Source organism: Lepus europaeus, chromosome 15, assembly GCF_033115175.1.
Source record: "Lepus europaeus isolate LE1 chromosome 15, mLepTim1.pri, whole genome shotgun sequence".
Lineage (NCBI taxonomy): Eukaryota > Metazoa > Chordata > Mammalia > Lagomorpha > Leporidae > Lepus > Lepus europaeus.
In genome coordinates, this window is record NC_084841.1 from 26,221,244 (window position 1) to 26,293,332 (window position 72,089).

Here is a 72,089-nt window from a genome sequence, read left to right on the forward strand (position 1 = left end):
TAAATAGAATTGAAAATGAATCTTGATGTGAATGGAAGGGGAGAGGGAGCGGGAGAGGGGAGGGTTGCGGGTAGGAGGGAATTTATGGGAAGGGGAAGCCATTGTAATCTATAAGCTGTATACTGGAAATTTATATTCATTAAATAAAAGTAAAAAAAAAAAGAGAGGGATTTTAAATTGACTATTAAATCCTTGCTTTAAGATATCAGCATCATTATTTCATATTTGGTATATTCAAGCTTGAGAAGCTAGCTTTTCAAATCTTAAATATTGGCATAAAATCACCAGGTAGATGTTAGGGACTTAGTAATGGCCTTTGGGTCAGAGTTGTGAGGCTTCTAGATACTCCTATTTACTTCTAGCCCTGAGATGTTTGCATTCTCTGCAATTAGATCAGAGCTGGGTATGTTATTATTATTGGCTTCTATGTATTGAGCATCAGGTGTGGGCCAGACACTGTTTTAACTATTTTCACATATACGGTTATTTACTCATTACAGTAAACCTATGAGGAAGCTCTTGTTATTGGTATCTCAGTTTTACTGGTTAGAAAACAGGCTTGAGGAAGTTCACTAATTTACTCAAAGTTATAAATACCTTCAGTAAAATGATGGAGCCTGGATATGAGCCAGCTTTTACTGAGTTCAAAGTCAGTGGGTTCTTTTTATCATTGGCTATTTTGCCTTCTACTACAACATTCAGTGCAAGATCTGGGTAGAGGTAAGTGGGAGCATCGGTCTGCATGAGTATATAGGAAAGAATGAAGGAGAAAGAGATGTTAGGGACATCCATTTGTACAGGGTTTGTTCTTGGCTTGGTCCTAACCCATTCGTTTCATTTATATTTGATGCTCTGGATAAAAAAATCTTTAAAACCTGAAGCTAATCAAATCACGTAACAAAAAACTCCCCAAATAATCTGAGAACTATGAAAAAATATCTTGTAGTAGAAAGGAAAAGGGATGAACAGCATATGAAAGCTCTTTAAAGCAACTTCAAAGAGAAAGTGTTTTAAATGTGTATGGGATCTGTAATGATTTCATCCTTTTCTTTTTTTTTCTTTTTTTTTTTATTTGAAGGGTAGAGTTAGACAGTGAGAGAGAGAGAGAGAGAGAGAAAGAGAAAGGTCTTCCTTCCGTTAGTTCACCCCCCCCCCCCAAATGGCCATTACTGCTGGCGCTGCGCCAATCTGAAGCCAAAGAATAAATCTTGGCTTTTTTTATTCTACTATTTGTTTCTTTTCTGCCTCATTCATTTCTGTTCCTATTTTAATTAGTTCTTCCTTTTAGTTTTGGGAGATTTAATTAATTTTCCTTCTATTAACTTCTTGACATGGGTGGTTGAATCATTGATTTTCAGCATGTGTTCCTGTCTAATACGTATTTTTAAAATAATTTATTTGTTTATTTGAAAGTCAGTGTTACAGAGAAAGAGGGAGGGGCAGAGAGAAAGATTTTCTATTCAATGGTTCACTCTGCAGATGGCTGTAATGGCTAGGGCTGGGCCAGACAGAACCCAGCAACCAGGAGCTTCTTCGAGGTCTTCCACCAGGCCTTCCAGGTTTCTCAGTAGGGACCCAAGCACTTGGACTATTGTCTGCTGCTTTCTCTAGGCCATTAGCAGGGAGCTATATCAGAAGTGGAGCAGCCAGAAAAGGAACTGATGCCTATATGGGATGCTGGCATTGCAGGTGGCAGCTTTATCCGCTATACCACTAATACATATTGTTGGTCCCTCATACATATTGTTAAGATTAGAGATTTTCTTCTAAGCATGACTTCAGTTGTGTTCCACAGATATTTTTACTAAGTTCAAAATATTCTTGAATTTCTATTGTGATCTCTTCTTTGACCCAGAGGTTTTTAAGAAGTATATATTGTATTTTACAAATATTTGGGAATTTTCTTGTTATCTTTTCATTATTCATTGATTAGTGATCATGTAAGATAATATGTGTGATGATACTCCTTTGAAATTTGTTGAGATTTGCTATATGGTATGGCAATTTTGAAAATTTTCCACATGCACTTGAAAACATGGTTTTTAAATTTTTTTCAACTTTCATTTAATAAATATAAATTGCCAAAGTACAACTTTTGGATTATAGCAGCTTTTCCCGCCATAAACTCCCTCCCACCCACAACTATCCCATCTCCTACTCTCTTTCCTATCACATTCTTCATCAAGATTCATTTTCAATTATCTTTATGTACAGAAGATCAACTTAGTATATACTAAGTAAAGATTTCAACAGACTGCACCCACACAGACACACAGAGTATAGAGCACTGTTTCAGTAGTAGTTTTACCATTAATTTGCATACTACAACATATTAAGGACAGAGATACAACATGGGGAGTAGGTGCACAGTGACTCCCGTTGTTGATTTAACAATAGACACTCTTATTTATGATGTCCATAATCACCTGTGCTCTTGTCATGAGTTGCCAAGGCTATGGAAGCCTTTTGAGTACACCGACTCTGATCTTATTTAGACAAGGTCATAGTCAAAGTGGAAGTTCTCTCCTCCCTTCAGAGAAAGGTAACTCCTTCTTTGATGGCCCTGTTCTTTCTTCTGGGCTCTCACTCGCAGAGATCTTTCATTTAGGTCATTTTTATTTGCCTCAGTGTCTTGGCTTTCCATGCCTGAAATACTCTCATGGGCTTTTTAGCCAGATCTGAATGCCTGAAGAGCTGATTCTGAGGCCAGAGTGCTGTTTAGGACACCTGACATTCTATGAGTCTATTGTGTATCCCGTTTTCCATGTTGGATCATTCTTTCCTTAATTCTACCAGTATTAGCAGACACTAGTCTTGTTTATGTGATCCCTTTGACACTTAATCCTATCATTATGATTAATTATGAACTTAAATTGATCACTTTGACTAGTGAGGTGGCATTGGTACATGTCACCTTGATGGGATTGAATTGGAATCCCCTGGCACGTTTCTAACTCTACCATTAGGGGTAAGTCCCATTGAGCATGTGCTGAGCTGTACATCTCCTCCATCTCTTATTCCCACTCTTCTATTTAACAGGGATCACTTTTCAGTTAAATTTAAACACCTAAGAATAATTGTGTGTTAATTAAAGAGTTCAACCAATTGTATTAAGTAGGACAAAAAAATACTAAAAGGAATAAAGCAGTAAGTTGTCCTCGACAGTCAGGACAAGGGCTGATCAAGTCATTGTTTCTCATAGTGTCCATTTCACTTCAACAGGTTTCCTTTTAGGTGTTCAGTTAGTTGTCACCTATCAAGGAGAACATATGATATTTGTCCCTTTTGGACTGGCTTATTTCACTCAGCATGATGTGTTCCAGATTCCTCCATTTTGTTGCAAATGACCAGATTTCATTTTTTTTTTTTACTGCTGTATAGTATTCTATAGAATACATATCCCATAATTTCTTTATCCAGTCTTCCATTGATAGGCATTTAGGTTGATTCCAGGTCTTAGCTATTGTGAATTGAGCTGCAATGAACATTGAGGTGCAGACAGCTCTTTTATTTACCAATTTATTTTCCTTTGGGTAAATTCCAAGGAGTGCAATGGTTGGGTCATGTGTAGGGCTATTCAGGTTTTTGAGGAATCTCCAAACTGTCTTCATTGTGGCTTTTCCAGTTGCTTTCCCACCAACAGTCGGCTAGTGTCCATTTTCCCCCACATCCTTGCCAGCATCTTTTGTTGGTAGATTTCTGAATGTGAGCCATTCTAACTGGGGTGAGGTGAAACCTCATTGTGGTTTTGATTTGCATTTCCCTGATGGCTAGTGATCCTGAACATTTTTTCATGTGTCTGTTGGCCATTTGGATTTCCTCTTTTGAAAAATGTCTATTTAGGTCCTTGACCCATCCCTTAAATGGGTTTTTTGTTTTGTTGTGGAGTTTCTTGATCTCTTTGTAGATCTCTTTATTGGTTGCATAATTTGCAAATATTTTTTCCCATCCTGTCAGTTGCCTCTTCACTTTTCTGACTGTTTCTTTTGCAGTACAAAACTTCTCAATTTGATGTAATCCCAATGATTAATTTTGGCTTTGACTGCCTGTCCTCTGGGGTCTTTTCCTGTGCCTATACCTTGCGGGGTTTCTCTGATGTTCTCTAATAATTTGATGGTGTCGGGTCATAGATTTAGATCTTTAATCCATGTTGAGTGGATTTTTGTGTAAGGTCTAAGGTAGGGGTCTTGCTTCATGCTTCTGCATGTGGAAATCCGGTTTTCCCAGCACCATTTGTTGAATAGACTGTCCTTGCTTCAGGAATTGGTTTTAGATCCTTGATCAAATATAAGTTGGCTGTAGATGTTTGGGTTGATTGCTGGTGTGTCTATTCTGTTCCATTGGTCTATCCATCTGTTTCTGTACCAGTACCATGCTGTTTTGATAACAACTGCCCTGTAGTATGTCCTGAAATCTGGTATTGTGATGCCTCCAGCTTTGCTTTTGTTGTGCAAGATTGCTTTAGCTATTCGAGGTCTCCTATGCCTCCATATGAATTTCAGCATCATTTTTTCCAGATCTGAGAAGAATGTTTTTGGTATTTTGATTGGTATTGCATTGAATCTATAAATTGCTTTTGGGAGAATGGACATTTTGATGATATTGATTCTTCCAATCCATGAGCATGGAAGATTTTTCCATTTTTTGGTATCCTCTTCTATTTCTTTCTTTAAGATTTTGTAATTCTCATTGTAGAGATCTTTAACGTCATTGGTTAAGTTTATTCCAAGGTATTTGATTGTTTTTGTAGCTATTGTGAATGTGATTGATCTTAGAAGTTCTTTCTCAGCAGTTGCATTGCCTGGTTTTTGTTATGTATTTAATTACATAATTTTTAATGAGTTGTTCAATTCTATATCCTTATTGTTTCTTTTTCTTTTGTTTGGCTGGTATTCTATCAATTATATATAGAAGTTTTTAAGTCTCCCAGAATATACATTTTCCTCTTTCTTCTTTTAGCTGCATAATTTTTTCTTTTTAAAAAAGATTTATTTATTTTATCTGAAAGGTAAAGTGATAGAGACAGGGAAAGAGAAAAGGAGAAGAAAACAATGAGAGACCTCTTTCATTTATAGATTTGCCCTGGGCCTGGCAGAAGCTAGGAGCCCAGAGTTTTTTTCTGGGTCTCTCACATGTGTAGCAGGGGCCCAAGCAGTTGGATCATCCTCCACTAACCTCCCAGGTACATTAGCAGGGAGTTGAATTGAAAGCAGAGCAGCCTGGACTCAAACCTGCACTCTGATATACTACGTAGACATCACAGACAATAGCTTAGGTCTCTGTGCCAAAAAATTCAGCCCTCATTTTTTGTTTTACATGTTCTTAAGCAATTTTACTATGTGATACAAATTTAGAACTATTATATCAATTTGTTAAATTAAATTCACTTCTAAATGTCTTTTGTTTTTTCCTTCAAATATATCTTCCTCTCATCTTAATGTAGATATATCTGCTTTATTTGGGCTATTTATTGATGATTAATGAAGTACTCAAAACTTAATAGCTTAAAACAACAAATATTTATTATTTCTAAAAGTATGACTGAGTTTGGAACCTAGAAGCAGTTTAGTCATTCATAAGTTTGCAATCAATATGTCAAGTGGGGTCATGGCCATCTGAAGGCTTGACTGGGGCTGGTCAGTTTCCAGATGGCACACCCCCATGGCTGTTGGCGGGAGGCCCCAGTATTTCATTGGCTATTGGCAGGAGGCCTTGGTTCCTCATCACATGAATCTCTCCATAGAGATCCTGTGTGGCCTCAAGATAGGGCAGCTAGTTTCCCACAGAGAAAGCAATCAGAAAGAGAGATTAAGAAAGAAAGAGAGAGAGAGAGCACACAAGATCAAAGAGAAAGCTACAATGTATGTATTCTATGGCCCAGTCGCAGAAGTCACACACTTCCACTACCTCCACATTCTATTTATTAGAATTGAGTCAGTAAATATAACCCACTCTCAATAGGATGAGAATTAGTTTCTATCTCCGAAGAAAGAACTATTGTGTGGGCTGGCGCTGTGGCTCACTTGGTTAATCCTCCACCTGCGGTGCCAGCATCCTATGTGGGTGCCGGGTTCTAGTCCTGGTTACTCCTCTTCCAGTCCAGCTCTCTGCTGTGGCCCAGGAGGGCAGTGGAGAAGGTCCAAGTGATTGGGTGCCTGCACCTGCATGGGAGACCAGGAGGAAGCACCTGGCTCCTGGCTTCAGATCGGCGCAGCACCGGCCATAGTGGCCATTTGGGGGGTGAACCAACGGAGGAAATACCTTTCTCTCTATCTCTCTCTAACTCTACCTGTCAAATAAGTAAAAAAAAAAACAAACAAACTATCATGTAATTAGTAGGCCTATTTTAAAACGACCACAATTAGTATCTGCATGACACTTTTTTTTTTATTCTTTTAACTCCAGACTGTTTCAGGTTTCGTCTGTAGTACACAGAATATACATATATTTTATGCTGATAAGCCTTTCTCTTTTAATTGAAACATATAGTCTGTTCAAATTCAGAGTAATCATTGAAATACTTGAGTTTGAATCTACTATATTGTTACTTAATTTCTGTTTGCCCCACCTGTGTGTTCTTGTTTGCCTCCTTTCTTATCTTTTGGACTGAGATGATTTGTAGCTGGGTGTTAGTCTATGTGAGGACTGCTCTACATCGATTGACCATTATTTCCAGGGAAGCTACCTTCCAGTATCTCTACTGCAAACAGACTCTGACGACCAATTATTGTCCTCTGACCCCTGTGCAGTAAAGTTCTGCTCATCTTGTAGGCTTCTCGGCATTCTTGTCCAGAACTATCAGACATTAGTGGGGAGAAGAGGCCACCAGGCGAGCTTACTTCTGTGGTTTTCTTTCTATCCCCAGACTTTGCCTCTAAACTTCTTTAATAACTTATTGGATCTCTAAAATTTCCAAGGAGAATATTTTTAAAAATTAGTTTCTCAATTATTTTGGGATGATTGTTTTGATTTTCTCAGTTTTCCTTCAGTGGCAGTTAAGCTTTATCTCATTTAATTTTCACCAGTGGTGGAGTTAGTATCATTTTCTCTTTTACTAGTGAGGAAACTGGTCTCAGACAAGCAAAGCAAATTGCTTCATTACAATTAGACAGTGGCATACTTAGAACTTGAGTCTATATATTTCTGTCTCCACTAGTTGTGCTATTTACATTAGCTAAAAGCAATTTTGGATAATATCTTTCAACTGGAATGTACTACTAAAAGATTTATTAATTATAGTAACCCATGGACTTCTCGCCAATTCTAAATATATGTTTACAAAATTGGAAGTCTTTCTGTTTTATATACACCTTTAATTTCACAAAAACATAGTGAATTCTAAGTATTTTGATTTATAGTTCTGTAACCTTACTGATACTGGTCCCCAATCAGTATTTTACATAACAGTGCCCCAAATGGTGGAGTTAGAAATGTGCCAGGGGATTCCAACACAATCCCATCAAGGTGGCATGTACCAATGCCATCTCACTAGTCCAAGTGATCAATTTCAATTCACAATTGATCACACTGGTAGGTCTAAGAGTCAAAGGGATCACACAAACAAGACTAGTGTCTGCTAATACTAACTGATAGAATAAAAAAGGGAGAATGATCCAACATGGGAAGCAGGATACACAGCAGACTCGTAGAACGGCAGATGTCCTAAACAGTACTCTGGCCTCAGAATCAGCCCTTAAGGCATTTGGATCTGGCTAAAGAGCCCATAAGAGTATTTTAGGCATGGAAAGGCAAGATACTCTGGCAAGAAAAAAAAAAAAAAAAAAAGAGGACCTAAATGAAAGATCCCTGCAAGTGAGATCCCAGTGGAAAGAACGGGCCATCAAAGAAGGAGGTACCTTTCTCTGAAGGGAGGAGAGAACTTCCACTTTGACTATGAACTTGTCTAAATAAGATAGAAGACAGCGAACTCAAGAGGCTTCCATAGCCTTGGCAACTCATGACTAGAGCCTAGGGAGATTACTGACGCCATAAACAAGAGTGTCAAATTGTTAAGTCAACAAGAGGAGTCACCGTGTACTTACTCCTTATGTGGGAGCTGTCCTTAATGTGTTGTCCAATGTGAAGTAATGCTATAACTAGTATTGAAACAGTATTTTACACTTTGTGTTTCTGTGTGGGTGCAAACTGATGAAATTTTTACTTAATATATACTAAATCGATCTTCTGTATATAAAGATAATTGAAAATGAAACTTGATGTGAATGGAATGGGAGAGGGAGCGGGAGATGGTAGGGGTGCAGGTGGGAGGGAAGTTATGGAGGGTAAAAAGCCATTGTAATCCATAAACTGTACTTTGGAAAATTATATTTACTAAATAAAAGTTTTAAAAAAATAGTGATCCTGTAAGATAAAGGTCTAATTTAACTTGATAAATGGTTATTTTTAAAGTACACATAAACATTGAGGGTCACATTATGTTAAGTACAAAAAACAAGGTGAAGAAAGATAAACATTACATAATGTTATTCACATGTAGAATCTAAAAAATTGAACTTCAGGCCAGCACTGTGGCATAGTGGGTTAAGCTGTTGCCTTCAATGCTGGCATCCCATGTGGGCACCGGTTTAAGCCCAGCTGCTCCACTTCCAATCTATCTCCCTGATGGTGTACCTGGGAGGGCAGTTGAGGATGGCTCAAATGTCTGGATCCCTGACACTCACGTGGGAGACCCAGATGAAGCTCCTGGCTTCAGCCTTGCCCAGCCCTGGCTATTGTGGCCATCTGGGGAGTGAACCAGCAGATGGAAGATCTCTTTCCCTCTCTCTCTGTAACTCTGACTTTCAAATAAAAAAATGAAAATTTTCTTAAAAAAAATTGAACTCATAAAAGTAGACATCAGGATGTTGGTTACTAGGGGCTGGGGTTATGTTGTGAAGGAAGCTTGAGGGAGACATTCGTTAAAGGATACAAAACTTTTAAGAGATTAATTAATTTTCATTTTTATTAAAAAGGCAGAGACACAGGGAGAGATGCAGAGACACAGGGAGAGATGCAGAGACAGACAGGGAAAGATAATCCATAGTTCACTTTCCAAATGCTTGCAACAGCCAGGGCTGGGCCAAGGATAAAGCCAGGAGCAGGGAATTCATCCAGGATCTTTCGTATGTCTGGCAGGGACCCATGTACTTGAGCCATGACTGCTGCCTCCCAGGGTGTACGTTAGCAGGAAGCTGGAATTGGGAGCTCAGATGGGGCTTGAACCCAGGTATCTCGATATGGGATACAGGCATCCCAAGCTGTGTCTTAACTGCTGCACTGAATGTTCACCCCTGGATACAAAAGTTTAGTTAGGCAGGAGGAATGAGTTGAAGAGATCTATTGTATAACATGGTGATAGTGACTATAGTTAGTTCATTATATTCTTGCAAAATGTTGAGTGGATTTAAAGTGTTCTCACCACTGAACTGACAAAGTTAGGTAATGTGTAAGTCAATTAACTAGATTTAATTATCCCACAGTATATATTTTCTTCAAAACGTCATGCTACACATGGTAAATCCACATAATTTTGTCCATCAATGAAAACTAGAGTTTCATTTTTTGTTTCTTAATTGCAGTTTCATTGTTGTTTTTAAAAACCTGTCTTGCTTTAAATCCCATTTATTGTACATTAAAATTCCATTGTAAAACAGTGAATTCCTTCCTACAAAGCCACATTACTATTAAATTCATCACATATTATTGGTCTTTCAGGGATGACATATTTTGGAATCTATCTGGATCTTTAAGTAGTTAACAACTGCAGATGATATACATTGTTATTCAGATGATTAAGCGCTCAAATATTACTTCGCGTGGAAAAAATGTTCTTTCCTTACAAGACATGCCTGTATTTAGAAAAACAGCTTGTCTGCTTTATTTTCTCTGATAAGAAACTTGAATACTTCCTTTAACAGAGAAATCAGAATAGTTTTACATGCGTCTACAAGGATGAGGTTAAATTAAAATTGAAGTCAATATTTTAGAAAAACTAACATAGCAAATGCTACAAAGAATACATTTTTTAACAAAATGCATTATGGATCTGTGGCCTGAGAAACAGGGTTTCTGAGGTTATTGAAGGGTTTTGCATTAAGAGTGCCCCAGAGGGCATCTAAATAGACTTTTTTTTTCCTCAAGCATTGCTAAGACTCAGGAGGAAGGGAGATAAAACGGGGTCTCTTAGGCCAACTGGTATAACCTTTAATGGAACAAATAAATGGTATTGTTTAAAAGATTTCTTCTGGAAACTATGATTTAGATTAGATACCTTATCTTACAGTGGTAGAGAGCTAGCTAGAGGTTTGAAGCAGGGTTTCAGAGATGTGATTTTTGTAGCATCTGGGTTACATCTATTAGAACAAGAGCTCTGTGCTCTGTAGCTGCAGAGGGAAGATACAGCCTTTGAAGAATCTGTACCCCACAGTGGGCAGAGCAGTACCTGTGGTGTTCTTGAACTCAGTCATGTTTCGGATTCATTAGGTGCAACCTGAAGGTTAGTAAAAGTCCTAGAAGGTCAACATTACATGCAGTATTTTTTCCCCCTGGTTTCAAATACCAAGTACAAAGGAGGAGGAAAAAGGAGAAGAGTTCTATGGAAGGGTACCTTAAATAACTGCAGAGATTCCTTAATGGAATTTTGGTCTCAAAATTGCAAATTTCTTGGATTTCAGAAGCTTAAGTGGCTAAGAAGAGAAAATTCAGGCTGGGACTATATAACCAGAACATGTGAAAGCTTGACATGATGGTGATATTTTGGGAGAGATTTGGCCAAAAGTAGCTTATGTGGAAACAATCTCTGCAGGTTTTATTATATTTTTGGGTGCTGAACTCCAGGAATGCGCAGTTGTTATGAAGATGATAAAAACTGATGGATTTGGGGAGAGATTATCTTCTATTATCAGAGTGGGCCTTAAATACAATCACATGTATTATTAAGACCAGGAGGTAGAGGGAGATTTGACACAGAAAGAAGAGGAGAGGATGATGTGGAGATGGAGGTAGAAGGAGACTGTGAGATGCTGGCCTCCAAGGTTGGAGTGATGTAGCTGGAAGCTAAACCATGCCAGCAACCACCAGAAACTGCAACCCAAGAAGCAAGGACAAGATTCTCTCCTAGATCCTCTGGAGGGAGCATGGCCTGGCTGACACCTAGATTTCAGCATAGTGACACTGATCTTAGACTCCTGGCTCCCAGAGCAACAAGAGAACAAATTTGTTTTTAAGCCGCCAAGTTGTGGTAATTTTTAATATAGCTTTAGAGTGCTTCTCTCTCCTCTGCAGGGCACAAACATATGCTGTGGGTTACAGCCCATTCTGGATTCAGTTCAGCCTTCTCACTGTGTATGCTCTGAGTCTTATGCTGACTTTCATGGAAAAGACATCTAGTTTAGTTCTTTTTTTCTTAATTAAGGTGAACAATTTCATATGTACAGATTTAGGCGCATAGTACTGCTTCCCATGCTACCCTCCTCCCGCCATGCTCCTATGTTCCCTGCTTCTTCCTTATTCTTTTAAATATTACAATGATTTACTTTTAGTTGTTTTATACTAATGAGATTAATTCTACACAAAATAAAGAATTCAACACTTAGTATAGAGTTGGTCTTCTGTATATAAAAATAATTTAAAATGAATCTTAATGAAGAATGGGATGGGAGAGGGAGTAGGAGGTGGGACTGCCTGCTTCCAAGTTCCTGACTCCACAAAACCCAGCAGTGGTTCCCATGCACTATCCACTGATACTTGAGGATGAAAGCTGTCATCCCTACTTCCCAGAGAAGCATTCGACTTTGCAGAAATCCAGGGCTATCACGTGAGCCATCGAGATCTATTGAATTGCCTACTCCAGAGTGTGGGGCCTAGTGGTTATTCAGAAAACGATGGCTACTGTAAGACGAAAACTATTGTGGTTGTAGGACTGAGTTTGAAACCCCAATTTTGCCTTTTACAAGTGCAGGTGCTTTTATCCATCTGTAAATTGGGGTAAAATATATATCCCAAAGGGTAATTTTAAAAATTTAGTAGGCATAACATTTGGTACCCAGTAATTATTCAATAAATGATAATTCCTGCTCACCAACTTTTTTTACATCTTGATTACTTCCTTATTACTCCATGAAATTTTATATGCAAATATTTTACCATCTTATTCTAGAGTAAATTTTAATGTTCTTAATAATAAAGGTAGAAATTATCTTTAAAATGTGATTATCTAACCATCTCATGCATTAGATTGCGAGTTCATTGTAGCAGAGATTCTCCTTTTCATCTTTTACTTCTATTGTCTGCAATAAGTAGCCTTCACACGTGCCTATTAACTCACTGAATATTTAAAATACCTCCACAGGCAGGATTAGCTTTTATTAATAATTCTAATCAGCAACACAATCAGGCTAGATTCAGAGACATGGTAATTTGTTCATATTTGTATCAAGACAGAAGAAAACGTGAACATGAACCTGAAACAGACTTCACCAGAAAGAGAAAAAGCACTGGTCATCTCCGCCAATGTTTACACTTCCTAGGGTGGGAAAGATAAAACTGAGTCCTCAAAGATCCACTTTGACTCTGTGCTCACTTCATGAAGAGACCTTGAAGAGAACTTCTAACTCTACTCAATCCTCTAAAACAGCATTTGAGTTTTGAGAAAATTCAACCCACTGAAACAAAAACACACTAAGCAGTAAGGAGGCAATCACGTCTATCGTATTTCAAAAGGAACTTTCTCTTTAGAAAACTATCACGTTTACATGAGGAAGTTTCTTAGAGCATTTAAAATATGACTACTATTTCCCGAAATTCTAGAACTTTTGACCAACACATCATGTTGATGTGTAAAATAATATGCACTTTCAAATTAAAAAAATTGATTTATAAGAGAGAGAGAGAAAGAGAGAGGGAGAATGAATGAGTAAATATTGCAGAGCTAGGAGCCGAGAACGCAGTCCAGGCCTCCCACTTGGGAGGGGCAGAAACCAAATTACTTAAGTCATCATAACTAGCTCCCAGGGCCTGCATTAGTATACAACCAGAATTGGGAGCAGAATTGGGAACAGGACCTAGGTCCTCCAATATAGAATGTAGGCATCTTATCCCCTAGGCTAAAATCCTGCTCCCATTCTTAATTTACATTCAATGCTTTGCATCTTGGTAGCGTGTGATTCATATAATTTCTTAATTCATTCATTTTCTGATTTGCTTAAAAATCTGTTCAATAAATTTGCTACTTATCAAGCATTCAGCACAAGGAAGGCCCAGGTGGACTATCTGATTAGAATTTGTCCTAATAACTAATGAGCGAGCCTACTCTCCCGTCAGTCATGTGGCATCCTCTGTCATATAGAGAAGTAATTTTGCAGAAAAAGTTTCTGAGCTTAAACTCCAACACTACCAATTGCAATATTAGTTGTGTGACCTTGGGTAAATTACCTAGCCAAGTAGGGAAGAACTTATAAGGTTACCATGAAGATCATTGAAATAACAAAGCACTTAATGCTTGGTTTACAGCTGCCAAGCTGTCATTACAAAATGCTAGCTCTTTATTTTATCCATTTGTCCTTCCCATCTCTAGTCTCTCTTCCTACAAACTATTGTTAGTCTCTAACACAGACCAGGCATTCTGAAAACAGCATCTCATCTGCATCTTCTGGTATGTGTTCTATCGACAAGAAATAACAGCATCAGCAGTAGTAGTGCTTGTTAATATTTTGCTGAGAACTCACTAAGTATCTGCCAATATTTCTTACCATCATCACAACATCGCTTTGATATAAGCAATACTTTTTACCTTTATTTTAGAGAGTTTAAAATAACTTGTACGAGTAAAATGCAAACTGAAGTAATCCATGAGATCAATACATATTGATCCTATTTTGCTACCTTCAAGTACCAAGGTAGGACAATTTTCATTCATTCTAACGATCAGAAAAGCTCTAGATTCTCTATCCCCCTACTCGGAAATGCTGATATGGTCATAAATAGGATAAGGAGGAGATGTCTTATCTATACAGACCAAGTATCAAGAGCACTCATGGGGCAGGCACTGTGGCATAGAGGGTGAGGCCGCCACCTGCAGTGCCGGCATCCCATGTGGGCGCCAGTTCAAGTCCTGGCTGCTCCTCTTCCAATCCAGCTCTCTGTTGTGCTCTGGGAGGGCAGTGGAAGATGGCCCAATTGCTTTGGCTTCTGCATCTGTGTGGGATACCAGAAGAAGCTCCTGACTCCTGGCTTTGTTTTTTTTTTTTTTTTTTTTTTTTTTTGACAGGCAGAGTTAGACAGTGAGATACAGAGAGATAGAAAGGTCTTCCTTCCATTGGTTCACCCCTCAAATGGCCGCCACGGCTGGTGCGCTGCGCCAATCTGAAGCCAGGATTAGCCTAGTGAGCCACGGTGCCGGCCACTCCTGGCTTTGGATTGGCACAGCTCCGGTCATCAACTGGGTCGTGAACCATTGGATGGAAGACCTCGCTCTCTCTCTGCCTCTCTTTCTCTCTCTGTGTAACTCTGACTTTCAAATAAATAAATAAATCTTAAAAAAAAAAAGAATCTGTCATTTGGAAAAAAAAAAAGACCACTCATAACCAGAATCTGAAAGTGATGTTTGACTTAGTGGTCTTTTCTGAATATTACTTTCCCTTTCAGCAGCCCTGGAACTTTTCTCCTCTCCAGAGACTTATGAGTGGAAAACTCCAATGTGATCTACCTATTCACACTAAAAGTTAGTTGATTATTATTCACAGCAAATTTACATAAATATGCCTCTGGATTATCTATGGAAATAAATTTTTGAAGAATTTAACGGACTTTTTTATACAAAAAGTTTATTTATTTATGAGAGAGAGAGTGGGAGTGAGAGTGAGAGAGGGGAGAAAGGGGAGGGAGGGAAGGAGAGAGAGAGAGAAAGAGAGAGAGAGAGAGAGAGAGAGAGAGAGAGAGAGAGAGAGAGATTCTCAACTACTAATTCACTCCCCAAATGCCCTCCACACCCAGGAGCAGGCCTGGGCTGTGCCCCGAGTTGAGAATGCTATCCAGGTCTCTGATGTGGGTGGCAGGAATCCAGTTACTTGAGTCATCACACTGCCTCCAGAGGTCTGCATCTGCAGGGAGCTAGAGTCAAGGAAGCAGGGCCGAGAACTGAACCAGACACTCTGATGTGGGAAACAGGTGTCTTAACCACTCTGGTAAATGGCCACTCCACCATTTTTTAGAGCAGTTTTAGATTTACAGAAAAACTGCAGAGTTTCCTTGTACTTTCTCTCTCTATTTTGCCTCCCAACCTTTAGCCTCCAGATTTCCTATTACTAACATTTTGCACCAGTACAATACATTTGTTAAACTTGATGAATAAATTACTTTTTTACATATTTATTTAATGAATGCATTTTTTCATAGATAAAACTTTAGGAATATAGTGGTTCTTTCCCCCATACCCACCCTCCCACCCTGACTCCCATCCCACCTCCCTTTCCTTCTCTCGTCTCTTTCTTCATTATGGTTCATTTTTAGTTTGATTTTATATACAGAGGACCAATTCCATTTTAAGCACAGATTTCAGCAGTTTATACCCCCACTAAACAACGTATAGTTTGAGAACAAGATTTGCAGTCAGTTTTCATAGTACAACTCATTAAGGACAGAGGTCCTACACGGGGAGTAAGTGCACAGTGACTTCTGTTGTTCCTTTAACAATTAACACTCTTATTTATGATGTCAGTGATCACCCGAGGCTCTTGCCATGGGCTTCCAAGGCTATGGAAGCCTTTTGTGACCATAGACTCCATCAGTATTTGGACATGGCCATAAGCAAAGTGGAAATTCTCTTCTCCCTTCAGAGAAAAGTACATTCTTCTTTGATGGCCTTTGTCTCCACTGAGGTCTCACAGAGAACCTCCATGTAGGATATTTTTTGCCACAGAGTGAACAACTTATTTTAAAAAATGTATTAATTTATTTATTTGAAAGGCAGAGAAAGAGAGAGGGAGAGAGTGAGAGTGAGAGAGAGATCTTCCATCCACTGATTTACTCCTTAATGATTGCAATGGCCAGGCATGGCAAAGCTGAGACTGTGAGCCTGGAACTCCATCTTGGTCTCCCACATGGGTGGCAGAGGTCCAAGTACTTGAGCTATCACCTGCTGCTTTCCTAGGCATGATAGCAGGGAGTTGGAATGGAAAGACAGCAGCTAGTATATGAACAGGCACACGGATAATGTCGATGTTGCAAGTGGTGGCTTAACCCACTGAGTCACAATGTTGGCCTGATGCAACATTATTAAAGGCCATGTTTACATTAGGGTTCACTTTTTGTGTTGCTGAGCTCTATGTGCTTTGACAAATGTTTTCATGTATGTTGCTTGTTTTTGAATTTTGACAATTACAAATGAAGCTGCCTTAAGCACTTCTGTGATGGTTTTCATGTTGTTTTTTCAACTCACTTGGGAAGATGCTAAAAAGTAAGATTTCTGGATCATAAGGTAACAGAATGTTTAGTTCTTTAAGAAACTTCCACCTGTCTTCTAAAGTAGCAATACCATCTTATATTCCACCAGCCATGAAAGACAGTTTCTGTTGTTCCACATCCTCCCCAGCACTTGGTGTGTCAGTGTTTTGGATTTTAGTTATTTTAATTGGTATCTCACTATTGTTTTAATTTGGGGAAATTCTCCAATTACATATGAGTTTGGGCAACATTTTATATGTTTAGCTGTCATCTTTACATCTTCACTGGTCAAGTTTCTATTAAGTTCATTTGTCCATTTTAGATTATTATCTTTTTATTGAGTTTTAACAGTTCTTTGCTCCCCTGCTTTAAAAAATGCCAGTTCTTTTCTCAGATATGTGCTTTTTTAAAAAAAGATTTATTTACTTATTTGGAAGGCAGAATTACAGAGAGGCAGAGGCAGAAAGAGAGAGGTCTTCCATCCGCTGGTTCACTCCCCAGTTGGCCACAATGGCCAGAACTGTGCCAATCCAAAGCTAGGATCCAGGAGCTTCCTCCAGGTCTTCCATGCAGGTTCATGGGGCACAAGTACTTGGGCCATCTTGTACTGCTTTCCCAGGCCATAGCAGAGAGCTGGATTGGAACTGGAGCAGCTGGGATTCAAACCAGTGCCCATATGGGATACTGGTACTGCAGGCAGTAGCTTTACCCACTACACCACAGTGCCAGCCCCTAGATTTTTTTGTTTGTTTGTTTGTTTGATGTAGCTCTCCCCTTGTTTCTATACCATCTATTTAAACCAATATTTTTAGTTATAAAATTACCTTTGCTCTTTTGTCAAAGATCAATTGACTATATCTGTGTGTATTTATTTGTAGGCTTTCTACTCTATTTCATAGACTTATTTGTCTATTTACTTGCCAATAACACACTGTCTTTATTATTGTACCTTTATAGAATGTCTTGGAGTTGGATGGTATTGGTCCTCTGACTTTGTTCTTTAATATTGTGCTGGCTATTTGGGGTCTTTTTCCTTCCCATATAAACTTCAGAATCAGCTTTTTAATATCCATAAAATAACCTGCTGACATTTTGATGGAGATTGTGTTGTATCCTTAGTTAGAAAGAACTGGTCTCAACAGTTCTTAACAGCATTGAGTCTTTCAATCCATAAATATGAAATATCTCCATTAGTTTAGATCTTTGATTTCTTTTAGTTTTCTAGCTTTCTTCATATAGATCTTGTGTATATTTTGTTAGATTTTTATGTAAGAATTTAATTTTGTTTTGGCTTTAATACAAATGGTATTGTGATTAAAATTTAAAATCCCATTGTTCATTGCTGGTATCAAGGAAAGAAATTGACTTTTGTATATTAATCTTGTATTCTGCAACCTTGAAATAATTGCTTATAGTTTCACAACTTTTTGTGTTGATTCTTTAAGATTTTCTACATAGACAATGACAACTGTGAACAAAAACAGTTTTATTTCTTCCTTTCCGAGCTATGTGCCCCTTATTTTCCTTTTTGACTTACTGCATCAGGTAAGGCTTCCAATATGATACTGGGCAGGAATGTGAAAGTAGACATCATTCTCTTGTTCCTGAACTGAGTGGAAACACATCTAGTTTCTCACGATGATGTGTGAGGTGAAGGTTTTTTGTAGATTTTGTTTGTCATCTTGAAAGGTAAATGAATTTTTAAAAAGATTTATTTATTTATTGGAAGGCAGAGTTAGAGCGAGGCAGAGGCAGAGGCAGAGGCAGAGGGAGGGAGGGAGAGAGAGTGAGAGAGAGAGAGAGAGAGAGAGGTCTTCCATCTGCTGGTTCACTCCCCAAATGGCGGCAATGGCCGGAGCTGGGCTGATCCAATGCCAGGAGCCAGAAGCTTCCTCCTGGTCTCCCACATGGGTGTAGGGGCCCAAGGACTTGGGCCATCTTCTGCTGCTTTCCCAGGCCATAGCAGAGAGCTGGATCAGAAGTGGAGCAACCAGGACTTGAACTGGCACCCATATGGGATGCCAGCACCGCAAGTGGTTGCTTTACCCACTATGTCACAGCGCTGGCCCCAGAAAATGAATTTTTTATGGCACAATTTCAGCCACCAGTGAAGGACTCTTAGGGAACAGGGGCAGGGTTTTCTCTCAAATCATACCTCACAGGGTAGCTGCTCCAATGAGAGTAGTCTGGCTGGCAAAAGATACAGCTCTCCGAGATAACAAGAAGGTTCCCACTCCACTTAGAGCCAAGGCAGATCCACTGGTTGACATGGCGAGTTCTCTTTCATTAAACCAATGCAAAAGCCTCTACTGAATCTTTGCTGACATCTTGCTGCTGAAGAAATGCGATGATAAGTGGAACAAAGTCCAATGACTCTGTTTGCTTACCGTGGAGTGGGGGATTTTTTGGAAGGAGCATAGTTTTTTTTTTTTTTTTGAGTAGGATAAGACTGTATATATATTTCTAAAATGCAAGAAAGAGTATTTTAGACATTGAACAGAGCTTTTTAGAAACTCTGTTCTTGGTTATTTCTTAAGAAACCTAAGCCATTATCATTACTTTTGTTTCTATAGGATTTGGACAGTTTTTAAAATTTGTTGAGCAGATTCTCTTGAGTCCAGTTTCTTTAACAGGGTTTTAAGGAAAGACTCAGCAGATTATTGCTGTGAGGGCTGTCAGAATAAATGGCTGCTAGTTGAGGAGAATAAGACAGCTACATCCAGGAAAAGGAACAGAACAGGACTGTAGATGGGAGAAGTAGCTAAAAGGCCCTAACATCTAAAATTGCAAAATGCATTATCCCCACCTCAGTAAGGAAGCTTTCACATGCATGTAATCATTTGTACTCTGAAGCATTTTTTTAAATTAATTAATCAGAGTCCTAAAGGCCAAGCTGCTGACTAAAGAAAACCAGTATTTGTGAAAAGTGATTTTCTTTTGCTCATTTTTTAAGCAGAGAACTAGGAGACCCTTAGATCTTGGAAGCTGTCAGAGGGAAAAATCCCAATGAGGGAAAAATGCAGAAAGAAAATATTGGAATGGAATCTTTCCATAAATTGAATATGTTTGTGTTTGTTGAAGTTCATGAGATTTTGCAGAGTTATAGATAATTTAGAATTCTTTTTTCTAGGGGGAGAGGACATTGTAAGATGTCCTCAAAATAATTCCATATGTTAACATGTGAGTTCTTGAAAAATCCAGAGTGTGTTCTAGCAGCTCAAAAGCAGTGCCACTGGGCAACAACCTCCCAGGACATGAAACAGATACAAATGGCAGGCCAGAGCTGTTTATTCTTAAACAGAGAGATGTCATGATTAGCAAAAAAATAAACTATAGTATTTGAATATTTTCTTTTCACCATAGACTAGAAGTATGCAGGGAAACAAATGAAGTGGGAGAATGTGTAAAAATTGATGTACATTGGCCAGCGCCGTGGCTCATCAGGCTAATCCTCTGCCTTGCGGCGCCGGCACAACGGGTTCTAGTCTGGTGGGGTGCCAGATTCTGTCCCGGTTGCCCCTCTTCCAGGCCAGCACTCTGCTGTGGCCCAGGAAGGCAGTGGAGGATGGCCCAGGTCCTTGGGCCCTGCACCCCATGGGAGACCAGGATAAGCACCTGGCTCCTGCCATCGGATCAGCGCAGTGCACTGGCCATGGCAGCCATTAGGAGGGTGAATCAACGGTAAAGGAAGACCTTTCTCTCTGTCTCTCTCTCTCACTGTCCACTCTGCCTGTCAAAAAAAAAAAAAATTGATGTACACTTTCCAAGAGAAAAATCACCCAAAACCATATTGTAGAAAAGGATCGCTAGAGACACATGTTAGAGCCCAAATAGTTCAATCTAGTTCTGATTGCATCGAGTGTAATCTCCATATGCTACACTTTATTTCCCTTGACTTAATTTCTACATCTGTGTGGTAGGATTGGCCTTTCCCTTCCCCTAATACTACCACACATACGGCTTCATCTTGCATGCTTTCCTGTGGAGTGGTGTATGCTCACCTCTTTAAGAGGTACAAGGCAATATCCTGTTTTTACTAATGAATCAAATAAATTTCTTAGCAGAGGCAGGGAAGAGTGAGCAGAGCTAGATTTATTGAATATACCACAAGGGAGCAGAGAGCAGGCAGGTCAGGTGGGGGCTGACTACTACTGCTGATTCTATCCCTTAAAACGACTCAAATTCAGTACAATAGAACCTCAGCTTATCATACAGCTGGAGGGATAAGGACTGATCTGGTCCTCTCCAGTGAGACAACTAGAGAATGGATGAAATGCACACAATGGTCTTCACACAAGGACCTCTGATCCCAAGACACGGAAAGCAAATGAAGTGGGTCCTATGTTGTCTCAAATTATTGCTTGGAAGGGAGCTTCCAGGAGCCAGAATGGGGCAGGAGAACCTGGGTAGAACCCAATGGTCACCTAAGTTGAAGGGGCTGCTGGGGGGTCTGGGGAGGGAGAAGCAGTGAGAGTTTACAGGGCAGGGTGCCCTAGAAGAGTGAGTTGACAGAGACAGAATGAGCTCTGAGTATCTGCAGAAAGTCCTACTACTGAATTATTCAGGAGAATACTGAGCAGTGTACAAACGTGTGAAAACTACACAAGGCTGAGGAGAGGACAACCTGAAATGAGCAGAGGGAGCAGTCTCCAGATCTCACAATGGAAATGGTTTGTGTCCAAACTAGTCAAGTGCACAACTTCACAATTCTCAGGGCAATGGAGAAAGTACTCAGAAGTTTATTGGATTAGTAATGGGGGTTAATTATTTCTAGAATGAAGGCCACCTAACCAAGCTTACAGGCAGACCTTAAGGGGTGTAAGTTCAACACGATGGTTGACATAACCCAGGGAGCCTGAATTTCATATCAGGGTTTCTGGATTTGAGCCCTGGCTCCGCTTCGTATCCAGCTTCATGTCCATGCACCCTCCTGCCCTGCCCCTAGAAGCAGCAGATAATGACTCACGCGATTGGGTCCCTGTACCTGTGTGGTAGACCTAATTGAGTTCCAGGCTCCTGGCTCTGGCCTGGGCTCATCCTAGGTGTTGTGGACATTTGGGAAGTGAATCAGGATTGGAAGTCTCTGTCTGTCTGTCTCTGCCTTTCAAATAAATAAATAAATAAAATTAAAATAATTGTGGCTCATTTTTTTTAAAAAGCAAGTTTTGAAAGGATCAAACTACTACTAATCATAAAAAAAGGTTTAGGCCCTAATTTTTTCAACAAAATGGATGCAACTGGAGATCATTATACTTAGTGAAATACACCAGACCACAAAAGACAAATATCACCTTTTCTTGATTTATGGTAGCTAATATAAAGAATATATAAAAAATTAAGGATTATGAGTGTAATTGACATCTTGGTTATTATTTATATCCCTTGTCTATATTTCTGCTGAACTATGAATTTTCTATTTTTTATTTGTTTAAGTCTTTATTTAGCATAGCATTGAGCCTTTGACTATAAAGTGAATTTAAAAAGTTATCACAAAAATTAAAAAAGAAAGGAAGGAGGAAAGAAGGAAGTATCATATTCTTAGAAATGTATCCATGAACTACATGAAATCTATTCTGTTTACATTTTGAGAATCAATGATTGTTTATAGCCCTTGTCTCCTCTGCTGAGGAAGTTTTTTTTTTTTTCTCTTCACATTATTTGTTGAACTCTTCTACTTAGAGTTAACTATATAATCATTAATATACTGAAAATAAATCTTTGTAAAAATTAAGGGTGGGAATGCGAGAGGGAGGGGGAGAAAGGGTTGAAGTGTGGGCAGAGGAAGGGTGGGGGGGAAGTGGCACTATGTTTCTAAATCTGTATATATGAAATATATGAAACTTGTATAACTCAAAATTTATAAAAAAACCAAAAAAGTAAATAAAATTTAAAAGAATAGATCAAACACTTTCAAGAAACTTAACTATAACTCAGAGCAAATCTCAAGAATACTTAAAGAGCAAAAAAATCAAGCATGAAACAAAATAAAATTCAAAGTGACAGGAATAAAAAATTATTGGGCTTGAAAAGAAGGAAGAAAATACAACTCATAATAATAATAATATATACAGGCCTTAAAAACAGATGATAGAATTAGTAGACAAAGACAGTAAAATAATTTGGTAGCTATAACTCTACATATTCAATAAAGTAAAGAAAATTTTTGTGCCTAGGTAGATATGAAAAGCATAAAACAGACTCAAATTGAACTTCTAAACCTGAAAAGTGCAATATCTGACATAAAAATACACTAGATAGGACCAATGGCAGATTAAATACTGCACATAAGGAGACAGGAAAAAGACTGAACAAAGTGGGCAGAGCACTGGCAGGCTATGGGGCAATTTCAGATAGCCTACATGCATGTAACTGGAAGGAAGTTGAGGGAAGACTAAAATTACTTGGAAAAATATCTAAGTTTTTGAAACTGTTGAAAACTCCAAGAAACTTAATAAGCTTCAACTGCAAGAAACACTAGAAAATATTCCAAGGCACATCATAAACAAATAGCTGAAAAGACATGAATACTAGCTAATCTTGAAAGCAATCCGAAAAAGCAGACCATTATGTCCAGAGGAAAAGTGATAAAAATGACAGCATACTTATTAATGTTAAGGTTTTAAAAAAAAATTTTTTTTGACAGGCAGAGTGGACAGTGAGAGAGAGAGAGACAGAGAGAAAGGTCTTCCTTTTTCCGTTGGTTCACCCTCCAATGGCCGCCGCGGCCGGCGCACTGTGGCCAGCGCGCCACGCTGATCCGAAGGCAGGAGCCAGGTGCTTCTCCTGGTCTCCCATGGGGTGCAGGGCCCAAGCACTTGGGCCATCCTCCACTGCACTCCCGGGCCATAGCAGAGAGCTGGCCTGGAAGAGGAGCAACCGGGACAGAATTCGGCTCCCCGACCGGGACTAGAACCAGTGGTGCTGGCGCCGCAGGCGGAGGATTAGCCTAGTGAGCTGCTGGCGCCGGCCAGCATACTTATTAGAAATGATAGAATCCAGAAGAAAAGGAAGCAGTATCTTTAAAGTGTTAAAGACAAATGAAGGGGCCGGTGCCACAGCTCACTAGGCTAATCCTCCGCCTACGGCGCCAGCACCCCGGATTCTCTCTCTTTTTTTTTTTTAATTAAACTTTTATTTAATGAATATAAATTTCCAAAGTATAGCTTATGGGTTACAATGGCTTCCCCCCTCCTATAACTTCCCTCCCGCCCGCAACCCTCCCCTTTCCCGCTCCCTTTCCCCTTCCATTCATGTAAAGATTCATTTTCAATTCTCTTTATATACAGAAGATCAGTTTAGTATATATTAGGTAAAGATTTCAACATTTTGCCCACATAGCAATGTAAAGTGAATAAACTACCATTGGATTACTAATTATAGCATTAAATAGCAATGTACAGCACATTAAAGACAGAGATCCTACATAATTTTTTTTTTCAAATTAATTAATTTTCTATGCCATTTCCATTTTAACACCAATTTCATTTCCAATTCTCTTTATGTACAGAAGATCAATTCGGTATATAATTAGTAAAGACCTCATCAGTTTGTGCCCACACAGAAACACATAGTATAAAAATACTGTTTCAGTACTAGTTATAGCATCACTTGGCTTTAGACGACACATTAGGGACAGATCCCACATGGGGTGTAAGTACACAGTGACTCCTGTTGCTGATTTAACAATTTGACACTCCTGTTCATGGCGTCAGTAATCTCCCTAGGCTCTAGTCATGAGTTGCCAGGGCTATGGAAGCCTTTAGAGTTCGCTGACTTTGATCTTATTCCGATAGGGTCATAGTCAAAGTGGAGGTTCTAGTCTTGGTTGGGGCGCCGGATTCTGTCCCGGTTGCTCCTCTTCCAGGCCAGCTCTCTGCTGTGGCCCAGGAGTGCAGTGGAGGATGGCCCAAGTGCTTGGGCCCTGCACCCGCATGGGAGACCAGGAGAAGCACCTGGCTCCTGGCTTCGGATCAGTGCAGTGCGCCGGCTGTAGTGGCCACTGGGGGGTGAACCAATGGAAAAAGAAAGACCTTTCTCTCTGTTTCTCTCTCTCACTGTCCACTCTGCCTGTTAAAAAAAAAAAAAAAAGGAAAAAAAAAGAAAAACTAGACTTCTACAATTAGTGAAAATGTTTCAAAAAAAATGTGTCTTTTCACAACTACATTTCATCACCAGCAGAGGTGTTGTACATAAAATGCTGAAATAGACTTTCAGGCAGAAGGAAAATGATACCAGAAGGAAATAGGGATCTGTTCAAAGAAATGTAGAACATCAGAAATGGTGCATGTGTGAGTATAGACATAACTTTACTTATTTTAAAATCCCTTTGGAAGATAATTTAGCAGTTAACATAAAATTAATAGATTATTGTGTGGTTTATGACACTTAGAAGTAAAATGTAAGTCAACAGCACAATGGTTAGGAACAGGGACAATAATTATACCATTATAAAGTTCTTATACTTTATATGAGGTAGTAATATTATGTGAAGATAGATTGTGATAAATGTACCATCAACGTTAAATCAACCACTAAACACAACTCTGATTTATATTCAATAAGCCCAAAAGAGAGATGAAATGGAAAAAGCTTTTTAAAAATCAACTAATTGAAAGAAGGAAAAAAAATAGGAAAAATTACAAGTGTGGCATATAGAAAATAAATAACATGTTGGTAACCATAAACCTAACCATATTAATTACATTAAATATATAAATGCATTTCAAAAAATGGAGTGAAAAGTATGCACTTATTTGGTGCAAAAGTTTTTTGAGATCCATGCCTAGTTTTATCATAATACATAACTTTCAAGTATATGAAATATTTTGCACCGAAATAATCTCATACTTTCAATTTCATTTTTCTATGAACTTTTGAGAGTATGCTCATAAATGGTAAAATACACAAGTACCTTATTAAAAGGCAAATATTGGCCACATTGGATACAAAAGCAAGAGCCAATCTATGCTGCCTACAGAAAATTATCCTTAAATATAAAGGCAAAACTATAAAGACATAAAAGATGCTAACACTAATAAAGACAAACCTGGAATGCAGGCAGGTCTTCTGAAATGGTAGAGTAAGATCCTCTGAATATCTACATCTCTATAAAAGAAAATTGAAAAATGTCAAAATCAATATTTTCAGAATTCTGGAAATAAACCATGGACCTGCAACAATTTTAGAAACTTCTCTTTAGGAAAAGCAGCTGAATGTCAGTATGAAAGTGAGCTTTGTGGCATTTAATTCTCCCTCTTCTCACCTTTCTCCCCACAGTTGTGTAGCAGGCTTGAAAACCATCAGCATAGAGTCACTGGAAGGGAAAGACTAAGTTTGAACGTCCTAAAAGAGTTGTATTCTCAGAAAATGAGCATAATTTTTTAAATTTATTTTTATTTGTTTGAGATCCAGAGTTACAGACAGAGAGGGAGAGACAGAGAAAGAGGTCTTCCACCTACTGGTTCACTCCCCAAGTGGCTGCAATGGTCAGAGCTGGGCCGATCCGAAGCCAGGAGCCAGGAGCTACCTCCAAGTTCCTCATGTGGATGCAGGGGCCCAAGTACTTGGGACATCTTCTACTGCCCTCCCAGGCATATTAGTAGAGAGCTGGATCAGAAGTGGAGCAGCCAGACTTAATCCAGTGCCTATATGGGATATAGGTGGAGGCTTAACCTACTATGCCACAGTGCCAGCCCCTAAATTGTCATTAGTTGAGCTGTCTGGAAACCCACTGCAAAAGATACTCACAGGGGTTTTCATTGTTTGACCTGATTCATTGCTCTCTGAGGTGGTGCAAGCACCATCCCCAGGGCATTTGTTGAGAAAAAATCAGTAGTAATTACTTCATATTGTAGCTGCCAGTAAGGGCAAAGAAAGGCTGGCCAAAAACCTGAAAAGCAAGCTCTGGGGAATGCAATGTTCATAGATGGGGGACTTTACAAAAAGTTTGATTTTCATTCCTCAGGATCCAGAAGGTAATGTGTATATGAAAGGATATGTCCTTCTGTGCCCAGGAAAGAACTGAGGGGAGAGAGAGAGAGAGAGAGAGAGAGAGAGAGAGAGAGAGAGAGAGAGAAAGAGAAAGAGAAAGAGAAAGAGAAAGAGAGAAAGAGAGAAAGAGAGAAAGAGAGAAAGAGAGAGAGAGAGAGAGAGAGAGAGAGAGAGAGAGAGGAGAGAGGAGAGGAGAGGAGAGGAGAGGAGAGGAGAGGAGAGGAGAAAGATCTTCCATCTGCTGGTTCACTTAGCCAGAGCTGATCCAGTGTAAAGACAAGAGTCTGGAACTCCATCTGGGTCTTGCACAGAGGTGGCAGGTGGCTGGTGCCCAAGCACTTGGGCTATCACCTGATGCTTTCCCAGGCACATTAGCAGGGAGGTGGATAGGAAATGGAACAGCCAGGATTTGAACCAGCATTCAGATGCAGGATGCCAGTATTGCAAACAGTGGCTTAACCTGCTGTGCCATAACATCAGCCTCTGGTTCTGCTTTGATTCCTGCTGAGGCTCACTCGAGGAGGCAATCGGTGATGTCTTGAGTGCTTGGGTCCCTATCACTAATGTAGGAGACCTGGATTGAGCTTGGGATCCTGGCTTTGGTCTGGCACAGGTTTGGCTGTTGAAGGTATTTGGGCAGTCGACCAATGTATAGAAAGTCTCTGTTTCTGTCTTTCTTACTCTCTTCCTTTAAAATGCAAATGAATCAATGAGTGAATGAGAAAAAGTTAATAAAGAATTCTACATACAGCATGACTATCATTTAATAACAAAGAAAATATTAAAACATTTCAGATAGGGCCATGGCTCACTTGGTTAATCCTCCGCATGTGGCGCGGGCATCCCATATGGGTGCCGGTTTTAGTCCTGCTTGCTCCTCTTCCAGTCCAGCTGTCTGCTGTGGCCCGGGAGGGCAGTGGAGGATGGACCAGGTGCTTGGGCCCCTGCATCTGCATGGGAGACCAGGAGGAAGCACCTGGCTCCTGGCTTCGCCAGCCGTAGTGGCCATTTGGGGGGTGAATCAACGGAAGGAAGACCTTTCTCTCTGCCTCTCTCTCTCTCACTGTTCATAGCTCTACATCTCAAATTAAAAAAAAAAAAAAAAAAAAAAAAAAAAAAAAAGAAGCCGCTGAAATACTTCAGGCTGCACCTTAAAAAAAAAAAAAAAAAACTAAAACATTTCAGATAACAAAAAGTGATAGAATTCATCACTAGCAGACTTGCTCTACTAGAAAAACTAATGGTAGTCCTTCCAAAATCTTAAAGGAGAGGACACTAGACAGTGAATCAACATGAAAAAATAAAGAGCATAAATAATAAAGGTAAATACTAATACAAAAGACAGATTAAGTGCACTTTTGTTTGCAGTCTTTTCTTCTCCTATCTTATTTTAAAAGAAGACTACATAAAGCAATAACTCCTCAACTTATGATTGTGTTAATGTACAGCTAGACTAGTCTTGGAAAAAAGAGAAGACTCAAATTAGTAAGATCAGAAATAAAAGAAGGAACATCATTGCTTAGCTCACAGATGGAAATCAACAATTATAAGAATATTTTATGAATAACTGTTTATGATCAAATTAGATAATCTGTATGAAATGGAAAAATTCTTAAAAGGCAAAAAATGACTCAAGGAAAAAGAGAAAACTTGAATATATCTATAGCAAGTAACAAGTTGAATGAATAATTAAAAACATTCCACAAAGAAAATCCAGTCCCAAATGGCTTCACTGGTGTATTCTTCTGCTTACAAAGAAGTTTCACTTATGAATCTTTCACAAACTTTTACAACAAAGAGGAGGAAACATTTCCTTAGTTAGTCCATGAGGCCAGTATTACATTCATATCAAACCCAGACAAAGATATCCAAAAAGTCCTCAATTAGTAAGCAGGCAAGATTCAACAGTGTACAGTAAATTATACACTATGGCTGAGTGAGGTTTAGCTTAAGAATGCAAGATTAGTTTAACATGTGAAACATTGGGAAATCAACCAGTATAATACACCAAATCAATAGCATAAAGTTGAAAAAGCATGTGAGTTTATCTTTTTGTATTCTATCAGTTTTTGTTTCATGTACTTTGAAGCTGTAATCAGATATATTAAAGTTTAAAACGTTATGCCTTCTTTATGAGTTGAGAACTTCTAATAGCCTATTATTACATAAACATACTATAAAATTCACTCTGTTATATTGTATAATTCCATGGGTTTTAGTACATTTACAGAGTTCTTCAACCAATCCCACCACCTAATTTCAGAACATTTCATCACTTCGTAAAGAAACCACATATCCATTAGCAAGAACTCCCCAAAGCTGGAAGACTTTGGAAGACTTACAGTATTAGATTTTAGAATTTGTTACAATGCTGGAGTTATTCAAGATGGTGTTATTGGCACAAAGATAGTCAAATAGATCAATGGAACAGAATAGAGAATTCAGAAATTAAACCTCCCTTTTATACAATCAATTAGTTCTTGAAAAAGTTCTCAAAGTAATTCAAGAAGGGATTTTTAAAAAAATCAGTTGATACTGGACAGCTAAGTGTGAAACCAACCAACCAACTGATATTGGCCCTTATTTCACACAGTATAGAAAAATTATTTTTTTAAATTTTTAATTGACAGATAGACAGTGAGAGAGAGACAGAGAGAAAGGTCTTCCTTCCGTTGGTTCACTCCCCAAACGGCTGGAGCTGTGCTGATCTGAAGCCAGGAGCCAGGTGCTTCCTCCTGGTCTCCCATGGGGTGCAGGGCCCAAGCACTTGGCCATCCTCCACCACACTCCCGGGCTACAGCAGAGAGCTGGACTGGAAGAGAAGCAACCAGGACCAGAATCCAGTGCCCATATGGGATGCCGGCGCTGCAGCGCAGAAAAATTAATTTAAAATGGATCATCGTGATAGAAAGCAGATCACTGCTTGTTAAATCTGGAAAAGGGTGAAAGGGATCAATGCAAAGGGTATAAGGAAATTGTGGGGGTGTTCATCACCTGGATTGTGGCAATAGTTTCACAAGTGTATGCATATAGAAGTACAAACTTATCAGGCTGTTCCTAATTTGCTCCCCAAGAGACACATGGAGTTCTGGATCTTCACATTTCCAAGGGATGGAACAAGGATGGACACCACACACAATGGAAGCTGTGCAATGACTGTTTTTTTTTGTTTGTTTGTTTGTTTTGTTTTTTTGTTTTTTTTTGACTGCTTGAAAGAATCAACAGGCATATTCTGGCGTTTATGTTTTCTAACATGGGGATCCATTTTCAGTTTCCACAAAATCAGGAAATTATTATTTCAGCAAAAATCTGTCAGGTTAAGGGGCAACATGCTCCTCTCCCAAAGCCCAAATAGGAAGAAGCTCTCAGTGACTGGTTTCAGGGTGTTCCAAGACATGTTCCTCCTCAGCTATCACTCTCACAGTGCATCGTCCACTTGCTCTGTGCCAGACATTCTGAGATTCGCATCTTACAAAGACAGGGCACAACTATTGCCCTCAACAAAATTTTAGATATCTCAGAGGAGAAGGAGACACAAACCAATTCGTTGGAAATAATTATAGTTATACAATTTAAATATATTGCAAAATTATATAATAATTATACTCAAACATAATTATTTAGTATTTAATCTATTGGTAAGTCATAGTTAACAATTTGAACACCTTGCTAACTCTAGTTAAATGTATAAATGCAATGGATTACAGACACTAAACATTAGGATCCTGGTGATTTAATTTCTTAGTGGCTTTTCAAGTTCCAAGTCAACAATACCCAGCTGTTGTTATGGATACCTGGACCAAGCGTCTCTCTAGCTAAGTATTACAGTCAAAAACAAAGTGAGCAGAATAGGCAGTGATGTAGGATGCAACCCTCACAGAAAGGAACATTATTTAATTTTTCTGTGTGGATGGGTGATGACTTAAGACTTACATTGTTATCATGGTTTCTATTTACTGAACTCTATTGTCATTGAAGACAGAAAGAATGTGATTTGTATCTTAAGTTACAGTGTCTAGACCTGGATATCCAATAGGCAGACTAAACAGATGTGTAGTAAACCAAAAAAAAAAAAAAAAAAAAAAAAAGCACCAAAAAGTGAGAAGAAAAAGATTCTGAAAGAATTTAATCTTTGACAGCTTCCCAAATCATCAAAGTAGCTATAATAGCTATGTAGGAAAAAAGAATTTTCACGTCTTTACACATTTTCCATTTTTGTGTTGCTTTCATTTTAAATTATCTGGTGAGGGTTGGCATGGGGTAGGAAGAAACAGAATAATATTCTCAGGGTTTAGGGCTCAGAAAGGCCTTATTTCTCTCCTGTAATGGCTACTCTGGTGCCCATTAAATAATAAATAGTAAATGCTCAATGAAAATGTGAGGAAATAAATATGCTTATGTGTGAGTATGTGGTCAATCTTATGATTAATAGATACATTTTATTGGGTGAGACATTACTGAATGTATAACACTGAAAACTAGGATAATGGCTATTTTGATTTAACCCAATTTCTTAGAAAAATAACAGAATCTACATATGGAAAACCAGGTCTTTTGTTCAATAGTGAGTAACTAATTACGGATAACCCAAATTCCAAGTATGAAATTATAACCAAGTAGAATTCCTATGAATTGAATGAAAATTTAATAACTTTCAAATTACAATAAAAGAAATGGTAATTTTTTCTAGTGATTGATGATTCTACTATAAATTTTTAACAATAACCAAGTTAAAACTACTTCCATCTTCATTTCTTGCACCTTTTCTTAATGATTCAGAACACTTTCTAGTCATTTTATCAATTCAGAGTAGATAGGATACAAATCTGTAACACTGGCCATTTTGACAGACTTCGAACAAGGGGTTCAGGCAGAAACCAATTCTTCACTGTAAATTTTTATTTATTTATTTCCTTATTTATTTATTTGAAAGGCAGCAACAGACACACACACACACACACAGAGAGAGAGAGAGAGACAGAGAGAGAGAGAGAGAATCAGGTGGACCTCTATCTGCTAGCTCACTCCCTAAATGCCCACAGCAGCCAGGGCCTGGGCCAGGTTGAAGCCAGGAACTAGGAACTAAGTCTAGATCTTCCACATGGTTGACAGGGCCCAACTACTTGAATTGTCACCTGCTGCCAGCCATGATGTGCATAAGCAGGAACCTGGAATTGGGAACACAGCCAAGACTCAAACCCAGGTACTCTGCTTTGGAGAAGCCCACATGTTGGCTTTTCACACAGTGTCTTAACCACTGCACCAAATGCTGGTCCTGATTCTCCACTTTTGAAATAATTGCACTGGCTTCTTTCATTGGATAGATTGAAGAGACCTTAGATTTGTCATTGTTTATATAATACTTTGGTGTTCATACTCATTTCACAGCAGATATAACTATGTTTTTTTTTTTTTTAAAGAAACAACTGCTTGCCGAGTGTCTTACAGAAAATCAGCTTTAAACCACAAACCCAACCCAGATGTTTTACTGATGAGCCTTCTAGATAATTATATTTCAGCTGGAGGCTCCTGATACAAGAGATTCATTTTACAGACAAGATTAGCATTATAAAGAAGGAAGTATCAGTATGGAAGAGTAAGGTAACTTTGTGAGACATTTGATTCACTTACCCATGTGTGCATTTTTTTTCTTTTTATATAGATTGAGGTAAAAGAAAGATTGACTAGCTCTGTCTAGTGCTTCTTCTAAGAGCATGTATGGGCCGGTGTCGCAGCTCACTTGGCTAATCCTCCACCTGTGGTGCCAGCACCCCAGGTTCTAGTCCCTGTTGGGGTGCTGGATTCTGTCCCGGTTGCCCCTCTTCCAGTCCAGCTCTCTGCTGTGGCCTGGGAGTGCAGTGGAGGATGGCCCAAGCGCTTGAGCCCTGAACCCCATGGGAGACCAGAAGGAAGCACCTGGCTCCTGGCTTCGGATCGGTGCAGCGCCAGCTGTAGTGGCCATTTGGGGGTGAACCCATGGATGGAAGACCTTTCTCTCTGTCTCTCTCTCACTGTCTAACTCTGCCTGTGGGGGGGAAAAAAAAGAAAAAGAAAAGAAAAGAGCATGTATGAAAGATGAATAGCTTGGTTGACATCAGGTGCAACAAACTAATACTTAGTGTCTGCTTACTAGATACTGTGTAATAAAAAGTAATGTTTTAAGAGGTATTTAGGAAGATTCAATGTAAAAGACTTGGGGGTGTGATAATCTCTCTGTAGAAATAAATCTCCCATGGCATTCAGTATCTTGCTGAAAAATGAAATATTTGTCCATAAATCCCCAAATACATAATAGACAAAAAGCAGAGTGACTGAAATTCTGAATATCTTCACCTAAACATTGGTTTCAGGCAGTAAAGGTACTTCCCTAGATAAACTGGCACTTCAAAAATCATTGCTCTTTTATTCTAAAATTACGAAAATTTCATTACTTTTTTTCTCTTAGACTTCCAAGAGTCACCCATTTCATTTTTCTTGGGCTTACTTCATAAAACAGAATGTGCTACCAGGGAGTGATATGGAAAAAATAATTCTATATTTGGAATTAATTCATGTCCCTCTTCATGCCAACTTACCTTGACTTGTAGGAAATTCTAAAGAGCTGGCGAGAGACACAGGAACTTGCCCCCAATGGGATAATTACTTCCTGGTCTTTGATTCTTAAGCTCCTGCCCATAATCAAAGGCAGAGAAAACATAGTTGGGAGCTCTGGGCACCTCATGCCCGCCCACTCCACGTGTGAGCTCATGTTTCTAATTATCTCTGAAGAAGCCTTAACAGATCCCTTTGCAAGGGTAGACACGGTGTACAAATTTATCTTCTGAAACTTTCTTTCCCTTCTCTTCTCTTTCTGAGTCACTCTAGCCATCCTGTCTCCAACATGCAGCACCCCCACATGGCCCACCCTGGGTGTCCCAGCCACTTGGTTACATTTGACCTTCACCTGCCCTTCTTAACAGCATTCAGATTACTTAGAGACTCTTTCCCCTGTCTTTGTGTCCCTTGTGTTATCTGGAAATCTCCGTTTTCCACCACGTGGTAAGTGGGGACTGTTTTTCCAGGTAAATGCAGCTTTAGTGAATGTACTGATTAATGAGAGCAGGCCTGATCATTCCGAGTGCAGTACTCAGATAATCAGTGCTGTCACCCACTAGGGCTATTATACATTGGTCCTTCAAGAAGGTGCATTAAAAGTGTCCCTGTTGTCAGAGCTGGTAGAGAGGGTAGAGGGCGTTTCACAGGAGAGTGGAGGGGGCCCTCGAGTTCGAAGGGGAAGTGATTGCTTCCTGATACTCCTTCCATTGGGTCTTATTCCCTCAGCTGCCAGAGGAGCCTCAGCAACTTTCTGAGAGCTTGATGTAGCCGAGTCAGGAGGTCTGGCGTCTGTCCTCGCTTTGTAAAGAGCTGAGCGTGTTCTCCAGTTCCTCTTTTCTTCCTCTTCTAGTTCAGATGGTCGCACTACCCCTTTCAGTTCTTAATGTGTTCAAAGCCGTGAGAACTTTCCACATGAGAAATTCCCTCTTTCTGACCCTTCACTGACTTGATTCTGCTTACAAACCCAATGCCAGTTCCATGTTTTCACTTGAAAAGAGTATTTTCCCCGGGCTGGTGCCGTGGCTTATTTGATTAATCCTCCACCTGGAGTGCCAGCATCCCATATGGGTGCTGGGTTCTAGTCCCCACTGCTCCTCTTCCAGTGCAGCTCTCTGCTGTGGCCCAGGAGGGCAGTGGAGGATGGCCCAAGTGCTTGGGCCCCTGCACCCACATGGGAGACTAGGAAGAAGCACCTGGCTCCTGGCTTCAGATCAGCGCAGCACCGGCTGTAGCGGTCATTAGGGGAGTGACCCGATCGAAGGAAGACCTTTCTCTCTGTCTCTCTCTCTCACTGTCTATAACTCTACCTGTCAAATAATAATAATAAAAAAGAGTATTTTGCCCATGAGTAGGTGATCATTCATGCTAGCCTGACTGGCTCAGGCCTGGTTTAGGCCTTTTGTCCCAGTATAAATAATGATGGGATGATTTGGATGATGAATTGTGTGGCTACCTTACCTAGATGAACAGCATCTAGGACGAACAAACTTAAGAATGACAGACTAGTGCTGGCTATGCTGTCATTTTCCGAATTGCTAAGTAATATGACAAAGTGCATTTAACTCACTTTCCTTACCAAAGCAGGGCTTTCAGGCCACTTTTATTAAGTATGTTCCCAGTTGTTTATGTATGAACTTCCTGATTTGAAGTTCATTTCCAGGCAAACACAACCACTATGCTCCGATAGAAGTCTATTCCACTCAAGACCTAGAAACCTAGGCTCCTTCCTCCTGGGTAAAGGACAAACACATGTTCTGCAGTTCTAGTAAGCAACTTGTCCTTGGGACTCATGGTATTTAGTCTACAACTCAGTAAGCAATAGGCTTTATTCCTGGAAAGAAGAAAAAATGTCTCAAAGAGTAAATAAAGTGTTTCATTGGATTTTTTTTCTTGAGTGTTCCAAAATTAAAATGCAAATTCCTGCTTTGGGAAGGAGGAGGTAGAAATATCATTTGCTTTCAATACCAAGGCCTTTAAAGACCACAGTAGGGATTAAAATTAAACCTGAACACAGTCTTTTATCTGTCCCTGCATTTCTATCTTAGAGTAGGCAGTAGAGTCTGGCTGAATATTTTGAAAACCTGATTATTATTATACCTTGCATGTGGTAGAAACTCACTGTTCACCCAAACACACCAGACTTCTGCTCACAGTACATTTTTGTTCAGTCTTATTTGTCATTTTCCCCTTCCCCAAGCTCCAACACTTCCAAACAAGGACCCTGAAGTTGCTATTCTAGTGAATGTCTTACCTTTTTTAAATATGCTACTTTGAGAATCATCAGCATTTGACAGACCACTAAGAAAAATAAACGCTCCAGGGTCTTGGGAGTTAGAATTTAAAGCAAGTCTGGGAAGCAGAACACCCTGATTCAATCCTGGCTTGTTGGTGTTTAGCTGGGTAGACTTGGTGATGTCAAAGCAGCAGGAAGCACAGTGGGCGAGAGGACACCCATGTGAGCGTGCACTCCTGCCTCTGCTATTAAATGACGGGTTACCTCAGGCATGTTACTTCACCTCTTTGTGCCTCAGTTTCCCCATCTCTAGGATGGGGATGACAATAGTCTCCATTTCTGAGCATTGTGTGAAGGGAGCACTTGGAGCAGAGCTTGGCACAAAACACGAAGGGTAAAACCCAGCATCCAGCACCTGAAGTTTTAAGTCTCTTTCCTATGTTGGTTCTTCCTTCCCAACCCCAACCCCAAGGTAGACAGGGATTATTCTTTTAGGCATCTCTCACATCTGGATCCCACTGTTCAGCACTGATACTGGAGAATGTGTCCATGTTCTTAATGAATGCCAACAGAAGAAAGAATATAATTTTTTTAAATTGATTTACTCATTTGAGAGGGAGAGAGATATTCCATGTACTTGTTCACCCCCCAAATGGCTACAATGGTGGGGTGGGGTCAGGCCAAAGCTAGGAGCCTGAAATTCTATCTGGATCTTTCACATGGGTGCAGAGGCCCAAGCACTTGGGCCATCTTCTGCTGCTTTCCCAGGCCATAGCAGAGAGATGGATCAGAAGTAGAACAGCCAGGACATGAACTGGCACTCATATGTGATGCTGGTATCACAGGTGGCAGCTTTACCCACTATGTCACAATGCCAGCCCAAAGAAAAAATCCTAGGGTGCATTAGGGTTGAATTGAGCAAGCAAGCAGAGGGTATTATAAGTGAAAGGACACTCTTATCAGGGAGAGCAGGCAAATTTGGGGAAAGAGAGCACCTGTTCCAAGGGTCTCAGGAGTTTTTCTTTACTTTATCATATAATGAAGGATTGGAATATTCCTGTGATAGGGAAGAGAGCTCTAGAAATCAGGTGGGATTTTGCTGGAATGGGGTGCTACCTATTTGCTTTCCTAATAAGGTCTTTCGGATCTGTCATGGTGATTTTTCAGGCAGGTAGGTTGTAATGTAACTGCAGTGATGGCATGGCTAACAATGAGGCTTCTTTTTGAGGGGACAATCTCCGGCTTGGTGGTTTTTGAGTTAAGATGTGGAAAGTCCTTGGGACTCTCTGGGACAGCTGGTGCTCTTTTCAGACCTAGCTGTTTATCTGTGCTAACAGTACTTATTCACAAACCTCCGTTTCTCAAAAGAATGGGGCCTTCTCAGTAACTGATCAAAACCTGGCACAAAGGAAATGCTGACTATCTCTTTCTTATATCGGAGTGTGTTCATATGAGATATAAAAAACGTGGCTTGGAGAAGTCCCTGTCAGTTCAGTAGGACCACACTGGGATACAAAAAATGGCTGTGTTTATTCTCCAGTCTCTTCATTCCAGATACCCACAGATGTGGCTGCAAAGGAAAAAGACTACATTTTCTATGAGATTCTTTCTGTAACTGTCATAGAGCAGGGACTCTCTTTTCCTCTCCTCTCTTATCTCCTCTTTCTCCTCCTCCTCTTCTCCTTCTTCTTCTCCTTCTCTTTCTTCTCTCTCTCTCTCTCTCACACACACACACACACACACACACACATCGAGCTTAAGAACACTCTGAAGGAAATAGCATGCAGAATCAGAGACCAACAGCTAGAAGCAAAGTGCCTCCCTCAGAGTTGGCCCTGGGAGCCAGAACTACATGACTTGGCTCTCTTTCTCCTCATGTGACTTCACTGAGGAGGCCTCTCTGTGAAATATTCCTTATGAATCAATAGTCCAGACAGGAATCAGGCTGTCATGCTTAGTAGAGCCTCTGGGATTCTTGGAAGGGCACTGCTATGGCAGAGAGCAGGGGTAAGGACAGAGAAGGTCTAGCAGCTGTCATCAGTCTCCATGCCCACTTGACCACCAGTCCAGCTGTGCCTCAGTTCTTCCTCTGCTGTTATCCATCAATCACTAGCAGGGATGTGCCTTGAATACAGGAGCTGATGGTTTAAAAACACTGGAAAACCACAAGTCAGGAGATGGAACAATCACTGGGAAGCTGATGTTGGAAAACTCATTGGAGAACTTATAACCTAGATATTTCTGTTCACACAGGATGCTTTGCACTGAGGAGTGGTTCCTTCAGGAGAAATTTTGTGCCACAATGGAAAGTTTAGTCTAGGAACTGGAATTTCTGGCTTCTTGTCCTAGCTTTGGCATGGATGAAACATGGCAAAGTCTCTTGTTCCCTGGTGGCGTTGTGTGAGGCATAAGTGAAGAAAGGAATGGATGGAAGAGGACATTGTGTTAGATCAGGTCATCTGAGAGACAGCCACCTAGGCAGGATCCAGCCTAGAAAAGATAGTGGGGGAATGCCCACCAGGGAAAGAGAGGAGGAAGCTGGAGGAAGAACAGAGAACCCTGGGACTGTGATGCAAATCTGACCCTGAGAAGGAGCAGAGGAAGGAGGGAGGGATGGATAGGAAGAGTCTGAGTGAGGCTCAGCTCTAAGAAAATTCTGGGTAGCCCTGGGGAGTCCATCAGTCAAAATGGCTCATCAGAGAACTCCCCCTTGCCAGGATGGGCCTGCCTCATTGCTCTTGCTGCATGCAGTCAGGAATTGGGGGCAGCCAACAGGAAGTGTGGCTTGGGTGTGGGTCCAAAGAAGGTGCAGCTGGGCCTTCTGTCAGTCACATTCCTGCATCAGGAGATGTGAAGGCACGTTTTTATAGCTGCCACAGGCTTGCACACTATTTCCTGATATTTTGCTCTAGACAAATTATACTCTAAAGCAATAATTCCTGAAAGTTAGACTAGACAGTGGTGAAATTAAAAAACAAACTAAAAACCAAAACAAACCATAAAAGGAATCATAATGAGTTTTTCATAAAACTAAACTTACTGAGACAACTATTCTTTCTTCTTAGATGATGTCCTGTCTTTTTTGACATTAAGATATGCTTTTATTTTTGATCAAATGAAAGTGAGAGTACAGAAGGGCAGTACTTTTAATGTTCCTCAATTGGCACATTTAAAAGTAGGCACCCTCACGGAGGTCTGAACACAATTTTATGGGTTAGGGCAAAAAGATGAAGACTCATAGCTCCAAGATAATTGTAAGCCATGAAACACAGCTGAAATGAAAAAAAAAAAGCTTATTGATAATAGTTTTGTTTCTTCTCAGACAGAAGAAAACAATCAGTATCAAGCATTTACATTTATTGCAACCTGATGTTGGCTAGAGAGTGCAGAGCACCAAGAGGTGTTGGGCATTGAAGGGGCTGTCCCTAGCCTGTCCTGCAGGTAATGTGACCCAGACCCACGGTTCCTGCACTACTATTTGCCTCTCTTCCACATGCCAGTCTCTGTTCATTGCAGTCTGTACCCTGGCTCCACAGAATAGTCAGTCAGTAGGGATACAGATCATCTTGTGACAACAGATAAGTCTAGTCCTTCCAAATTACTCTGAGGATAAGAAAAAGGTTGATTCTTTTTGGGGTGGGAAGTGAAATGATCCAGACTGACCTAATTTCCCCGCTGGGCTTGCATATACAACGAAAAGCTCTGAAATGAGGGAGAAGGCAATGCAAAGGAATGCTTTGGCACCTGGGTCAAATTTGCCAGGGAGAGTTCACGAGAGCTTGATTTTTACTAATGTAGTATTCTTTACTATGCCCCCAGTACTATAAATAGTAAAACAAATCACTCAAGAATATTTTTATGTTTCAGAATGAAGGCAGCTAAGTAGAAAGTTTTTCTAACTACACTGATACTCAGCAAGCCCAGGCAGCTTTCTGCTTGAGAAGAAAGGGAAAATCCAACAGCATCTGTTCATACAAATCCACAAATCTCTATTTTAACATGACAGCATTATCAAGAATTAGTAATGAGCTGGAAGTATCTGGTCAAAATCAAACAGTCAACCAGTTCCAATGAATTCCCTTAGTCTATTTCAGGTTTCATGAAATTCAATTGCTTATACAAAGTTATTCATAATAAAAATAAAGGATGGCTTGAGGACATCTTGTCAGACTTCAATCATTTTTTTTTCCAGAAACAAAACACATTGTTTGAGCTGTTTCCAAGCTTGGCAACACCCAGTTGGTGTGTCAAGAGGAAGATTGGTTTAGGCAGGTAAATGTTTTTAGATTACTTGTGGTTGAAGAGTTGCCAGGCTCCGTTCTCAGTAAATAGAAATTCTGATTTGTGGGGCCAACACTGCTCTACTGGGAGGGAGGCACTGACAGATACCATCAACAGGTAAATTTGTGTAAAGACACAAAAAGTCGTTAGGGGAATACCTCTGAGTGTTTACCTACAAAATTTTACTTGGCACTTCCATGCTGCTTGTCATTGGCTATTTCTGGGCTGGAGACTATGCATTTTTGGATGATATAGCTTAGATAGCCTGGATTTTCTCTTTCCAGCAATTTGGTAGAAGGAGATGGTGTAGCAGAGAGACGTTTAGAAAGCCACATCTCAGGGGGATGTATTTAAGTATATTCGTGACTGATACACTATAAACCTACCACAGATGAGTGGTATTTATAGAAGTAAATTCTTTAGAATCATGATTCAGATGAAAAAGTATGGAGAGGTTAGGGACAAGTTAAAGAAAGTTTTCTTAGATAAAGCACTTATGTAAACGTGTGGAACTTCTTACCCAGAGAGTTAGGGGTTGCTAGAGTTGTGCTAAATAACAACAAAACAGTAACAGAAAGGTTTTGAACACTTGGATTAATCTCCAACTCAATAAGGGTCCAAGAACAGCTGACCAAACAGCAGGAGAGAGATGACAAGCCTAGGTGAGGCTGCGCAGGGTAAAGGGAGACATGCTGCAGGGCAACACTTTCCCAAATACCTCTTTTGATGTCCACACAGAGACACAGGCCAAGACTGGCATCACTTTCTTAGAACCTTAGTGCATCTATGGCCATACCACCCAGAATGTGCCCAGTCTCATCTGACCTCAGAAGCTAAGCAGGGTTGGGTCTGGTTAGTTCTTGGATGGGAGAGAGGGTGTGAGTGTAAGCAGTTCTTTGAACCCAGAGCTTCTTAACTGGACTGTGGGTAGTTGTAGGAGTTGGTGGAAGAGTGAATGACCTATGAACTTGAATGGGAAAAGCTTACAACTTTTTTTTCCTGCAACTTCTAACTGAAATTTAACTTTCTGTTAGTCACAAATGCAGGCAACAGAGCACAGAAGAATTTTATCTTTGTGCCCATAGAAATAAAAACAAATATTTTCATGTCTTATTTCAGTAGGTACAGATACCTTGAACTCTATACTCCTGTCATTAGACCTTTATTTTGTTTTTAAAGATTTATTTTATTTATTTGAAAGAGATAGAGACAGAGAGAAGGGAGAGAGTGAGAGCGAGAGCGAGAGAGAGAGATCAGTCTTCTAGCCATTGGTCCACTCCCCAAATGGCCACAGGCTGGGCCATACTGAATCTAGGAGCTAGGAGCTTCTTCCAGTTCTCCTACATAGGTGTAGGGGCCCAAGTACTTGGGCCATTTTCTGCTGCTTTCCCAGGCATACTTAAAAGGGAGCTGGATTGGATGTGGAGCAGCTGGGACTCGAAGTGGTCTCCATATGGGATGCCAGTATCACATGTGGTAGCTTTACCCATTATGTCAAAATTCAGTCCCCTTGTCATTAGATCTTTTATTTGCTGCATTAATGACAACACATGTGTTACTATATTGCAAATTAGATTTTTCATTTTTTTTTTTTTTTTTGGACAGGCAGAATGGACAGTGAGAGAGAGACAGAGAGAAAGGTCTTCCTTTTGCCGTTGGTTCACCCTCCAATGGCCGCCGCAGTAGCGCGCTGCGGCCGGCGCACCGCGCTGATCCGGTGGCAGGAGCCAGGTGCTTCTCCTGGTCTCCCATGGGGTGCAGGGCCCAAGGACTTGGGCCATCCTCCACTGCACTCCCTGGCCACAGCAGAGAGCTGGCCTGGAAGAGGGGCAACCGGGACAGGATCGGTGCCCCGACCGGGACTAGAACCCGGTGTGCCGGCGCCGCAAGGCGGAGGATTAGCCTAGTGAGCCGCGGCGCCGGCCAGATTTTTCATTTTTTTAATAGTTGCATTTCAATGCAGTACCTGTGTGATTGCAATAAACTATATTTCTATAGAATTAATTTTCTTTGCAACCTTTTATCTTTTATACAGTTATGCTTAACCAGATTGCCAAAGGCTTCCATGACACAAATTAAAACTCCTGCCGTAAGAAATCAAGAAGGCTGGATTGACCTCTATATTGGCCATTAAAAAGAAACTTGAGTTGGAACAGGGGTTAAATCTAGTGATACTCACACACCTGACTTTCCTCCAGCTTTCCACCAATGCTGACCATGGAGGCAGCAGCGATGATTCAAGTAACTGGGTCCCTACCATTCATGTGGGAAACCTGGATTGAGTTTCTGCCTCCTGGCTCTGGCCATACCCAGTCATTGTGAACCAGTGAATATAAGTTCTTTTGTCTCTCTGTTTACCTTTCTCCTGTGTGTTCTTAGCCTCTCAAGCATAAAAAAAAAAAAAAAAAAAAAAAAAAAAACAAAAACACCAAAACTCCACAAAACCATTTCTTTTTAAAGAATGGTTTTAGTGGGGGTGGGCACTGTGGTGTAGTGGGTGAAGCCACTGTGTGTGACACCAGCATCTCATATGGGGACTGGTTTGAGGTCTGGTTGCTCCACTTCTGATCCAGCTCCCTGCTAATGTGCCTGGGAAAGAAGCAGAAGATAGCCCAAGTGCTCGAGTCCCAGCAACCACGTGGGAGATCAGGAAGAAGTTCCTGGCTTTTAGCTTTGACCTGGCCCTGCCCCTGCCATTGCAGTCATTTGGGACGTGAACCAGTGGATGGGAGATCTCTTTCTCTGTCTCTCTGTGTCTCTTCCTCTCTCTGTGTAAGTCTGACTTTCAAATAAATAAATAAATATTTTTAAAGGCTATCTTAAAAAAAAAAGAATGGTTTTAGCTTTACATAAGCCTGCCAAGATTGTACATAGTTGTCATATACCCAGTACCCAGTTCCACCAATAAACAACATAGGACATCATATGGTATATCTGTTGCAATTCCTAAACAAATACTGATACATTATTGCTAACTGTAGTTTCCATGATTCTAATCCCTTAATTTTTTTTATTAATGTTCTTTGTGTCTTTCAGGATCCTGTCAAGTTATACCACATTACAGTTTGTCATCATGTCTCCTGAGATTCTTGTTTACGAGTGAACAGACTTTTTTTTTAACCTAAGTTATTTCACGTTTTGGTTCTCATTTTTTCTATTTCTAATTTCTATGTGAGCTCTGTCAGCACAGCAGCACATCTCAGGTCTTTTTGAGTTATCACCTCTGCAGTTTTCAGTAGAGGACTTGCTTGGCAGATGTAGTCATATCAGTTCCAGGTAGGTGGTAGGTCTAAGATCCATTTAAAACTTGCTCTACCCCTTCTATATCTTGTAAAGGCTTACACATATTATATCTCCATGTTGTCACTGACCCTTATGTCCATCCCTTGCTTTGAAGCCACTCTTCATGCTAAATACCTCAACTTTTAAAGATAGTAGCTAAAAGGAGAAAATACTGCAGGAGAGAATATTCTATGATAAGAATCATTCAATTTGATTCTATGATGCATAAAGGTTATATTAAGCAGTCAACAATTATTACCACTATCGATTTGTAAATATCTTTGACAGTAAATCAAAGAAAATCCAATTAGATAGATTCAAGAGATCTCCTGTGTGCTAAGAATTATTCCATGTCATTGTGTGTGAACGGCAGTACTAATTTAGAGGGAAGTTTAGAGGCAAGTAGTCACTCACCAGAGGCAACTGGTCACTCACTCTTCCCTCATAAAGGACTTAGTATCTACAACATTATGCATTTGTTCTATTTTTAATTCAGAATAGTACGGAAATGCTATTTGTGACTGTGATTTGTTGGGAGTATAAAGATTACTTGATAAGAAGGAGTTTATTTATTAAGTTTCTCTCTCTCTCTCTCTCTCTCTCTCTTTATCTATCTACCATCCATCCATCCATCCATCCATCCATCCATCATGGAGATGTGGTAATTTTACCTTTGTAAACTACCTAAGATGAGCAGAAGACAGGACATTAGCTACCTGAAGGTGACCCCTAGGTTGTGGGATGAGATAGAAACTCAAGGAAAGTTATGTGTAACATTAAGTGGGCTAGTAATAATGAAAAAAAATTCTCTCAGATCGATTCCTCACTCTTAGCTGGCTCTGGTTGGCATAACAGAGAACTACATTGCTCAGATTCCTTGCAAAATTGGCTTAAATTAGGCCAACAGGAGCTTGGAGGCAGGGAGGTAAAGAGAGCTCATAGTATACATATCCCCCCTTTTACCACAAACAGCATCTCTTATGGAAGCCGCATTTCCTCTGTGACTCCAGCTTCTGCTGGTAAGCCTCTCCCATCATGGTTCCAGCTCCTCCATAGAAGAGCCCTGCTTCTCTCCAGGTGTAAACTTCTGCCAGGAAGCCCTGGCTGTTCAACTGCTGGGCTCCAGTAAAACTGTCTGTACTAAAAATAGCTGAAGTGGACTTTTCTCGTTGTTGCTGATCATTTCTGTATTTGTTGTTTCATCTCTATATCTTGTTCATCAACCGCATAACCCCTATCTTAAATTCCATGTTGAAAATATCTAGAGAAATATACCAGGTGTAAGACATTTATCATGGCCAATATCCTGACCATACAGGAGAGGACTCTCAACTTGGAAGAATTGCCCAACAGCTGGGAGCTGTGGCCCACCTTTCTGGCTATCACTATCTTATATATGATTGCACCTCTCAAATGGATAAGAGCCAAATCAGCTACCTCTCAGCAGAACAGCTTCTCAGAAAAGCTCTCCCTATGTTCAAGTAGTTCCATGAGAAGTATTTCAGCTGGCTGCTTCTTACTTGGCTAATGAGCCCAGAACTGACCAGGCCCTTTTGCAAAGATGTGTTTTCCTAAGTGCAAGCAAGCCAGGATCTCTCTAACTTTATATACCTGTTCCTTCTTTCTTCTCTATCTTCCTTCTAGAAGTTCCCAAAGCCTAGAATGGTGGGAAGGAGAAGTAGAAGTAATAAAGCAGCATAGATAAGCCTACAATCTCTGCTTTTCTATCATCTAGCCTTAAGAAAAAGAGAGTTTTGACTAGTGTTAAAATTCCATTCAAATCAGATAGGAATATGCATTGGTTTTATGTGGTATCAAGGAAAAGCGCTGCTTTTTTTTTTTTTTTAAAAAAAGCCAAATGTAAATTGCATTTATCTGAAAGTCCACAGGACAGGGAAGAGCAAGAATTCTGCAAGCTCAGGAGCACGAAGTTGCATTAGTTGAAGGGGTAGTGTGGTGGGTGTCCACAAGGTACACCAAGTGGTTCCAGGGGTAGTAAAGGTCCAAATTTAGACTCATTGTACCAAATGATTTCCCTTATTTATACAGAAATTTAATCCCTATTACTCTTTACAGCAAAAATAATGAGAGGAATGTAAGTAAAGACAAAGATCTGGCTTAGAGATGACCCAGTAGAAAACAGCACATCCCAGATCTGGGTCCTTGTTTTCCCTTCCCTCCTCTAGTACATTCCATTCCTCCTCCCTTCCCTGACCACCTTGCATCCATCCTGCGATGCTTCTAATGACCTCAGGAGTACTGAAGACTTCTCCTGTGCCTCCTTGGTCCTAGTAAACAGACAACCCACAGAGTTTGCTCGTAGGTCTTGTGGTAGTTGCCAAGATGAGGTATCTTGTGGTCAGAGCATTTTTCCAAGTGAATTGAGAATTGGAGGCAATTCCATTTTTCTTCTGAAAAAGTCCATTAACCTCCTAGGAAGGAGGTGTGGGAGTACTGACTTGCCTCTGACAGGACAAGGGTGATCTATCTAGATAAGACTTCTTGTACTCAAAGGTCCTTCTTGGATACTTTATTGGATAGGTGGAAAGGGATTTCAAAAATGACCTGAGGAGGTTCTCTCCCCTAATTTATAATTCCTACCCATGCTTTCCCTGCAAGCTGATGTGGGACTTTTCCATTTCTAAACTCATGAGGTCTTGAATTCAAGTACTTATTAGACTTGAACTTCTCTGTGTTTTATTTACTCCACTAGTTCTTCCCCAAGCAAGTAAGTGTTCAGTAATTACGTGCTTCTTAACTGATTGCTGATCTTAGTCTTTAAGGAATGCAGTTCAGGACGGAGATCACAGCTGGCAAAGAGTGGTTTTGTCCAGCGGGCATGAATGTTTTATTTAATATTTTTGTTTTGTTTTAGTTTGATTTTGCTATTAATATGAATTCAAATTATTTTAGTTGATGCCCCAGTTTGAATACAATTTCCCACCCGCGCCCCTGCCCCAACAAGTTTCTACTACACTATATATGAGAACAGCACTTGCCTGCTCTACTGGCCCCTCTAGCCTTTTGAATTTTCAAGCCCCTGTGTAGAATCTTGGTTATATGCCTTTGATTAATTTTATTTGCTTTAGAAGCTATTGAGTAGCCGGCATGTGGCATAGCCGGTAAAGCTGCCATCTGTGACAGTGGCATCCTTATGGGTGCCAGTTCCTATCCTGGCTGCTCCACTTCCAATACAGCTCCCTGATAATACAACTGGGAGATCAGTGGAAGATGGCCCACATGCTTGGGGCCCTGCCACCTATGTGGGAGACCTAGAGCAAGCTCCTGTCTCCTGGCTCTGACTTGGCTCAGCCCTGGCTGTTGTGGCTACTTAGTGAGTGAACCAGCGGATGGAGGATCTCTCTCTCTCTCTTTTTCAAGTAAATAAATAAATAAATAAATCTTAAAAAAGAATCTATAAAGCATACTTCTAAGCTGTATGTTGAATGTAAGTGACTATCTAGCGAGAGTCTTGGTGGGGCATCAAGAATAGAAGTGCAGCTGAGCTAGCTATTTTTTTTTTTTACAGTGTCTTGTCTTCTCAACTAGAATATGACCACTTACAGTATCAACTATATATTTTTCATTTTGCACCTGTAACTTTTTTTTCCCTGTACCCCTACTCCCCTACCATAGTGTCTGCCATGGTTCCTGCTATGGAGTAGAGATTCAAGGTAAGATGTTTTCTGAGTTCTTTTTGGTAGTTTCTAAGCTAGATTGCATTTTTAAGATTTGTTTTAGGAATTCAGTGAATGGTACAGAGTTCTCTTAAGTCCCTGTTGCCACTTATGCACAGCCTCTCACACTAGGAGCTCTATAACAGAATGCTACCTTGGTTACAGTCAATGAACCACACTTAGGGTTCACTTTTTGAGTTGTACATTCTGTGAGATGGGCAAAGTTATAATGACTTGTATCTACTCTATAGTATTAGTGATGCCTTTGCCCTGAAAATCTTCTATGTTCTGCCTATTCTTCCCTTCCTTCTCTCTACCCCAGGCAATGACTGATCCTCTTACTGTCTCTGTATTTTGGACTGTCATGTAGTTGGTATCATATAGTATATAACCTTTTCAGACTGCCTCTCTTTTTAAAATATTTTTTTTTACTTAGAAAGTCAGAATTAGAGAGAGAGAGAGAGAGAGAGAGAGAGAAACATGGAGACACACACACACACACACAAACACACATGGAATTTTCTATCTGTTTGTTCACTCCTCAGATGGCTGCAATGGCCAGTGCTGGGCCAGGCCAAAACCAGGAGCCAGGAGCTTAATCTGGGTCTCCTGCATGGGTGCAGGGGTCCAAGTACTTGTGTCATCTTCTGCTGCTTTTCCCAGGTGCACTAGCAGGGAGCTGGATTGGTGGTGAAGTTGCTGGGATACAAACCTGTGCCCATATGGAATGTTGGTGTTGCAGGAGGAAGCTTTACCCAGTATGCCACAATACTGGTCCCTTCACATTGCTTCTTTCACTTAGTATTTAATATTAATTTAAGTTTACTCCATGTTGTTTTAGCTCATTTCTTTCAGCACTGAATAGTATTCCACTGGTTGCACCACAGTTTACTTATCCATTCATACACTGAAGGACGTCTTGGTTGTTTCCAAGTTTTGGCTTTTTGATGCAACCAAAGATGAAGAAAACATGAGATGTATGAAGCTGATGCTAGTGTCACATGGCATACTGTTTATATTTTTAAAATAGGAGTGTACTCTAAGATAACGATAGAAAGTATGTAATAAGCACATAAATCAGTAAGTCATTTATTATCATTATCAAGTACAAAGGTACCTAAAATCATAAAAATAATTTTCTTTTTAAAATTTTATTTATTTATTTATTTTGACAGGCAGAGTAGACAGTGAGAGAGAGAGACAGAGAGAAAGGTCTTTCTTTTTCCGTTGGTTCACCCCGCAATGGCCGCTGCAGCTGGTGTGCTGCGGCTGGCGCACTGTGCTGATCCGATGGCAGGAGCCTGGTGCTTCTCCTGGTCTCCCATGCGGGTGCAGGGCCCAAGCACTTGGGCCATCATCCACTGCACTCCTGGGCCACAGCAGAGAGCTGGCCTGGAAGAGGGGCAACCGGGACAGAATCCGGCGCCTCGACCGGGACTAGAACCCGGGGTGCTGGCGCCACAGGCAGAGGATTAGTCTAGTGAGCCGTGGCGCTGGCCATAAAAATAATTTTCTTTGATGCAAAGAAATTTGGAAATCAATGCATATGAGGGCTATTCAAAATATTCATAGAAATACATACTATGAAAAAGTATGCATTTGATGCTGCTAGTGTTTTGGATACTGGCCAATCTAATAGTTTTGTAGTAGTATCTTGTTTCAATTTGCAGTTTTCTAATGCATGGTGTTGAACATCTTGTCATATGCTCACACGCAATCTGTATAAGACTGCTCTGGTTTCTTAATACCAAGGGCAAGATTCCAAGAAGGCCAGTCACAAATGCAAGTGCTTACAAAACTTTCGCTTGGGTAGTATTAGTCTCATGGCCAATCTAGAATCAATGGAGAGGATTACACAAGGATGTGAATATTGGAGGTGTGAGTGCTTGGGAATTATTAATTAATTAATCTATCAAAGTTCTGTAGTATTATCCCTTTATCAACTACAGAGAGGTTTTACTAACTTTGCCTTCCAGACAAGGAAATCAAGATTCAGAAGTATGTAAGTTTTCAGGGCTATTCAGTCATTACCAGTAACAAACACCACGTAGTAAACATTAGATTCTATGTACTGTTCTTGGCACTTAGCATATATCACTTTATATATATTCATCACATATATCTCACTATCCAAGGTTGGCACTGTTATGTTTTATTCCATTTTATAGATTTCAAAACCAAGACACAGAAGGGCTAAGTCACTTGGCCCAAGATAACATGATTAATATGTGGCATGACCAGAATTCAAATCATATACCATAGCCTAAGCTTGAAGCCCAGTTTTCAAGACTAATGTTCTTTCTGTGTTTACCCACAATCTGTAGATCTGACATAGTATTGAATAAATTCCAACATTTTCCATGAAACCTTGGAATTGTTTGAGAGCATTAATGACTATGTTTAACTACCAGCAAACCCTGAGAAACCACTGGTGAGGGGGACACAGCGGATTCTCTATCACAGCCGTCAGAAGGACCCAGCCCTGGTGAAAACCTTGATTTCAGACTCCCAGCTCTGGATTACAGAGACAACAAACTTCTGCTGCTTCACTGACCCAATGTGTAGCACATGGTGATAGCTGCCCTAGCAAACTAATGCACCCTCATAAATTACAAACTAGAATGGGGGCCTTGCATTGTGGTGCAGACCCTTAAGCTGCCAACTATAACATGGGTGTCCAATATCGCAGCTCCAGTTCAAATCCTGGCTTCTTTACTTCCAGTCCAGCTCCCTGCTCATGTGCCTGGGGAAAGTAGCAGAAGACGGCTCAAATGCTTGTAACTCTGCCACCCATGTGGGAGACTTGGATGGAGTTCCAGGCTCCTGGCTTCAGGCTGACCCAGCCCCAACCAATGGTAGCCATTTGGGGAGTGAACCAGTAGATGAAGATCTGTTTCTTTTTCTGTCACCCTGCCCTTCAAAGAAATAAAATAAATCCTCTATTAAAAGGAAAAAAAAATAACCAAGTTTAAGAAATCATAGGTTGATATTTAGGCCCTATTGCACAATGAGATTTTGTTCCAAGAATCCATCAATGAAAGAATCCTTTTTTTTTTTTTCAACTAAATATGATGTACTTTTTAAAAAGTTTTAAAATCAGGATTAAATAATGCTAGCAGCTGAAATAAACTCAAAAACTCTGTGCTTAACCCAACAAAGATTTATTTCTCATTTATATCCCAGTGAGGGTCAATTATGGGGTTTTGTTCTCCCTAACATTGTGGCTATGCTACCTTTAATATGTGGCCTCTATGGCCCAAGTGCTTGGGCCCTGCACCCACATGGGAGACCGGGAGAAGCACCTGGCTCCTGGCTTCGGATCAGCGCAGTGCACCGGCCGCGGTGGCCATTGGAGGGTGAACCAATGGCAAAAAGGAAGACCTTTCTCTCTGTCTCTCCTCTCTCTCTCACTATCCACTCTGCCTGTCAAAAAAAAAAAAAAAAAAAAAAAAAAAAAAGAAAGAAAAAAGAAAAATATGTGGCCTCTTTAAGATTTCCTTGGCTTTATTCAGACAGCAGGTGGAGAGAAGAGAAAATAAACATGGGAAAGTCACAGTCTTAATTTTTTCTACTTCTATTAACTCTATGTGCAAGACTTGATTATATAGCCTAGAATGGAAAGGACCTGGGAAATGTAATTTAGCCATGTGCTCAGGAAGAATAAACATGGTTTGGTGAGTACCTGGTCAGTCTCTGCTAAGAAATTTCTATTTATTTAAACAAGTAAAAAATATAAACCTCATAGATAATATGAAGCACCACTTTGCCCCAGCAGCCATTCAATAGGGTAATCAGCTCCCTTGCGGGAATCTATGTGTTGAACTACTCTGGGTTTGAAACCATGCATGAATGAATTTAACAGGCTCATAAAGATTCAGAGAAATGCTGAGCAGGGAGAAGTTTTTCTTTCTAAGAAGCTCTATACAGACTGAATATGCCTTCTTTTTTTTCATATAACTTTTAAGAAAGATTATAAAACAAGTCTGTGTATGTTCAGAACTTTCTCTAGCAAAATAAAGAGGCAAGTGATTCTGCCCAGTGATTTCCCCTTTTCTTCCCTGAACTTCTCCCTCCCCATACCTAGTGCTGGGGCTGGTAACTATCCCTCTACTGCTCCCTTGTAATCCTACCATGAGAGTTTTGCCTTGTCAGTCATCTTTCATCTCTAGCTATGGCTAACAAGGACCTTAGAGGAAAGAGTAAGACTTGTAAACTACTGAAGGAGGTGTCAGAAACACAAGTTCAGCCCTCAACTCCACTGAGGTTCCTTGTGAAATACGATCGGGGTCAATTCTCATTTTATGTAGAATTTTAATAAGGTGAGTAATCTGATTTCTAACCCAAGAGTGCACTGGATGCAACAAATCAGAGGAAATGAAAGCAGGGCTTTTATAAGTTGAAAACAATTTGGGCAACCCACAGTGACAAATAACATTGACATGGATGAGAGAAAAAACAAAATAAAACAAATAAACAAACAAAATAGATCTGCTGGATGCACTTAAGGTGGAGGCAAATATAACTGACAGCAAACTTACAAAACTATGAAGTGAAACAGTAGCTGTTTAAAAACTGAGAAGAGATGAAAATATAATTGACATGTTCTAATTCAAAAGGCACTTTACTTCAATAAAACAGATTAAAGTTTAAAAATTTGAGTAGGATCACCAGCATTTATTGGAAAACAAACAAAGAAAGCCCAGAAATCTCCTGGGAGTGAGACAAGGAGGAGGAGATGTTGCAGAAGTGATGGAGGGCAGTTCCCACCTCTGCTCCTTTGAAGAGCCCTGAATCACCGCATAAACCATGCAGCTGTTCAGCAAGCCTCACTGCATGTCTGCATTATCTCCACTTTTTTTCTGATGTAGAGTCCAGCATGTAGAGTAAAACAGACAACCTGTTTTCACAATATTTAGGGATGCTGATTCTTTTTTTAATTTTTTTTATTTCCCCAAAGAAACCATTTATTTAATGAGTACACATTTCTTAAGCACAACTTTAGGAATATAGTGATTCTTCCTACCATACTTGCCATCACCCTGCCACTCCTACCCCACCTCCTCCTCCCTCTCCTATTCCCAGTCCCATTCTTCATTAAGATAAAAACAAAACCAAAAATTCCTCAACAGTCAAGAAAAGGGCTGTTCAAGTCATTGCTTCTCAAAGTGTCAATTTCACTTCTATAGATTTCCTTTTAGATGCTCTATTAGTTGTTACAGATCAGGAAGAACAATATAAATATTGAGCTTAGAAGCTCTTTTTCAGCTGTGGCACTGTCTGTCTATACAAAGGCTCTGGATTTTTGTGTATTGATTTTATATCCTGCTACTTTACCAAACTCTTCTATGAGTTCCAACAGTCTCTTGGTGGAGTCTTTTGGATCCTCTCTATATAGAATCATGTCATCTGCAAACAGGGATAGTTTGACTTCCTCATTCCCAATTTGAATCCCTTTGATTTTCTTTTTTCTTGTCTAAAGGCTCTGGTTAAAACTTCCAGGACTATATTGAATAGCAGTGGTGAGAGTGGGAGATGTTGATTTCTTTATAGTGCAACCCTACTGGAGTAGATTCAAGATTGTGTAGGTCCAATGAGTATTGCATCAGACCACATAATCTGTAGCCACAATGCTTGCTATGGCCACAGTGGTGGAAAACACCAACATGGAGAAGCAGCCAAGTTACCAGCAATCTTACCCACTTGCTTTCAAAATGTTTGAGAGCTGAAAGGGACTACTTTCAGTTGTGTTCATAGCAATGCAAAGGTTCACGTGAGATGATTTTAATGAGTAGGTTTTCAGAGTACTGTCTAGTTTTTGCTGTCATTGATTTTAATTCTCACAAATACAGTCCTCAATAGAAGAAAATATAATGCCTGAAGTTTTGGGAAAACTCTTTTGTGTGTGCGTGGGTGGGGAATTAAGATTGTGATATATGAGTGAAATATTTCAATTGTATCAGGACAGAAAAAATCAAAGTGCAAAATTTATAATGCCCTCATTCTTTCTTAGCATCCAAAAGGAGGAAGATCTGGGTTTAGATTACCAAATCTTTCTCCTTTTGGATGGCTATATTACCTTCAGCTTATGACTTCTTTAATTTGGCCATAAAAAGAGAATTTTGCTCAGAATTACGTACTGCTTGTAGAAGTGTGTTATCCAGTTTGCTATTAGAAATGTTTCATGTTGCACTTTAAATGATAATCTTAAAGGAGCAGTTGGATGATGACCTAATAACTTAATACTGCCTGACAGTAAATAAGAAATTTTCACCTAACTCATAGTTGCAACATTTTTCTCTGTTTTCTCTGTGTTTTCTCCTAAATGTTTTATAGTCCTAGGTTTTACACTTAGACCTGTGACCTATTGTGAGTTATTTTTTTCATTCACGGTACAGATATGAAAAGAAATTTCTTTTTTTGTGCATATAGATATCCAGTTGTTTCATTTGTTGAAGATGGCACTTTCTTTATTGAATTCCTTTTTCAACTTTATCAAGAAACAGTTGTATAAATGTGTGGTACCTTTCTAAACTGCTTTTTTAGTGGTTTTTATCAATTTGTCTGATTTGATGTCAATATTATATTATCTTTATTATTGTATCTTTATATTTATTAATGACATTTATATTATTATTTATTAATAATGTACTTATTGTTGAAATTAGGTAGCATTATGCCTCCATTTTTTTCTTCTTTTTCCAAATTATTTTGACTTTCTTAGGTCCTTTGTGTTTCCATTTGAATTTTTAGAAACGGCTTATCAATTTCTATACAAAAGCCTGTTATTATTTTTATTTTGATTGCATTGAAGGACTAGATTAATTTGGGAGAACTGGTATCTTAGCAACACTGGTATCCTGACTGATATCATAACAAATCCCCTGACTCATCCACAAGGTATATTTAGCTTTCCTACTTCAGTTTTCTTCAGTTTATCTCAGTAACATTTTTACTTCATACATATAAGTCTTCACACATATAAGCCTTCAACATATAAGTCTTACACAATGCTGTTTATAAACAAGAATATTTTTATGTTACTGTAAATGAAACTTTAAAAACTTCAACTTCAAATTGTTCATTGCTAATATATAGAACTACAATTAATTTTTATGTATTGATAATGTGCCCTGCAATCTTGCTAAATTAAACTACTAGTTCTAGTATCTTTTTTGTAGATTCCTTTAGATTCTCTCAACAGACAATCGTTTGTCTGCAAATAGAGTTTTACTTCTTCCTTTTAGTGTGGCTGTATTTTTTTTCTTTTTGCATTGCTTAGATCCTACAGCCATAACACTGAATAACAAAAGATGAAGGTGTATATCAATATCTTGTCCCTGATCTTTATTAGTTAAAAATAACTTAATCTTTCACCATTAAAGAATGATATTAGTGATAAATTTTTATAGATTTGTTTTTATCAGAATTAGGACAGTCCCTTCTATTCCCAGTTTTTATCAGGAATGGATCTTGGATTCATTAAATGCTTTTCCTGCATCTATGCAAATGATGAAGTGCTTTTTTTTCTTTTTAGTTTTGCTAAATTATGTTAACTGATATTCAAATGCTTAGCTAACTCTTAATTTCTGGAATAAACCCCACTGCTTTTTATTTGATTTGCTAGAAATTTATTAATTTTTACATCTATGTTCATGAAGGATATTGGTCTAAGATTTTATTTTCTTATAATATCTTATTTGGTTTTGGTATCAGGGTAGTGGTAGTTTAGTAGAATAACTTGGGATATATTCTTTTCTCTTTTTATATTTGGAAAATTTTGTGTGAATTTGTATTTCATTTATTTATTTATTATTATTATTTTTTTTTGACAGGCAGAGTGGACAGTGAGAGAGAGAGACAGAGAGAAAGGTCTTCCTTTTTGCCGTTGGTTCACCCTCCAATGGCCACTGCGTTGGTGCGCTGCGGCCGGCGCACCGCGCTGATCTGATGGCAGGAGCCTGGTGCTTCTCCTGGTCTCCCATGCGGGTGCAGCGCCCAAGCACTTGGGCCATCATCCACTGCACTCCCTGGCCACAGCAGAGAGCTGGCCTGGAAGAGGGGCAACCGGGACAGGATCGGTGCCCTGACCGGGACTAGAACCTGGTGTGCCGGCGCCGCAAGGCGGAGGATTAGCCTATTGAGCCGCGGCGCCGGCTGAATTTGTATTTCTTATTCTCTAAAGATTTGATAAAATTCTCCCATGACATCACTGGCATGTTGAGTATTCCTTCTGAGAGGATTTTGGACTGAAAATTCAATTTCCATAATAGGTGAGGATATTTGGGTTATGCATTTTTTTCTTGATTTGCCTTTGGTAGTTTGCACCTCAGATTGATGATTTTAACTCTGCTATAGAATAAATTGACATAAATGTAATATTTCTGCATCTTTTAAAAATTTACTTTTAATTTATTAGAGAGAAAGAAAGAGAGAAAGAGAGAGAGCGAGAGCAAGAGAGAGAGAAAGAGAGAGAGAGTAAGAGAATCTCATATCTGTTGGTTTACTTCCAAAATTTTTGCGAGAATCAGGGCTGGTGCAGGCTAAAGCCAAGAGCCTGGAGCTGAATTTGGATCTTCCACATTGTGGCAGAGATCCAACTGTTTGAGCCATCACCTGCTTCATCCCAGGTACACATTAGCTGGAAGCTGAAATGAAGAGTAGAGCTGGAACTTAAAGCCAGATACTCCAATATCAGATACAGGTGTTCCAAGCACTGGAAAATCCTGGCACTTGCCCAAGGTTTGCCTTTTTAATGTCTGTGAAGTATGAATCTGTAGTGACATCACTTTTCTTTTATCAGAGTGCTAATTTGTGCCTTCTTTTTTGCTTCCTGGTTGGTGTGGCTAGCATTTTATAAATTTCATTAGTCTTATCAAATAATTTGTTTTTGATACTAATATTTTTCTTTTAATTCATTTCTATTTTGATTTTTGCTATTTCTTCTTTTTACTTTACCCTTAGTATGTTCTTTTTATAATTTTTAATGTAGAAGCTAAGGTTATTAATTTGACCTTTCTTATATTCTACTCGAGATATTGAGTGCTATAAATTGTTCTCTAAATAGATGCATAATTCTTTTCATTTAATTGAAGCTATTATCTAATTTTCCATTTGTTTTTTATGGATCAACAAAGAATGTTATTTAGCTTTTAAATGTTAGGGGAATTTCCAGATTTTTTTTATTAGTTTCTAATTTCTGATTTATTTTCACGGTCATCTGTAAATATATGTTGTATGATTTGACCCTTTCAAAAGTTATCATGACCTCATTTTGTAGCCTAAAATATGATTTATCTTGGCAAATACTTTGAGTGAACTTAGGAAGAATGTGTGTTCTGCTGTTGAGTGGAGTGTTTGAAAATGTCAAATTTGTTGATAATATTGTTCTCTGTAACATGCTGTGAGCATTCTGGTTGCGGGAATTTAAGTGTAAAGAAGCTAAAATGCAAGGTATAATGTGTCTGTATAAATGCCTAGTATTTGGGTGAAAAACTATAAACTTAAAATTGATCAGATATTTCTAAACAGACATATTTGACATCATGTGGTGTAAATATCCAGATCTAGGAACCATTTCCCTTCTTTTCCTCCAGATGTTTGGCCTCGGGTGCTGTGGTGATAATCTTTAATATCAGGCACTGCGATCTAGAAACATACACTGAATTAAAATAAATTTTACAGGGCCAGTGTTGTGGCGCAGTAGGTTAAACCATCACCTGTACTGCTGGCATCCTATATGGCCACTGGATCAAGTTCTGTCTGGCCTACTTCTGATCTCGCTCCTTGCTAATGTACCTTGTAAAGCAGTGGAAGATAACCAAGATCCTTAGGACCCTGCCAATCCATGGGGAAGACCCAGATAGAGTTCCATTCTCTTGGCTTCAACCTGGCCCAACTTAGCCATTGAGGCCATTTGAGGAATGAACCAGTGGATGGAAGATTCTTTCTCTCTCTCTTTCTCTTTCTCTGTTTTCTCCTTTCTTTGTAACTCTCTCAAATAAATGAATAAATTTTTTTTAAAGAGAAATTTTTTTTGTGGACACAGAGAAAATCCTTTTTCTTTTCTTTTTGCAAAAAGAACAAGATTTGTGTTTAATTTTTGAGAAAACGCCATCTTGAAAATAACTTACAAAAAAGGTAATAATCATCTTACTGTATCTGTAAGTTCAAGAAATATCTAAAAATGTGACACCTTTAAAATCCAGGAAGGAGAGGCCTTGCTTTTTTAAGGTGTTATTCTCCAAGCAGTGTGTGACTAAGAGGGAAGGTATGTGACTCTTGGGGCATCCCTGCAGGTACTGTGAATGAGCAAATTCTTAGCAGCATTATGACATCACCAGGGAGCGTGACTTGGGTCAAGAGCTTGGCAGGAGGCTTTGGGAACAGTAGAATCAACAGTGATCAAGACTGGCAAGCCAACATACTGGCCACCGTAAACCTGAAAAGAGAGCTTATTGTACCTCACGCACAGCAGCAGGTTTAACAGAAAAGTAGACATGTTTATAGTCCTGGATTGACAGCACACCTTATAAACACCTTATTACTTAGAATCCAGTCTGCTGTCCTAGAAACTAAGAATGCGACTTTGTTAAGCAGTGGGATTTGTTGACCCAAATGTCTTGACTAAGTTTGCCATTGTGGTTAACCAAAACGCATTTACTCCTGGGAAAGTAAACAGAAGCAAACAAAACGCCTCTTATACTACAATACAGTAAGTTTCAAATTGACCAAACTTAATGCTATGACATAAATATGCTTAATGTTTATGGAATTTTTTAGAAACCTTTTGCCATGTTGGGCTTACCATCCTGTAGAAGTCTTACTGAATGGGAATGTGTTTTCAGAATTACATGCACTTAAAGACCTCATCAGAAATATTCAGAAAACCTGCCACGAATACCAGGGTTGACCACGCAGCAAATAAAATGGGTCATGGTCTCTTCAAGACATTAACATGGATAAATCAGTTCTGCTCCATGTAATAGCTGCATACTGAAATGGTTACCAACAATTAAAATTAGAGAACTAATGGAAAATAATGTTAAATAAATATTATAAAACCACATGAAAATATGTTTAAGGAAGGCAAAGTATCTGGCTGAAACCCACAAAGCTGAGAAAATTCCTGAGGAAGAATGAAAATTCAGACTGATCTCCTGATGCTTAAAAATGTATCTGTTTCATAGTAGATAAAATCCTTCCTTTGGGAGTAGATTTTTGACATTATGGACTCACTGGACCATTGAAGTGTAACTGAACCAATTCAGCACTTTTTCTATCCTTTCAGACTTCCAGTGAGTCCTCTCCAAACCTCAAAAATTATCAGGAAGGTTCTTCACATCATATACAAATGAGTAAACATTATCTGGATCTAAACTAATCACCATTTTTCCCTAAAAAATTTGTATCAAAAAAGATCTTAAGATTATTAAGAAGAGGGCGTCTTCCTGATTGACAGATTAAAAACTGAACAAATACATAGGTCCTACAAATGATAAAAGCCTGGAAATCCTTCTAACAGAACCATGTGGCTGATTTCATGAATCACAGCAAAGGAAAATGACCACGCAAAGCCATAAAAACAAATTCATAAGTTTGTAACACAGGAGTTGTAGTTCTTCTTCAGTAGCATATTGAAGAACAATATATGGGATTTAGTTGACTAAGCTCCAAGAGCTTCTCCAAATTCAAATGCAATTATAGGCCACATTAGCAGAAGCAGAATGTTTGAAATGAGAGCATTGATGGATATAGTCAATATAGAAATTACTGTTTCCAGTTGTGGGCACACAAATTAAAACTGACATTGACAAATTGAAGCCAGCCCAAAGGAAAGCCAGCCCAAAGGAAAGCAAATAGAATAAACAGATTAGACCCACATATTCACATGAGAAAAAAAAAAAAAAACAGTTTTCAGGGCACATGATCATTGACTCAACTCTTGCACAGAACAGAGCATAGTCTACTGCAGTTGCCCTAACAACAAATAGAAGTTACAAAGAAGCCATCAAATGGTGGGAATGAACTTTGTAAATTAATAGTCAAAGATGTTAATAAGATGGCCTTTCTTGGGAGGACGGGCATCACTGGAAAGGTCCAAAGGCTAAACAACCCAACAGTGGTTGTTGTAGAAAAGACTGAAGCACTGGAGAGGGAGGAGATTAGACTGTATAGAGTGGTTTTCAAATGGTTGAGAATGGAACCTTAGTATCTGCAAAGATATAAGGAGACTGAGTAATATGTTAGAATTCCACTACTTTTTCAACCAAAATAGTTTTGATTAAATCTATTTTATATCTGTTTCTCTACCAAAGATTTACAAAAGGCATGTGTTATTTAAAAATCTTTAAACCATTGAAAAGATGATTTCAGAAGTCAGTTCTGATGTGATTCAATGATTCAAACCTTCTGGCAAAATTCCATCTTTATATTGTCACCCATTGTCTTGTTACTAGGCTAGAGTAACTCTGTTTAATGAAATACTGGTACTCAGAAGGCTCAGAGAATCATATGTGAAGTAATAGTAGTAAATATGATAGTTACTCCCAAGCCCGTGATGTGGGCAGGAAAGAAAAATTCATTAGCAGGGAGGTGGAGAAGGCAACATACACCTAAATCAAAAGGAAACAAAAAAGGCTACAGACTTGAGATGTGAGACATTGGAGTGATTTCCAGGAGTGAATGTTGTTCACAGCATTGTGAAAGAGGAAACACCCCTGGCCTCCAAGGGGCTTCTAAATGCTGGTTTTCCTTAAGTCAGATTTCCTTTTCAGTGGAGCGTGCAGTTTGAGTTACTTGCAGAAAACCTGAGTCTCTGAGGACAGAAGGCTGACTCCGTTTTAAAGGACATCTTTGCATTTCAAGGCCTCTGGCATAATTCCACAGAAGGATGCATCCTTCTTTAGCCAGAAAAACAGTTGATAACTTAGACATATTTTCCCAGACATGATCTCATTTTGTCTCTCAACAATGACCCATAATGAAACAAGGACATGCATTTTCCTCCTGATTTTCCAGCTGAGGGAATTAGAGATCAGAAATATTATGTGGCCAGGCCAAAACACACAGCTACTAAGTGGAGGGGCCAGGATGAAATCTGTATCTTGATCTCAAGTTTAAAATTCATCTGAGAGCCTGGTATTGTTGCATTGTGGGTAAAGCCACCAATTGCGACACTGACATCTCATGTGGGAACCTGTGGCTGATTCATTTCTGATCCAGCTCCCTGCTAAGGCCCTGGGAAAAGCAGTGCAAGATGACCCAAGCATTTGGGACCCTGCCACCCACGTGGGAGACCCAGATGAAGCTCCTGGCTTCTAGTCCAGCCCTGGCTGTTGTGGTCATCTGAGGAGTGAACCAGTAGATGGAAGACTCTCTCTGTCTCTGTCTGCTTCTCCATCTCTATAACTCTGACTTTCAAATAAATAAATAGTAAATTTTTTTGAAATATCTTTATCACATGATTTGTTCCTCTAAGGAGCTCTAATGAAGCTCAGAGTACCTTTAAACTTTGTGCTCTCCCTTACAATTTCTTTGTGTGTGACATCCAGCCAACTGCATTTTGACAACTTTGGATATAAAAGTGGACCCAAAAAATCCCCACATGGATTCAAATAGTAACATCTCTATTAAAAATCAACAGTCCTCTAGAAATAAACAGCCCTATTAAAAAATACCTTAATTCAGTGACTCAGCAAATTGTGCTATGATAACTTTTAGTAATTACTTTTTATTTTTGTTTTTGTTTTTTCAAGTGTCTATGGTAAGAGAAACATGCAGAAAAACATCAGGCTTTGCATGCCCTTTTATTTTCATTACCTCTTCCACTGCTTGAGAATGTCTGGCAGGTGAACTAGTCTTGGCAAAACACTCCGGATTATATTGCTGAAAAACTAATGCAAAGAGCTCAGAAAGAGGCCATTTTTGTTTATTTTTTGATCTCTAGTTTGAGTCTTCAAAGTCCAAAATGCTAGAGTCTTGGGTGTAAGAATTCTTAATAAAGAGAAAACTCCAGAACAGCTGTACAGGTTAGCACAGAGGGGGATATTAACTTCATGGAATCTGCCTCTGCTTCATGTGTCTGTATTTTCAGAGATCTGTTCATCCAGAGCCACTCCCTGGATAGTGTCTTGGTAAGTAGTGTCTTCTACTTTAAGGCTTCAGAGCAACAGCAACTGGATCTATCTTGGCCACCTGGTGAAAGGCTTTTGCATCACAACTGGCACTTTCACAGCATTTATGAGTTTGCCAACAAGGGCCCAGATTGTCTATACTCATAACAAAAGGATGGGTAGTCCATACCAGATCCTGGGCTGGAGATGAATAATGCCCATTTTAGGACTAATGTCTTCTCCAAAGAAATATGAGACAATATATCAAGTCACTGATTCTTAGTAGCCCTGAATGCTATAATTTGGCACCTTTTTCTTCAGTATCAAATATGGTAGGCCAATATGGTAGACTCCCAAATGATGTCCATATCCTAATCCAAATAACCTGTGAATGTGCTACCTTATAAGCAAAAGGGACCTCATATATGTGGTTAAGGTTAGGGTTTTGCAATGGGGAAGAGAAATCAAAATGAAATGAAGAACTCAATAGTTCAAATGACAAACACATTAGAGAGCCTTAAAAACAGAGTCAGTGAAACAGAAGAGAGAATATCGGACTTAGAAGACAGAGCACAGGAAAGTATACAGTCAAACCAAAGAAAAGAAGAGGAAATTAGAAATCTAAAAAATATTGTTGGGCATGGGAAGTGGGATACACAGTAGACTCAGAATGGCAGATGTCCTAAATAGCACTCTGGCCTCAGAATCAGCCCTTAAGGCATTCGGATCTGGCTGAAGAGCCCATGAGAGTATTTAGGCAAGGAAAGCCAAGACACTCTGGAAAAAAAAAAAAAAGAAGAAGACCTAAATGAAAGATCTCTGCGAGTGAGATCCCAGTGGAAAGAACGGGGCCATCAAAGAAGGAGGTACCTTTCTCTGAAGGGAGGAGAGAACTTCCACTTTGACTATGACCCTATTGGAATAAGATCGAAGTCGGTGAACTAAAAAGGCTTCCATAGCCTTGGCAACTCATGACTAGAGCCTAGGGAGATTACTGACGCCATAAACAAGAGTGTCAAATTGTTAAAACACAATTATTCTTAGGTGTTTAAATTTTAACTGAAAAGTGATCCCTGTTAAATATAAGAGTGGGAATAAGAGAGGGAGGAGATGTACAATTTGGGACATGCACAATCTGACTTGCCGCAAATGATGGAGTTAGAAATGTACCAGGGGATTCCAATACAATCCCATCAAGGTGGCATGTACCAATGCCATCTCACTAGTCCAAGTGATTAATTTCAGTTCACAACCGATGACTCTGATAGGTCTAAGAATCAAAGGGATCACACAAACAAGACAAGTGTCTGCTAATACTAACTGATAGAATCAAAAAGGGAGAGAAAGATCCAACATGGGAAATGGGATACACAGCAGACTCATAGAATGGCAGGCGTCCTAAACAACACTCTGGCCTCAGAATCAGCCCTTAAGGCATTCAGATCTCGTTGAAGAGCCCATGAGAGTATTGTAGGCATGGAAAGCCAAGACACCATGGAAAAGAAAAAAAAAAAAAAAGAAGAAGACCTAAATGAAAGATCTCTGTGAGTGAGATCCCAGTGGAAAGAACGGGCCATCAAAGAAGGAAGTACCTTTCTCTGAAGGAGGAGAGAACTTCCACTTTGACTATGACCCTATCAGAATAAGATCAAAGTCAGCGAACTCTAAAGGCTTCCATAGCCCTGGCAACTCATGACTAGAGCCTAGGGAGATTACTGACGCCATGAACAGGAGTGTCAAATTGTTAAATCAGCAACAGGAGTCACTGTGTACTTACATCCCATGTGGGATCTGTCCTTAATGTGTTGTCTAATGTGCAGTGATGCTATAACTAGTACTGAAACAGTATTTTTACACTTTGTGTTTCTGCGTGGGTACAAACTGATGTGATCCTTACTAATTATATAGTGAATCGATCTTCTGTATATAAAGATAATTGGAAATGAAAAAAAAAAAACACCCTGGTGTTAAATTGGAAATGGCATAGAAAATTAATTAATTTTTTTAAAAAAAATATTATGTAGGCTCTCTGTCTTTAATGTGCTGTACACTCTTATTTAATGCTATAACTAGTACTCCAACAGTATTTTTTTTTTCACTTTGTGTTGCTATATGGGGGCAAACTGTTGAAATCATTACCTAATATATACTAAACTGATCTTCTATATATAAAGAGAATTAAAAACGAATCATGATGTGATTGGAAGGGGAGAGGGAGCGGGAAAGGGGAGGGTTGCGGGTGGGAGGGAAGTTTTGGGAGGGGGAAGCAAGAAAAAAAAATTGTTAAATCAACAACAGGAGTCACTGTGTACTTACTCCTCATGTGGGATCTGTCCTTAATGTGTTGTCTAATGTGAATAATGCTATAACTAGTACTGAAACAATATTTTATATTTTGTATTTCTGTGTATATATACTTAATATATACTATATATATATACTTAATATATACTAAATCGATCTTCTGTATATAAAGATAATTGAAAATAAATAATGCTATAACTAGTACTGAAACTATTTTACACTTTGTGTTTCTGTGTATATATACTTAATATATACTATATATATACTTAATATATACTAAATCGATATTCTGTATATAAAGATAATTGAAAATGAATTGATGTGAATGGAATGGGAGAGGATGTGGGAGATGGGAGGGGTGTGAGTGGGAGGGAAGTTATGGGGGGGAAGCCATTGTAATCCATAAACTGTACTTTGGAAATTTATATTTACTAAATAAAAGTTAAAAAAAAGCAAATACTCCACCTAAAACTTCAATGATACCCTTTTCTATGACACATATTCCAGGTACGTTTCAGAAACAGATCTCATAATTATCAATTATAATGTTACTGGAAGAGTCTAAAACTTTTTTTTTATTTTTTAAGGTGTATTTATTTATTTGAAAGGCAGAGTGACAGAAAGATCAGCCTTCCATCTGCTGCTTTCTTCCTCACATGGCTGCAACAGTCAGGGTTGGGCTAGACCAAAGCCAGGAGTCCAGACCTCAATTTGGGTCTCCCACTGGAGTGGCAGCAGCCTATGTTCTTGAGCTATCATCTGCTGCCTCCTAGGGTGCACATAAACGGGAGCTGGATAGGAAGCCAAGTATCCAAGACTTGAACCAGGCACTCAGATGTGGAATGAGGATATCCCGAGGGGTGTCTTAAGTGCTGCACCAAACATCTCCCCTATATATTTGCTTTCTATGAAAGAATGCAGTCAGCACATTAAAGAAAATCTCACTGGGAACAAACAGTTACAGTGTCTGTATTTCTAGCCATTCCAGGGTTCTCCTTGGCTGTGGGCATTAAATAAGTGGATGGTGTTGCTCTGCTGATGTTCTGGGCATCTTGGGTGGACTATATACTTGGCTGCCTTGTGTACAGGTGAAGGGTCTAAAACATTTAAAATTATGTTTTAACTTGGAAAGTGTAAATAATTTTCCTTTAACATTACTTATATAATTATTGCCCAAGAAGGTTCTTTTTTATGAATGAGGTGTTGGCAGAATTAACAGGTTTCTTACAACTTGAAATCTTTATGTAGACCAAGATAAATCAAGAGCTGAAGATCAACAGCAAGTTTAACGAGTCTACAAAGATCTGATCTTGATTTATTTATATAGATTGGGTTATGTAAGTTGTTTTGTTTTTGAAATTACTGCAGCCTCACTGAGAGTCATAGAAATGCTATTCCAGTTTGCCACAGACCTTTTCCCTGCTTATAATTGCTTGTGTTTTAAGTAAATTGTCCCTTTTTAAGTTTAGATGCAGGAGTAATATTTATTGTACTTGTGATAGTTATTATGAACCTAGATGCTCAGATTTGAGCATAAATGGCAAACACTTACATGACAGCTACTATGTACCAGTCACTGCTGCAAATTAGGCCTCCAACAAGTGGTCAACATCACCAAAACCACTTTATCATATTGAGTGTTGCTCCTCCACTGACTGGCAGCTCTTTACAAAATTTGGTCTGTGCGTGTTTCAAAAGATTTTATTACTTATTTGAAAGTCAGAGTTACAGAGATAGGGAAAGACAGAGAAAGCTTCCATCTGCTGGCTCACTCCTTAAATGTCTGCAACAGCCACATTTGGGCCAGGCCAAAGCCAGGAGCCAGGAGCCAGGAGCCAGGAGCCAGGAGCTTCTTCTGGATTTCCCACATGGGTGCAGGGACCCAAACACTTGTGCCATCTTCTATTGTTTTTCCAGGTGCATTAGTAGGGAGCTGTACTGAAAATGGAGGAGCTGGGACATGAACTGGAGCTCATATGAGATGCTGGCATTGCAGTTGGCGGCTTTAACCACTATGCCAAATCACTGGCCCCAAAATTGTGTTTTGATATGCGTAACACAACATAATGAAATATCATGAGCTCTGGAGGCAGTTTGGTTTTATCAGTTATTACTTGCATTCAGAAAAATGAACCTCTTTGAACCTTAGTTTCCTCCACTTGAAACTGGATATAACAACTCCCATACCCTTCCACAGAGTAGGGCCAAGACAGGTCTTGATGGCTTGACTAGAGGCATTAGGACTGCAGTTCAGAGCTTGCAGGGGGATTTTGACAGGATGCATTAGCCTTCACTTGGCCAGGTGCATGTCTACTGTAGGTCAGCATCCTAATCAAAGGTAGTTATGAAGGTGAGATCTACCAGCCAATGAAGCACCAGGGCTTGCCCAAACCTAGGAAACTATAGCCAAAAATTCAGCATTAGTTTTTTGCCTAATTTCCATTTGGGTAAGAGAAGTGGGGAAATGAGAGAAGTTGAATTTCCTTATTGAGAGCTTGTTTGGAGGTTCTAGCAGGGGAGCGCAGCTACTCGTATACTCTTGACTGAAGACCGGTCCTCCTCTAGCGGGGAAGGTCGACCTCTTCGGCTGACCGAGCACGCAGCTTCAGGAGGGACGCACATGGAGCGGTGAGGGAGGAAGGGGGAACCCGCCTAGCCAGCCAGATCAGCCGAATCAACCTTGGCGATCAATGGGGTGACAGATGTCGCAGCCAGATTGCCCTCACATCCGAATTTCCTTACTGATAGCCAATTTTAGTTGAGATGGAGAAGACTAAGTGGGTTTGCCAGCATACACATTTCATTCTCCAAAACTTGCTTTTTTTTTTTAAAAAAAAAAACAAATTTATACTACATTGGAGGAATTGATAAATGGGAGAAATATCCTAGAAGCCTTTGGAAGGGAATAAGGTATTTTGACTTAGGGTTAGCATTCATTGAGTAAAAACCAAATGACTAATTTTCCTTTAATTATTATTTTGAAGCTATTAAAATATATTCAAATAAAGATACCACTCTATGATGGAGCCCTGTGTGTCCCTATAGTAATTTTGAATATAGGCCAATTCTGTTTGTGGAAATTTTGTCTTTATTTACACTCAGATCTCAACAGTTGAGACAGAGAAAATCTCATAATAGTGTGTTTTATTTTGATAAAATCAAAATAACAAAAGGGACAAATATTCTGAAGAAATCCCCAACTGAAAATACTAAGAGTGCTGAATGAAATATTTTACAGGCCTGTAAACTTATTTATTTACCTATTTATTTGTTTGTGTGTGTGTGTGAAAGAGAGAAGGAGGAAGAGAGAGAGATTCCATCCTCTGCTGATTTACTCCCTGAATGCCTGAAAAAGCCAATACTGGCCTGGGCTGAAGCCAGGAGTTAGGAACTCAATCCAGGTCTCACACATGGGTGGTGATGACCCAATTATTTTAACCATAAGCAATGCCTTACAGGGTTTGTAATAGCAGGAAGCTGAAATCAGGAGCAGAGCCAGTATTGAAATCACCAGGACAAATCCTACTCTTGTTTTACTGGTCTTTTAAAAGCATGTGGCTCAGCAGACTCATAGAATGATAATCACTTTAATAGCACTCTGACCTCAGAATCAGCCCTTATGGCATTCTGGTCTGGCTGCAAAGCCCACAAGAGTATTTCAGGTATGGAAAGCCAAGACACTGTGGCAAAAAATGTCCTACATAAAGGACCTTGGTAGGTTAGACCCCAGTGGAAAGAAGTGATCATCAAAGAAGGAGGTACTTTTCTCTGAAGGAAGGAGAGAACTTCTACTTTGCTTATGGCCTTGTCTACATACTGACAGAGTTTGTGGATTCAAAAGGCTTCCATAGCCTAGGCAGATCAGGTCAAGAGTTCTCGGGTGATCACTGATGTCATACATAAGAGTGTTAAAAATTAACAACAAGAGTCACTGTGTACTAACTTCCCATGCAGGACCTCTGTCCTTAAAGAATTGTATTATGTCTAAGTGCTCACAAAAGATATATCATTTTTGAGTGCTTCTTTAAAGTTAATTCAGTTTCTAAAAAAAAAAAAGTGAAATTAACTTCAAGATGCAATGACTTTGAACAGCCCTTATCTTGATTGTTGAGGAACAGTTTTTTTTTTTTCATGCAAATTGTTGAACTCTTTACTTAGTAATGGAGTTGTTCTTCTGTGTATAAAGTTAATTGAAAATGGATCTTAGTGGAGAATGGGACTGGGAATGGGAGAGGGAGGAGGAGGAGGGGTGGGAGAGTGGGTAGAAGGGTAGGTATGGTTGGAAGAATCACTATATTCCTAGAGTTGCAGTCACGAAATGCATGAAATTTATATTCCTTAAACAAAATATTTCTTTTGGGGAAAATAAAACAAACAAACAAACAAACAAAAAACCATGTGGCTCATTTAAACTCATAGAAAGTACAGCGGAAAATCTCTAGCTGCCTTCAGAGGGCATTTGATAATCTCTGTGCCAAGAGGTTTGGGTATTAAAGGTGCAGGGAGCAGTAGAAAAATATGGAGTTTGACCTTAGATTGAAGTTGAGATCCCTCCAAATATTTGTTCTCTGGAAAGGTTTGCTGTAGGATTTTGTCTATATTCTTGTATGTCTAGGATATTTTATTATGATCTTTTTAAGTTCAAAGGGCACTAAAAGAATGGGAAATTGAGTATCATATAAATGAATTCTCATTTATTTAGCTACACATTACAGTAAATTTATATTTAACAATTTTATTCTAATAATTTTTAGCTTAACAATTTTGACAAATAATATCATCAACACTATGCAAGCTGTTCTGAAGGATAGGAAATGTGAAATGGGTAAGTCCAATACAGGATGACTGAAAGTAATTCCTTTCTAATTTTTGACAGTTTTAGAATCTACTCATTCAATGAAAATAAGTGGAATACAACATATTCTGAGTAATTGATTGTATGTAAGGCATTGAATGAAGCCAGTCCCTACACATCTCAATGTACATCCCATGTCCTCATCTCCTCTTGATACTCAAGATTCCTTTGGCTAATGCCCATGAGGGAGACAAGCCCACATTAGTGCAGATAGCTCATGCTGGAGCACACAGGTTTGTGAATTACTTAATTCTGGTTTTATGTGATTTTCTTCATGGCTATCAGGATTGGATATGGCCTTGATGGTGAAGCCGCCTGACAAAACTGGCTGTATCTTTTCTGATCTAGTGTCTTCTTGAAAGGTAATTTGAGATAAGTAAAAGTGGGTACCCAAGTATCAGCATTCCTTAGGAAACTGGATGTACTTTTTTTTTCCCTTAAAATGCACAATGCTCATTAAGTGCCAGGAAAAATTCTAAACACTTCCAGTTTATCTTGTTTAGTTCTCAAAACATTCCAGAGGAAAGATATAATCATTTCCATTTTAGAGATGAGGGCATTGAGGCTCAGAGTTAAGTGTCCTGCCAACATGTTAAGATGTCGACAGAGAGCCAGGGTTTGGAACAAGGCAGTTGATCGTCCCAAATACAAGGTTCTAGGCCTTTTGTTTTCTCTGCCAACAAGGAAGATGGCTTTGCCAGGGCAACATGGATAGATTGACTTCTTTCATCTGGGCTAACCTCAGGGTAAGTGCTAGGGAAATACCTAGCTTATATGAAAAGAATCTCCTTGTCCTGGTTTTGATCTAGTTCCTTGGCAGTCTCGTTAAGATTCGTCTTAACACATCCATTTCCCTTGCCAAAGCATATGTGGTATGTTTGGACATATGGTCTCATTTTTATGATCTTTTAACCTTTACATAGTTTAAATACTTCATGGTGGGGTTAATTATTTGTGGTGACCAAGATTGGCAGCTGCTCTGCTGGGGCCATGTTTGGAATCCCTAAGGAATGAGAGGATTGATACCCTGTGGAACATACCTTCAAAGATAAATATATAAATGTAAAGGTGAAATATTTGACACCTGACTAGTGAGCAGAGCCTATTGATACCTTATGGTAAATTGATCAATTTACCCTGAAACCTACCCTTACAAATGAGTTAGAGCCATCTATGCCTCCAGTCACTTTTGAAATAGATACATATTGGGCTATCTGAATCACTTAAAAGCAGTGATGCAATTATTGTTTGTCTTTGTATGTTCTGAATGCATAGTGGGGTTGAAGTGTCAAAGTGCTGAACACATTAAAGCTGTCATTTAGGACCTCAACCTTATTAAAGCATTAAAATTTTCCTCAGGTATCTTGATGGTCAGTTCTCTAACTTCATAGGATTATAAATAACTTTAAAGCAGTTTTGACTTCAAAATGATATGTCAAACCAAGTTCTTATCCTTCTAAGAACCCTTTAATAAGGTGGCTAAAATAACACAAGCTTCATGAAACATAGAATGTAGGAAAAATCAGAATTGGTGCATTCTCCAAAGACCTCACACAACATAAAGCTTGTATGTATGCACAGAGTAGGGGCTTCCTGTGGCTTCAACTTCGTAGTTTCAAAAAACCACGTTGGTGGACTCATATGAGTCTGCCTTTAGAAATAGTTTTGAGGCAAGATTCTAAGTTATAATTCCCTTAGGTTTGAATCCAGTAAACACAGTTGTGGGTCTAAATCCTGGATACCTGGAAAGATTGCTTCCCTACTCTATAGATGCAGGGCAGTTTTCCCCCTCAGGAAACGTATGATAATTTTTGGGAACATTTTTGTTCATCAGAATTAGAGAAGACAGTGACACTGTTATCAAGCGGATGGAGGCCAAGGATGCTATCCAGACACTCAACAATGAGCAGGAGGGCCCCCTGCAATCAAGAATTCTATGTCCCAACAAATCAGAGTTGGAGTTGAGAACCATGCTATCAACCAAGATCACCTAAATTGGTTCCTAAAGATCCCAAGGCTGATTTCTGGTTGTTTCTTAGAAGGTATAGTTAAATTAAAAAGAGTTAATCTGCGTTAATATGCTGGTTATGACATCTGCATTCCACATTGGCATGCCTGGGTTTGATTCCCAGTTCCAGCTCCTGATCCAACTTCTTACCAATACAGACCTTGTCAGGCAGCAATGATGGCCCAAGTACCTGAGCTCCTGCCAACCATGTTGGGAGACCTGGATTGAATTCCTGGCTCCTGGCTCCAACCCTGGCCCATGCCTGGCTGTTGTGAGCATTTGGGATGTGAAAACAGCAGGTGGGCGATCTCTGTCTGTTTCTATCTCTTTTTCTCTCTCTCAGATAAAACAAAGTTAATTTGAAAAAAGTACCTGGGGAGAATTTAGTTTTCAGGTTGATCAATGACTGTTCTGAAATGTAAGCCTTAAATCTTTCTAAGTTTGTTATTAACTATATCAGTAAGATAGTCTTTGAATAAATCTAACATATACTTATTTAATATTATAAAAGGGTAACTTTCAAATAATTTATTAGAAATTTAACTGCCTAAAACTTATAGCTCTCATAACCTATTGTCCAAACACTATATCAGATGATTAAGGAACAGAAATTCTGTTTTTTGCAGACCAAGTGTCTTTGTCCATTTTACACTCTTGTAATAGAATACCTGAAAGTGGGTAATTTGTAATGAATGGAGATTAATTTTTTTAAAGTTTTAAGGCTGGGGATACTAAGACTGAGGAATTGGCATCTGGTAAGAGACTTCTTTCAGTCTCACCCCATAGGAAACATAGAAGGGTGAGAAAAGAGCAAGAGGAGGCCGAAATCATCCAAATCTAAACCATGGAGCAGATGCCTCATCAGCTGGTCACTTCTCAAAGGGCTGACTTCTTAATACTGTAACAATGCAAATTAAATTCCAACAGGAGTTTTGGATGGAACAAACACTCAAACCATAGCACCAAGGTTTTACATGAGGAGTAGGTGGATCTTAGATAAAACAATTAACCAAATATCATTACTAGAGACTTCAACATCTCAAGGAGAACGCATACAAGCAGTGTATCATTCTTGCCTTTTTTGCTTAATGTAAGAAATCCTTTATGAGTTAATTGACATGAGTTGTACATAATCTGCCACTTGGCATATAGACAATTATTTTGCCACAAAACAGTCAAGATTAATAGACATGATCTACTGATTAACTTTTGGACTAGGTTAAGATGCAAATACTCTGTACCACTCTCATATCCCCTTCTAGTTCCACTCTTTAAATTGTTTCTAAGTAATTTGATATTTTCCTTAAAGAACTGGATAATCCTCACTTTTATCAGCAAATAGAAAAAAAATCTTTTATGTGATTTTATTTTAAAAGTTTATTATTTGAAACAAGCAAAATAAACACAAGGCCTAAACACTTGAAACAAGGCCTAAATAAATAACTGCCATTTAGCCAGACAGCTATCAGACAGAATTCTTTGTTTTAATGTTACTGCAACCAAATTTATTTTGGACTGATTTCTCCAATCTTGCTTACTTTTAATTAATAAATAATTTACTTTGTCAAATACACTAGCAAATAGTATTTCTGAAACAAGTTGTGTGGGAATTTGCTGAATTTTTTGTTGTTGTTGCAGTTACTATTGCTTCTTCAGGGTTATTTGTGCTTCAAAATTCTTCCAGTTTGAAATCATTATAGTTATGTTGCATGTAAGATAGAGGGTGAACAGGGAAATTTTGCTGAGACCTGAAAGATAGCAAGAATCCAATCATGGGAAGATATGCAGGAGAGGTATTCTAAGGATGAACTTCAAACACAGAGCTGACCTCGGGGCAACATTTGTGCATCCATGCAGAATTTGGTTTTATTCATGTGCTCGTTTATGTGGAGTTCAAATACAGCCTTAAACTCCTTTTCAACATAAGACTCCAGAAAGCTGTGATCAATAGAGTTGAACTTGAGTTTCAGAAATAAGAACAATCGATTCTCTAGCAATAACAGGATTTTGGAGAGGCAGTGGAAAACACTTCTTGTTCTTTTTTTTTTTTTGACTTATTTCTTTCTTCTCCAGTTAAGATTCTGCTATGCAGTCTTGTTGAGGTTGATTAGTTTCTGAGAGGATTCATTCTGAGAGTAAGAGCGTGGTGGGGCAAGAGGTGCAGAGTCACCACACAGACCCTGGGAGTTGGATGAAAGCGGGCCAGAGGCGAGCAGCCCGCAGACTCCTTTATTTCAGTTGCTACAGCTGCTTATATAGCCAAGGCAGCCAATCTGGTCAAGGGGCGGTCTATACCCTAACCAATCACAGTCTG